We start from the raw sequence: 72,089 nt of genomic DNA on the forward strand, positions 1-72,089 counted from the left end.
CACATGGGGACAAAGATCGTACTTTTTGGAGAAATGTCCTCTGGTCTGATGAAACAAAAATAGAACTGTTTGGCCATAATAACCATCGTTATGTTTGGAGGAAAAAGGGGGATGCTTGCAAGCCGAACACCATCCCAACCGTGAAGCATAGGGGTGGCAGCATCATGTTGTGGGTGTGCTTGCTGCAGGAGGGACTGGTGCACTTCACAAAATAGATGGCATCATGAGGTAGGAAAATTATGTGGATATATTCAAGGAACATCTCAAGACATCAGTCAGGAAGTTAAAGCTTGGTCGCAAATGGGTCTTCCAAGTGGACAATGACCCCAAGCATACTTCCAAAGTTGTGGAAAAATGGCTTAAGGACAACAAAGTCAAGGTATTGGAGTGGCCATCACAAAGCCCTGACCTCAATCACATAGAAAATTTGTGAGCAGAACTAAAAAAGCATGTGCGAGCAAGGAGGCCTACAAACCTGACCCAGTTACACCAGCTCTGTCAGGAGGAATGGGCCAAAATTCACCCAACTTATTGTAGCAGCTTGTGGAAGGCTACTCGAAACGTTTGACCCAAGTTAAACAATTTAAAGGCAATACTACCAAATACTAATTGAGTGTATGTAAATTTCCGACCCACTGGGGATGTGATGAAAGAAATCAAATCTGAAATAAATCATTCTCTCCACTATGATTCTGACATTTCACATACTGAAAATTAAGTGGTGATCCTAACTGACCTAAGACAGGGAATTTTTACTATGATTAAATGTCAGGAATTGTGAAAAACTGAGTTTAAATGTATTTGGCCAAGGTGTATGTAAACTTTCGACTTCAACTGTATTTTAGAGAATGTCATTATTTGGCTTAGTTTCACGACAGAAATCCAGCATGTACGGGGTCAATGTTTGTAGTAGGAGGGCGACTCCTCGTGATTTGACTTGCAAGAAATATTATACAGCATCGCCTTCTGTAAACCCCTAACAGTGCACTTATATAGCCAACTAAAAAGAGAGCATCTTTGGTGCTATAAATAATTAGTTGTGCTAGTATCTTATACAATATAAAACCAGTGGTGGAAAAAGTAGCCAACCGTCATACTTGAGTAAAAGTAAAGACGCCTTAATAGAGAATGGCTCAAGTTAGTCACCCAGTAAAATTCTACTTGAGAAAGTCAAAGTATTTGGTTTAAAATATACTTAACTATCAAAAGTAAAAATCATTTCAAATTCCTTATATTAAGCAATCCAGATGGCACCATTGTGTTTTTTTTAATTTACAGAAAGCCAGGGGCACACTCCAACACTGACATCATTTACAAACAAAGCATGTCGTTTTAGTCTGAGTCCCCCAGATCAGAGGCAGTAGGGATGACCAGGGAGGTTTGGATGATAAGTGTGTGAATTTAACTATTTTCTTGTCCTGCTAAGCATTCAAAATGTAATGAGTACCTTTGGGTGTCAAGGAAAATGTATGGAGTAAAAAGTACAATATTTTCTTAAGGAATGTAGTTTAGTAAAAGTAGTCAAAAATATAAATAGTAAAATACAGATACCCAAAAAATAAAACTTTAGTACTTTACAGCACTGTATAAAACAAATGTAATCTTGAAGACAATCATCTAATATTTAATTGAAATCAAACAAAAACAAATTGGTTTTGAAGGAAGGATTTTTATTAATGGTTAAAAAACAAACAGTTCCATGAAGAAAATGGTAGTGAAGCGATAGATGGTATGATGACACGTTTGTATGGGAAATAGTTCAAAGAATACATTGCTGCGAGTTTAAAACAATTGACCACAAAAAAAATAAAAAAAATTGCACAACAAATTGCAAAGTAAAAGTGAGTTACAGTCATAATGAAAAGAGACAGACATACAAGCTCAAAGCCTTAGTTTCATGCCATGCAGTCCTTCAGGTTCAGGGAACAGGCTAATGTTCTCAGCTTACATCATGTAATATAGCAGGTTCATAACAGCCTTGTCCTAGAGCAGTTATTACAGCCTTGCCAACTCCTTTGGTCATTCTCAAGACTGCACAAACTGATCTGGGACAAGGCTAGATTTTTTATAGTGGTCTAAACCAAGCTTCACAGACAAGTGAAATTAATGAATGACATTATCCGGTATTTATACCTATCTGCTTGCCAACCATTTTAAAAGACAAGGTGTAAGATCGCTAGTCTGGTCCCAGATCTGTTTGTGTTGTCTTGCCAATTCCTATCGTCACAGTTTGGCATGGCAGCACAAACAGATCTGGGACCAGGCTGTAAGATCTCACCAATTACATTGATCACTGTACTATATCTCCATAGGGTGTTGAGTGCAACTTGAAAGCGAGATGTTTCTTGAGACAGTCTTTTCATTTCAGAGGGGTTTCACAGGATAGTCCATTGAGGTGTGGTCACTGATTATGCATGCAGCGTTAAAATAGTGAGATGTGCCTTAAAAGCAACGGTATTCCTACATTCCATATACCCACTATTAGCCTGAATCCAGATGGAATGGTTTCGTTTCACCCTCTGTTTGGATCCAGGCAAGCCTACGTTTTTCTCTAAAAGCAAATGGTAAAACAGTGAGTTCCAGGCAGTGCTATATTGTAATTGAGGTGTTTCAGTTCACAGGGCTCTCACAGCAAGTGAAAATGACTCAATTTATTTTGTTGTTAAGAATAACAAAAGACTATAGCTATATCATTAACCATACAAAATCTGTATTCTCTTGTAACTGTAGCCATATTTTGTCCTCTTATGTTCCATTTGTCTTTCCTGTGATTGGTGACATTAGGTTAGGAAGGAGGGGAGAGCTAAAGCAAGCCAAGGATACAGGATTATATAACAAAACCTTCTGCCCTAGTCTCTACACATTCCTGCCACATGACCATACAGCCTGTGTAGACCGATGCAATACCAGCAGTCTCACCAGGTACCACCAACACTGGTTGATAGAGGTGGTGACTGATATTCTCAACATGATTTGAGTTCTTACGGGACGCAGGGCACACGTACATGATGAGTCACACAATTAATCTGTATAAATGGTAGTGTTTTACCTTGGCCATCGGGCCCTTTTATATACACCCACCAGTTATACTGCAGAGAGGAAAACACGCTCTTGTACCCAATGCTGTTTGAGTGAACAGATTTAACGCTAATATTAGACATCAGAAATTAGCACCGTGCAGTTGGTAGTTTTTAAATCTTGAATCAGTTTTCACCAGTTTAATTAAGTGATAGTTCAAGCGTTTATTTGCTTTTCCTTGTTTCGTTTTTTTAAAAGACACTGATACAATCCCAATACATTCTAGTGGTTAAATCAGGTTTTAGTAAAACATTTTTTCTTTAAACAAATAAAAAAGGGAAAAAAAAAATCTACTGCTCACTTAAAGTAGCAAGCCTAAATAGACAAGCGTAAGAAGCCACACAGCTGCACTGAACCAGACCGATTGCACACAGTCATTCACCACAGAGCGACCGTTTTTAAAACTTCATAAGCGATTGACCCTTTTTTTTTTTTATATATATATAAAATTGGCACACACTAGGAGGTGAACACAGAGTTATAAAGCCAGACAAATAATACTAAGCATGTAGGGTCAAAGGTTGTGGCTCGCTCAAGGGGAATCGAAGGGTTACAAAGCGTAAGAGGGGAGGTCTGGTCTAGGGTTCCTTTGATTTTCCTTCCTTTTCTTCAGTCTTCTTCTTGTTTTTCTTGAGGAAGGAAGGAGTGCGGAACTTCTTCTTCTTCTTGGAAGGCGATTTGCCGGGGGATTCGTCGCCGTCCTGTTCGCAGTCTTGGTCGCCGGCAGCATCAGCAGGCTCCTCTCCCACGGCGGTGGGCTGTTCGGTGGCAGCGGGAGTGGCAGGATCTTCGGCAGGGAGGGCGGGGACTGGGGCGTCAGAGGGTTCATCGTCTGGGGTCAGGTCAGGGAGGGTCTGTCTCAGTGTAGCCTGATCACTCTCATCCTTATAGGTGTGCTCCAGCTGAGAATCTGTGAGGAAGGGGAGGAAATGGTTCATCTGTGAGGAAGGGGAGGAAATGGTTCATCCGCAGGGCCTGCAAAGCAGCTGCAATGCAGACAAAAAACTAACTTTTCAAAGCCAATAAGAGATTTAGCTATTAACATATCACTTTACTCTCACTTGGGAGGAGTGATATCTCCAATTTCCTTCTGCAATCATTTAGTCTTTGTTCCATAGTCCAACTTGTGGAGGAGACATAACTAAAGGCCTGTATCACTATATCATCCATGAAAACTGACAGGCTACAGTACTTCTGCAGATCAGAATCTTTAGGCACCAATCAAACAGCATGCTCCTCAGCCGAGGCATGCCTATATATAGTACAACACTAGCCATCTCCACCGACTAGCTTTACATTGACGACTCAGACAAGTACAACACTAGATCATTCCACAAAGCCAAGCCCAACAATGATTTAATGCAAAAAAAATATATTTAAAAAAAATCTGTCCTTTCCAGCAACTATTGTGGACATGTATCCTGGCTGGCACAGTACAGCTTGGCTCAGTAGTGTGAAAAGGGTCCAGTAAGACCATATTCATGTGCTCCAAGTATTTGAATCATTGATTTATTCAGATACACATGTATATTCAGTGCAGAGGGATCTTGTCGTGTTGACTAGCGTGCTCCTCGCTAATATCCATCGGTACAGTGCATCAACTTCATGCTGCTGTAGAACCATTGTACAGCGTCAGCAGTTGGTCTCCCTTTCTGACCGTGCACACAACAAACCAGACAATGTGCTCCATTTCCAACTTGTATTACTTGCAAATATTGATGTCAACTTTAGACTAATTATCCACAGAAGTGTTGAAGCTCCTCAAAATGTAATCAAAGACAAAGCATAACACAGAGCACTGAGAAAAACAGCTGTTTATCACCTCACCGCTAAGCCAACAGCAAGCTTCACACTTAGCAAAGCGACAAAAGCATTTATTCTACTACAGCCAAATACATGAACGTTGTATACCTGAGATTGGGCTCATCTGGAAAAGAAATATAACATTCAATAAATAAAAAAACTAAAAAAAACTACATACATTACCCATTTCATGTGAATCGTAATGCAGGAACTTAGGGATTTAATATAGATTTATTATAAGATGTTTGCATGTAATACTCAAAAGGTTAAAGTTCAATAGGTCAACTCCGGGAAGGAATAGAAACCTAAAACGAGATGTGTTGCTGGGTCTCTCTCAGATCTCTCCACTGTCACGGACCATAAACTGTATGCGAATAAGGCCATAGAGGATGGGTGTCCAACATTTCTGAGTGGTGTTCAGTTCAGACAGGAGAGAAACCTATCCATCCTATGAGTCACCATATGAATCATAACTATGTGACAAATCAATGATCTCTACGTATGGTTTGGGGATTTTGTACTATGAAGACAAGCCTGAGAACAGAGGCCGCCATTTTGTCTTTTGTACATCAATCTCATAATTTGTGAAATCTTTTAGGACAGGGAGGACCTCTGAATTGGCACCTGGCAACAAAAGGAAATACAAATGAAAGAACAGGAAGTCAAGGACCATAGTGAGGAAGAATAGATACTCAACCCTAGTGGATGGGTTTGGGCCACGGAGAAGGAGAACGAGAGAGGAGGAAGAGTCGGAAAAGTGAAGCCATGCAAGGAACAGAGGGGTTAATGGTTTGATCACAAGCCATGAGGGTGGAGGTGGCTGGAACAGTACGTACTTACTATGGCAACAGGTACTCTTTAGCATTCCCATCTCCTGATAGTAACGCAGCCACAAAAAAGAAGAAGAAGCACAGGTAGAAACACACGTCTATAGATGCAGGTCAATCACAGCCACCACAGTGTTAAAATTATAACATCAAAATGAAAATAGGAGAAACAGGAGAAATTAAATTTAAAAAAAGAATGGCGACAAGCCATTCTTAGGACTCCAAAAGATGGAGAATGGAGAAGTGAACAGGGATCGGAACTAACGGAAAACATGTTACAGTCTTATAAGACCATCTTTGATTAGATTACACCAGTAAATGGCCTAGTAAAGAGAACACAGTTCGTCATGGTTTATACTGGGAGAGCACAGCCTGACTTGTGAATGTCAGGTGATAACTATGTCCCTCACAGGGCGCCATAGATCTTGATCCATTCAATCTTGTATAAGCCATGGCAAGTGTCTGAGAAAGACTGTTCTTTATGATTTTAGAACCAGTAGTCTCATTATGTTAGACATTCTCCTGCCATATGGTTTTAGAACCAGTAGTCTCACTATATTAGACATTCTCCTGCCATATGGTTTTAGAACCAGTAGTCTCACTATATTAGACATTCTCCTGCCATATGGTTTTAGAACCAGTAGTCTCACTATATTAGACATTCTCCTGCCATATGGTTTTAGAACCAGTAGTCTCATTATGTTAGACATTCTCCTGCCATATGGTTTTAGAACCAGTAGTCTCACTATATTAGACATTCTCCTGCCATATGGTTTTAGAACCAGTATGTCACTATATTGGACATTCTCTTCCCGTCGTTAAAAGGTGTAATCCAACCGTAATAAAGACCAAGAGGGATAAATATAATAAATAAAAAATGTTAACTTATCATAATCCACTTCAATCTTAATCTCACGTAAGAAAGAAAAATCACCCAGCTGTCTAAAAGTTACAGCTCTTTGGCATAGTACCCATTTGTAGAAATCTACTGATCTTGAGGAATCATAATCTAAGAGGATATTCCTCGGAATGAAAATGTCCTCCATTTGAATTCCACTGAACATTACCTGCTCTTACAGTTGGTTTGTTTCATAATCCAATTCACCCCTATCGACCTCGATTAGCCTCAAACCTCTTGGCCTGTTATTACACATTAAACATCGCATTCAACAGCACCTACAGTTACAATGTTAAAGACATCAAAGGGAAACATAGAAAGGAAGCCCAGTCCCAGCATTTCTTGTTGTTGACCCTTGACCCTGAATGTTGTCACTCAATAGTCGCCCAGATGAAGCCATGCTGAAATGTTGTGTTGCTTGTTGCCGGGCAGACTAGAACAACTAACCTTCCTCTGCTTTGACAGGGGTGCTGGGTGGTGTGCGGGTCGGACTTTGACCCTTTGCCTCTTCCTCGGGCTCTGGTAACGCATCTGAGGAGTCTGGGGGAGGAAATTAAATCAAACCTTATTTAAAGTCCATTTCACAAATGAAATAGTTTGTCAACAGGTCAGATTAGAGCAATGAAATCATTGATTTTTCAAGATAGCCAATTACTGATTTCATTTAAAAAAAACACATCACCCTTAAACCACCACATAGAGTAAATTAAAATAGCACAGTCAGAAAACAGCAGAGGAAAACACAGGTATTGATTATTATTAGAGGATAGACAGTCACACACTGAGGAAGTAACAAAGCTCCCAGTGGCAACAAGACCCATGTAAGTCCACCTTCACTCCAGAGAAGGAACTGCTTCCATTGGAGACACCAGATGATTAGTAGTAAACATTTACAAACCAACCCCAAAAGGACAACAGGTCCGTGTTAAGAGGAGGAGGAGGATGATGATGAAGGAAGAGTCTCTTTCCCAGGAGTGATTGATGAGAGGGGTCATTCATGTTCATTTGGGAAGGCTTCCTTGGAGAACCACAATCAGCATTAGGATTCCATTGGTTAAACAGAGATCAGTCAAATCAGATGGTAGGGGAGGGATGCAAAATTCTGGAAACTTACCCCAAAATTCCCAGGTTTTCCAGAAATGTCATCCTGGTTGAATGATTCCCAGTTGGAGGATTCCCTCCCCGCTGATTCCCTTTTGATTACGGGAATACTCCAACTGGTGGGATTTCTGGAAAACCTGGACCTTTTGCAACCTGAACCAGGAGGAAGGTGCATAGTCAGAAGACAGACGGGTGTTGAGGAATTGGGGATTGGGGGCCTAGTAGTGGGCAGGACCGGAGCAGGATTAACCCCAGAGAGAGAGAAGGGACAGGGACTCCAGTCAAAGGTCAGAGTGCAGGACGGAGAGCAGGAGGGCAGGCCAGAGTCAGTCTGCAGTCAGTCAGTACCTGGAACCTCAGTGAGGGCAGGCAGCTCTGTGTTGGTGGTGCTGAGAGCCTTCAGCACGGCACAGTGAAACTCCTTGTGAGGAGACTCTGAGGGGGACTCTTCCCCGTAGCCCCCAGTCCCCGACCCCGTGGACGTCCCTGGGCTCCCCTGACTGCCCCCCGACCCAGTCAGAATGTCTCGGCTGGGGAGAGAGGAGGAGGGAGAGGCAGCCTTGGAGGAGGCTGTGGGGGTAGGCTCAGAGACCCCAGGGATAACCAGTCCAACTCCAGCTCCCTGCTCTGGGATACAGAGGGGCTTTGGCGGCAGTGGGGGCTTCTGTGTTGAGGTAGAGGGGGACAGGCCCTGTCCAGGCCCAGCTGAAGAGAGCTGGAAGGACTCTTCACCCTGTACTGGATGAATGATGCAACAGTTTCTCTCCATGTTGCTCTGCTTGGTGACGGGTCGTGGGCTCTGGGAGCTTTGTGGAGAACTACCTCAGACCCCACCGATTTATTGTGATTCTGTATCTTTGCTGTTTTGTCTTGCTACTGCTACTACTACTGCAAATTAATGGAGAAAATAGGGTATAAAATGGTGAAAACACTGCTGTTGGTTATTTTTCTGTCTAGGTCAAATGTGCCTTAAGAGCAGAACGGTGGCAGGTCTTACCATCGGGTCCTTTCTGTTTGAGTTCCACCTCTTTGCGGTAATCCTCCAGCTCCTGGTCATACTGTTTATTGAAGGGGTTAGGGCCTTTCTTGTTGATGATGACACGTGGCTGGTACTCCTTCTCTATGATGGCCTTAGACGCTGTCACTAGCTCCCCCTAGTGGTACAGACAGGGAGGGACACAAGACAAATTCTTGCTAAAAACAGGCCTGTTGTGCGTCACAAAATAAAATCTTGTCACAATTTCAAATCGATGCTAACACTGACATTTTCTAAATAAGTTGATACTAGTATGGAGCATTTCAAAGCAGTTTGAGTCTGGACAATAGGGTCTATTCATGAAATCACACAGAGTAGCATCAGAGAGGTGAGAGGTCATGTGAGAGGTCATGGATGGTCAGGAAGTACCTTTCTAAAAGACTTAGCAGGGCTATTGGTCTCTGACAGGTCGAGGTCGGCAATAGTGTCCGTACAGTCAGACAGAGGGGCGTCCTGCAATAGTAAACTGAGTGAGGGGGGCATAACCCAGCCCAAGCACACACACACACACACACACACATACGTTCATAGTGCTCACACACAGTCAAAATGCACACACACACACACACACGTTCATAGTACTCACACACAGTCAAAACGCACACTCACACATTAAATGGTGTGTACACACACACACACACACACACGTCCGTACACCAGGGTTTCCGTTAGCCGGTAATTGCTGGCATTTGGCAAAAATAAATATAAAATAAAGCCAATAAATACAATTGTTGCCGGCCAAATTGACCGGGAGAAAAACAACGGTAGGCAGACTATCAGCGCGTCACCCACCACTTTACAATGTGAGCTGAAGGCAGTATATATTTTTAAAGCATACTTAAATTGTTTGAAACCTGAATATTTTACTTCATATTATGAGGCATTGTTTGAAAATCCGACCAGAGTCGATTCTGTTAAAGACTTCATAGGCGGCGTGTGAGTTCCATTTCTACTGATCTGGGTGCTAGTTATGATTTTCATATTCGCATTTTCGTGGAACAGTTTAATTTCAATGTTTTGAAAAATGATTTACCCTTTATTTAACTAGGCAAGTCCGTTAAGAACAAATTCTTATTTATAATGATGGCCTACTGGGGGACAGTGGGTTAACTGCCTTGTTCAGGGGCAGAACGACAGATTTTTACCTCGTCAACTCAGGGATTCGAACCAGCAACCTTTCGGTAACTGGCCCAACGCTCTAACCACCAGGCTACCTGCCACCCCATAATAACGTTCTCATTTCTCAAAATCACTGTTGCGTGGTTAATCATAGAAATCTGAATTAAAATATAAAAATAACTATTAAACTAATGCGAGAGCATCAGCTGATACACCGTGATCATTGGCCTCTGCCATATGGACACACTGATACACCGTGGCCTCTGCCATATGGACACACTGATACACCGTGGCCTCTGCCATATGGACACACTGATACACCGTGGCCTCTGCCATATGGACACACTGATACACCGTGGCCTCTGCCATATGGACACACTGATACACCGTGGCCTCTGCCATATGGACACACTGATACACCGTGGCCTCTGCCATATGGACACACTGATACACCGTGGCCTCTGCCATATGGACACACTGATACACCGTGGCCTCTGCCATATGGACACACTGATACACCGTGGCCTCTGCCATATGGACACACTGATACACCGTGATCACTGGCAGCCTAAATGAGAGCATGGAACTCAGATGGCCAATACAGCCGTTGACCTTGATCAACCAAGTAAAAATACATAAAGCCGACAAATAAAAACATAAATAAATAATGACAAGTCTGGTTCTTTCAAATCCAAGACATCTCTCTCTACTCAGCCTGTCTGCCTCCCTTTCTATCCGTCTTGACTTGCGCTACAGCTAGTGAAGTGCAACATTGTATCTAGTCAATCAACTGGATCAGTCCTGAAGCTGTCTCTACTATTCTATTCCAGGCCCTCAGAGTTTCCCACTCCAGTGAGCTCAGGACAGAAAGCTGTTTTTATGCAAGGGAAAGGTATTTTCTAACATTTCCACTGGATATATGAATGGCAAAAAATAAATAATAAATGTTTTACTTACTGTGTGAGGTGAAGAAAAAATGACTGAGAAGCTCAGCTTATTAGTGGTGGATGTGATGACTGAGAATACGAAATCCAACATCCCCAACTGGGCACATTCCTACAATTGCGCCAGCATGCCAGGTAGGCTACTTATGTGTGCTCAGGCATTAAGTAGACAGAAAAACCAGACACATGCTCATTACTCACATGGAGCACTCCAAACAAAACAAAAAAACACGTAAATTATGGTTATGAAATAAACCAAGTTTCAACTGAGAATGAGAAATGACTGTAGGCCTAATTAGTAATACATACATTTCTGTTAATGCATTGTAACAAAATGACAGGGATTAACGGTTCATTTACTGCTGGCTACATATGTAATGGCGATTTGATCAAAATAAACAAACATTCAAAGGGCAAACAATTTACATGAAACAATAAATGCGCAAGAATTGGCATTAGACAGCCGAGTGGATTCATTCTAGAGATAGTCGCACCTATAGGCTATCTTCGCCTCACACCACTCCTCCTCTTGTCTCAACATTTTAAATGATACTCCAGACACATTGTCTTCACATATTTTAGATGTTATTCCACGGACAGCTGCAACTCAATAATCAGCTAGGACTTTGGTCACAGGGTTAGGGTTAGGGGTCACACGCGCTGCCTATGAAAGACTTCCTCTTATGACATTCCTCTCCTGTTCTATTGGTTTTCATATGAACTTTCTTTCGTTGTCCAGAAGCCAAAAGGCACCATCCTAGTCATATTATCAACCCATGCTAGTCATATTAGCAACCCATGCTAGTCATATTAGCAACCCATGCTAGTCATATTAGCAACCCATGCTAGTCATATTAGCAACCCATGCTAGTCATATTAGCAACCCATCCTAGTCATATTAGCAACCCATCCTAGTCATATTAGCAACCCATCCTAGTCATATTAGCAACCCATCCTAGTCATATTAGCAACCCATCCTAGTCATATTAGCAACCCATCCTAGTCATATTAGCAACCCATCCTAGTCATATTAGCAACCCATCCTAGTCATATTAGCAACCCATGCTAGTCATATTAGCAACCCATGCTAGTCATATTAGCAACCCATGCTAGTCATATTAGCAACCCATGCTAGTCATATTAGCAACCCATCCTAGTCATATTAGCAACCCATCCTAGTCATATTAGCAACCCATCCTAGTCATATTAGCAACCCATCCTAGTCATATTAGCAACCCATCCTAGTCATATTAGCAACCCATCCTAGTCATATTAGCAACCCATCCTAGTCATATTAGCAACCCATCCTAGTCATATTAGCAACCCATCCTAGTCATATTAGCAACCCATCCTAGTCATATTAGCAACCCATCCTAGTCATATTAGCAACCCATCCTAGTCATATTAGCAACCCATCCTAGTCATATTAGCAACCCATCCTAGTCATATTAGCAACCCATCCTAGTCATATTAGCAACCCATGCTAGTCATATTAGCAACCCATCCTAGTCATATTAGCAACCCATCCTAGTCATATTAGCAACCCATCCTAGTCATATTAGCAACCCATCCTAGTCATATTAGCAACCCATCCTAGTCATATTAGCAACCCATCCTAGTCATATTAGCAACCCATCCTAGTCATATTAGCAACCCATCCTAGTCATATTAGCAACCCATCCTAGTCATATTAGCAACCCATCCTAGTCATATTAGCAACCCATCCTAGTCATATTAGCAACCCATCCTAGTCATATTAGCAACCCATGCTAGTCATATTAGCAACCCATGCTAGTCATATTAGCAACCCATCCTAGTCATATTAGCAACCCATCCTAGTCATATTAGCAACCCATCCTAGTCATATTAGCAACCCATCCTAGTCATATTAGCAACCCATCCTAGTCATATTAGCAACCCATCCTAGTCATATTAGCAACCCATCCTAGTCATATTAGCAACCCATCCTAGTCATATTAGCAACCCATCCTAGTCATATTAGCAACCCATGCTAGTCATATTAGCAACCCATCCTAGTCATATTAGCAACCCATCCTAGTCATATTAGCAACCCATCCTAGTCATATTAGCAACCCATCCTAGTCATATTAGCAACCCATCCTAGTCATATTAGCAACCCATCCTAGTCATATTAGCAACCCATCCTAGTCATATTAGCAACCCATCCTAGTCATATTAGCAACCCATCCTAGTCATATTAGCAACCCATCCTAGTCATATTAGCAACCCATCCTAGTCATATTAGCAACCCATCCTAGTCATATTAGCAACCCATCCTAGTCATATTAGCAACCCATCCTAGTCATATTAGCAACCCATGCTAGTCATATTAGCAACCCATCCTAGTCATATTAGCAACCCATCCTAGTCATATTAGCAACCCATCCTAGTCATATTAGCAACCCATCCTAGTCATATTAGCAACCCATCCTAGTCATATTAGCAACCCATCCTAGTCATATTAGCAACCCATGCTAGTTGTTGTATCTTTAGATTCACCCTCTTTCTACATTTCTATCATCTCTGTCATATACCGCGCATATCAAGTGCGCTGTTTAGAATGGGGTTTTGCCTCAATTTGCATGTTGGTAAATGTTTGAAAATTTTGGTTTTATTGGCTGCTTCATTACAGGAGTTGCATGTTTTGTTAAGATGAATTACCATAATCTGAATGTGATTTCTGTCATTCTGAGCATCGTGGGTGGAAGCCCTAACAGGTTACACACCCAATGCGTGGGTCTGGTGAATTTCTTTACATTCAAATTTTCTCGGTCACGTTGTCCAGCGCCACATTTTCCTAACAGAAACCCTGCCGTGCACACACACAAGTCCATACAGTACACACACAAGTCCATACAGTACACACACACACAAGTCCATACAGTACACACACACACAAGTCCATACAGTACACACACACACAAGTCCATACAGTACACACACACACAAGTCCATACAGTACACACACACACAAGTCCATACACTACACACACACACAAGTCCATACACTACACACACACACAAGTCCATACAGTACACACACACACACGCCCATACAGTACACACACACACGCCCATACAGTACACACACACACGCCCATACAGTACACACACACACGCCCATACAGTACACACACACACGCCCATACAGTACACACACACACGCCCATACAGTACACACACACACGCCCATACAGTACACACACACAAGTCCATACAGTACACACACACAAGTCCATACAGTACACACACGTCCATACAATACACACACACACGCCCATACAGTACACACACACACGCCCATACAGTACACACACACACGCCCATACAGTACACACACACACGCCCATACAGTACACACACACACGCCCATACAGTACACACACACACGCCCATACAGTACACACACACACGCCCATACAGTACACACACACACGCCCATACAGTACACACACACACGCCCATACAGTACACACACACAAGTCCATACAGTACACACACGTCCATACAGTACACACACGTCCATACAGTACACACACGTCCATACAGTACACACACGTCCATACAGTACACACACGTCCATACAGTACACACACGTCCATACAGTACACACACACAAGTCCATACAGTACACACACACAAGTCCATACAGTACACACACACAAGTCCATACAGTACACACACACAAGTCCATACAGTACACACACACAAGTCCATACAGTACACACACGTCCATACAGTACACACACGTCCATACAGTACACACACGTCCATACAGTACACACACGTCCATACAGTACACACACACACGTCCATACAGTACACACACATGCAGAGTTTGTTTCAGTGAGGAAAATGGGGCAGTCAAGCATGATAATGATAAGAAATATGCCAGGCCCATGCATTGCAAGACCACACTTCACATTGAAGTGTGTAAATGTACTGAAAACACAAACCGAGTGCATAAGACATATTTAAATCGTAACTCTCAAATTACACTACAAACAGTTACAGCTAAACAGTGAAGAAACAGTTCAGAGCCAACCAGCAGTTATTTTTCAATTCAGGTAACAATAAAAGGTCCTAAGGTTAGAACAACACTCCAACAATGGCCTCAGCGATCTCCTCAAAAACAAATTCTCTCAGAGAGAAATAAACGTGTAAGTTAACACAATTTGACTAACAGCAAATGAGTGGGATCCAACCAAGGTCAGATAATGGACAGGACCTCAGAGGGTAAACCAACAACATGCAAACTCAACTCTGAAGTCATGAAAGCAATCTGACAGACCTGAAGGCTAACAGCATGTTGGGGTTAGCCAGCAGAAAAAGGTGGCAAACCCAAATCAACCAAAGGGGATGAACACAACCCGGCCTGTGATGCAGCATGAGGTTTACCTCTGACCGCCATGTTACTTACCTGCCACACTGAACTTCTCTGTGGTCAAAGAATAAGGTAAGTTAAGTTCACTTATATATCAGCGGGGGGAGTGTCAGGTCAGACTTGGGTTCAAATACTATTTGAAATCATTCAAATACTTGTAGCATTTGCTTTAGACTGCTTAGAGGGCAGGGTTTGCAGTTTTGGAACTATTGTATTTGTTACATTGCACCAGGCAAGCTCAATCCAGCCCAGTTTCAGAATTTTAAACGATTTCATATAGTATTTGAATGCAGGTCTGACTCAGGGTAAGCAGCACACATATTGCCATTTTGCAGGGGTTGCCTGGCTGTGGGGCGGGGCATAGTGCAGGAAGGGTGGGGCGCAGGAGGGACTCACCTGGACAAAGGAGCGATCCACCATGCTTCCAGCACACAGCACCTGGGACTCTGGCCCTGCCGTCGTGATGTCCTTCAGGTTCTGCTCTCTGATCTAGAGGACGGTGGTAGTCGACAGAAGGAGAGGGGTTGGATACAAAGCCACGGTCAAGACCGAAAAACATCTTGATTCTCTACCCTTCTCCCAAAGTGTGCACTTGTACATGACCTCATGGATTTTTCAATGGTGGAATCTCCCTTTCTCGCTATCCTTACACAAATCAAATGCTTCTAAATCCATAATGGGGAGTGTGCAAGAGAAATACACACTTCGGGAGTAGGGCCGATGGTCGAGCCCAAAGCCATGTTGAAATGACAGCCTGTATCAACATCAAAGCCATGTTGAAATGACAGCCTGTATCAACATCAAAGCCGTGTTGAAATGACAGCCTGTATCAACATCAAAGCCGTGTTGAAATGACAGCCTACCGAAGCCTGTATCGACATCATACCTTGTTCCTCATCTCCAGCACCTCCTTGGGGTTTGTGTTGAGCGGGACAAACTGATTGGCCACTGCAGCCTGTCGCATTCCTTCCTCATTTGTCCACTGTAATCACCATAGCAACAATTAAAATAAACAAAATGATGCAGCCAAAATAACAAAACAAAAAAAAACTGGAACAAAATCTAGAAATATACAGACTATGCAGGCTTTAAAGAACTATAATAATAGATCATGCTTTTCAAACAGAAATAATGGAGGAGAAGGTACAAATGATTCTGTGAAGGACTTGTAAATATATTACACCTGGAAGCAGTGAACCAATGATGATGCACCTTTTGTCAAGATGGCTCGCTGTTACACAGTTCTAGTCAGTGCTTTTCAGTATCAAGTTACTCTATCCCATTACCTAAAGCCCCAGCATCTGACCCTTTCTTATTGACTTGATGGAAATGAGTAGGCCCTCCTACATTACTTGAAGACGCACCATCATCATCATCATCATCATCATTGATACTCTTGCGGTTAGATTTCAATAACAGATACAAATGACAACAAAAAAAACACAAAAGAGCAACTGAAGGCATCACAAGATGACGAGAGACCGTGGAAGAGGGAGGGGTGACGACGTGGAGGGGTGAGGCAGGGGGTGAGGATGTGGAGGGGTAAGGACGTGGAGGGGTGAGGCAGGGGGTGAGGACGTGGAGGGGTGAGGCAGGGGGTGAGGACGTAGAGGGGTGAGGACATGATGGTGCTGGCTTACAGTACAGTAGAAGCTATGTGGACCAGCGAGACAGTGGCAGTGGGGTGAGGCGTGAGCATCACCAAGTCATTTCCCAGGCTAACATCACGTACAGTAATAGTAACAGGACAACAGGGATAAAGAGAGAAACACAACGACAGACGAGACACTCGTCGACCACTGACTGACAAAAACTAAATTGGAGAAAAATCCAACTTACCCCCCCCCCCCCAAGAATTGCACTTTATACAAGTTAAAATGTCTTTAGTTTACATTTAGTTATAAAGGGATGCCCTGGCTTCTATGGTATTTTGATCTACTACTGACATGTTTTATATGACAGAAGTAGAAAACGAAGAAGAAATACTCTGGAGCTGTCATTTTTGGAAGGAAATGAACAGGACTGTTTCTGGGGTTCTTGACAGAGGTGTTTAAACCTGAACATAGGCAATGCTCAGCCCGAGACAGAAAAATAAAATAGGAGACATTTTTTCTCAGACACAGATATGATTGAATGAGCAGCAAGTAAATCTAACTTAAGCCTCCATGCACATCAGTGCACTTTCAGAAAAGTAAGTTACTCTGTATTTAGCCTTGGAGTAGCATGAGCTATGGGTACTTTTCTGCTGAGGAAATGTTTCAGCTGAGCTGTTAAAGCAGTTAGGTGCAAAATCAAAAAACTAGATGAGGTAGAGGCAAAGGGTACCTGCATGGTTTGTAGCTAGGATAGGAACATGGGATGGACATGTAAACATGATATACTCACTGAATATGTACTGAGTCTCACAACAACACTTTCTCCTACTTTCCCAGAGGAGATAATCGTTTCAAAAGTTAGACCGGTCAAATTTCCTTTTCTTTTTCCCCCCACTATAAAAATCCTCTCATGCATAGGAACACTTAAGGAGAGTTTGAGTATTTTTTTTTACCGAAATGAAACTTGGAAAGAGGGGAACTAAAATGGCATGTTATATCATTAGGGACATTTGGGGGAATGGTTGAGGATTGGGGAATAGAGGGGGAGGAGTCATAAAAAAGCAAGCTATGACTCGTGAGATTCCGATTCCATACCGAAAGCAGAGTGGTCTTGAGCACTATACGCCCTGTCTTTCGCTTTAACTGTAAAAGCTCCAGATGTGATTAGCTGTCTGGCTGATTAGGTCACTTCCTGGGTGCAAACATCAAACAATGCTAAAAAAAAAATTATATATATATATTTTTTTTTAAAGAGGCATGCTAGCTTTAAAGTGCATCTAAAAACAGGGATACTGTCTATAACTTCAGTGTATGATTCTGTTAGATTAGCTAGTATATATTGTCATACCCTCATATCATTAACTGTGGTAAAAGATGTTGTGCAACACATCTGAACATTGAACAGTGTGAGGTTTGCTTTAGTAAATGCATCCACCATTATGCTTCAGTGTCACACTGAAATAACGTCCCTGAGTGCACAGTTAGAAAAGCTACAGACGTACAACACCAGACAGAACGAAACGAACTCCAAAGCAGCAGAAGTGGTTGGTTAGCAACATCAGAGCCACGCCCACATCACTCTTCCTCCCAGCAAGCACCCATAATGCATCTGGCTACTCATGCAACACAGCATGCGCTGGACAGCTGGGCTGGCACCCTAAAGCTCTAGGGAACAGAGGATGAAAAGAGAGGAGGAGTGGGACTAACAGAGGAGCGAGAGAGAGAGCGTGAGGGAGGGACCAACTGCTTAAGAGAGAGGTTAGTAGGGAAAACAACTTTAGACAGAGTGGGGATTAGGAACAAAGAAGTTAATATTCAAAGGAATGGAAACGGAGAATTGAGAAAATGTATAAATCTGTCTTAAGCAGTGTTGTCTTTTGGACTGGCTAGAGAGAGAGAGAGAGAGAGAGAGAGAAGGGTTTAAACAGACTAGATAGAGTATTAAGACAAACACTGGAGCCATCTGGAGAAGTAGATATATCACAGGTTCTAACTACATCCCAGGATCCATTCCCCCCTAACCTTAGAGTGCCAACCCGCTGCCCGTTCATCAAATAGCTGAACTGTACGTCTAACTATGAACAATAAGGTAGGCACAGACCAAGCAGTTGGTAATACAGCTTGGCACGCAGACACCGGACGAGAGAGACTGCAGCAAGGGTTTGACGTGATCGTGTGTAATGTTCGTCCACACCTTAGTCTTCGACTTGGGACTGCCGCTGTCGGGCCCTTCCTCGTAGGCCTCTTCCGGCCGGCCCGAGTTGAGCCAGCCGGTCTTGTCGCGCTGCTGCCTCTGAAAGCTGAGTTTGAGAGGGGAGCGAGCGCCTGAGTCACTATCCTCGGCATAGGAGTAGCCCGTGGCTGAGGGAGCGATCTCTACGTCACTGCTGAACTTTTTAGCTTTGTCTCTCAGGGCAGGGCACCTGTAGGGATAGCCCGTCCTGTAGCCCTAGAGAGACGAAACCGGGCTCAGTTAGATGGTGTCGTGGTAAGGCAGTGAGAATAATGCAGTGAGAATAATGCATATCAAACCCTGTGGTTAATAATCTACAGTATCAGTCATTTAATCTTACATGAATATCTTCAAACTAATATGAAAAAATATATTTTTCCAGAATTGCATGGAAAGTTAACCCTAATTGTACAGTAGAACATGAAATTATATATTTCACACCATTTTTTGTGTGTAGTTTATCATTCTGTGATTGTATGTGTTCACTGTCATGCAATGTTTTTCTAATAAACTTGAATAGGGCAGTTCCTTCCTACCAGGTTATCCAGCATCCTCATGTAAGCCTCAAACTCCTGCTCCCCCACCAGCCACTTGGGGTGTGTGGAACCCTCGACATGCTCAGAGCACCGTGGCCGAGCCTTGTACTTAGCAGGGTCCAGCATCACCAGGTTATCAGGCCCTCCAGCACTGGCTAGGGTGCGCACCTGGAAACGCACACATACACATCAGTCACACACAAAGTCATTCAGTCACAGACACGGTCATGTCACATGCAGAAGAAAGTATTCTGTTGGGTATGAATTGCTCTGCATCACACTTGGCAAATGCTCAGAGAGCTAGCATTGTGCCTGAGTAACAATGTAATCCCCTCTTTATAATAATACAACGTATCATTTATTGAAGGCTGGGAGCAGCGGCAGAGCAGGGACAGAGCTGCCCTGGAGCAGATTCTCACAGATATCCATGTTGGAGCTGAAAACAGTGTCCTACCTGGATCTCACATGCAGTGACCAGGTTGTGGATATAGTAGAAGGCTTCCTCCACAGTCTCCCCAACAGACACCAGACCATGGTTTCTCAGGATCAGGACCTGGTGGACAAACACAGGTGCTCAGTATACCTACACTCACTTGTAGCTTGTCCCAATTCACTCCCTTCCCCCTCGGCATTAAACCTGAGAGGTTGCAGATCTATAAGACAATTACACTGCTTATACCGATCCATACATTTTAGATCTGTAAACACTATACCAGGACTCTTCAACCTTGTTCCTGGAGAGCTACCTTCGTGTAGGTTTTCACTCCAATCTTAATCTAGCAGAGGGTAGCTCTCCAGGAACAGTGTTGGAGAGCCCTGCACTAGCGTGTTAGGGCCAAGGGGAAGGATTTGAGTGTAACACTCTCTCTCACTAGCGGGTTAGGGCCAAGGGGAAGGACTAGAGTGTGACACTCTCTCTCTCACAAGAGGGTTAGGGCCAAGGGGTCGGACTAGAGTGTGACACTCTCTCTCTCTCACAAGAGGGTTAGGGCCAAGGGGAAGGACTAGTGTGAGACACTCTCTCTCACTAGCGGGTTAGGGCCAAGGGGAAGGACTAGAGTGTGACACTCTCTCCCTCACAAGAGGGTTAGGGCCAAGGGGAAGGACTAGTGTGAGACACTCTCTCTCACTAGCGGGTTAGGGCCAAGGGGAAGGAGTAGAGTGTGACACTCTCTCTCTCACAAGAGGGTTAGGGCCAAGGGGAAGGACTAGAGTGTGACACTCTCTCCCTCACAAGAGGGCTAGGGCCAAGGGGAAGGACTAGAGTGTGACACTCTCTCCCTCACAAGAGGGTTAGGGCCAAGGGGAAGGACTAGAGTATGACACTCTCTCCCTCCGATACCTTGCTGGTTGGGCCCAGGTTTTTCTGTATGAGGACTTTCTCCTCCTCGTCTATGAGGATGCCGTGGTAGTCATGGTAGGCCACCTCCCCCAGGGTCAGGGCCTCTGGAGAGATGGGCAGCAGGCCACACTTCATGGCCGACACCTGAAACACAGAAAGAGTGCAGTTCTTTACCACGACAGATCGGGTAGTTGACAAATGTTACTCATTTTTCCTGCCAAATTCATGGGTCTCTCTACCAGGCAGCTGTGGGAAGAGACTAGTGACACTTATATTTCAAGACCCAAGTTTTACCGAAACTCATATCATTAAGAAGAACATGACAATGTGATCAGTATATACCCTTCTCACACTACTGAGCCAAACCGATGTACTGAGCTGCTCTGGTTGTGTTTCCACTACTGTTGCTAGAATCGCTGGAAACTTACTGCAGCTCCAGCCGGTGTGTGGACGTGTACGATGCACTTGATGTCTGGCCGGGCTGCGTAGATGGCTGAATGGAGAGTGAAGCCAGCCTGGTTGACCCCCAGGTTGGTGCTCCCTCGGTCCACTATCTCCCCTTGTATATTAATCTTCACCTAGGATGGGACACAGAGTTAAACCGATCGGACACATTACAATGTAGCTCAATGGGATGGGACCAGACAGGCAACCGTGAGTCCATGCCTTACGAAAGCCCACAGTGATGCTATAAGTGAAATGATCAAAAAGTGAACAATTATTATAAAACAGGGTGTTTGGTTCCTCGATGCTGATTGGTTGATACAGTATGTGGGATTTGAGGGACAACAACTCCCACAAAATACCACAACCTGTTAATGTGATAATTCCACTGTCCCGCAGCCAAGGCAGGAAATTAATACACTTAATCTCACTCGGCGTCTATACATTACTTTTCCATGCTACTATTATTTTTGCAACAGTATAAACCTGCCCGTCTGCCACTACGACCTGTGCAACAATGTATCATTTAACAAATAAGATCACTCCAGTGTCAGTAGACTAGCTAGCCCAAGAATGAACGTGAAACTAGCTAGCTCGGACTCTCCAACCTATGTAGGCCTATTGGATATTTATTAAAATCATTATTTATTGAAGTTCATGTCTTTTTCATCATTGAATCTCTGCTAGCTAGTTACAAGACAATTATTTGTTTAGCATAGCAACGTGGAATGAATAGAATGAATAACTGGGTCAAAACATGAGAAAAAATACTAAACAACCAACTCGCTTGGGTAGCAACTTCAGAATGCAAAAATAAATGTACTCATTAATATTTGTATATGTACTCATTAATATTTGTATATGTACTCATCATTAATATTTGTATAAATATTTAGTCAACTGTTTTAGAAAATCAATAATGCCATCGAACACAGGGAGTTTTGTGTGACAACTCCCTCAAAGGGCTGTATCCCTTGGCTTCACCTCAGGCCTCAGAACAGCCCATGTCAGGAGTTGTCACACGCAAATTCTCAGGTTCAGGCATTATTGCTTAAATAAACAAATCTAAAAAATAACATATACCGTGGATAGGACCAGACAAGCAGCAGAAAGTCAATGCCTTGTGACTTATCTTACGATGCTAGCCTGAGTCCCAGATCGGTTTGTGCCGTCTTGCCAAATTTACAGTAGAAATTGGCAAGACAACACGAACTCAGCGTCAGTGCCTGTCAGGGAAATTAACAGTCTAAACAGATGATACAGGCAGAGGGCGAAGAGTTGACGGCAGCTTCAGCCTTGAAGGACCAGTGACTCAGCATGTACAGTGCCTTCAGGAAGTAATTTTACATTTAACATTTACATTTAAGTCATTTAGCAGACACTCTTATCCAGAGCGACTTACAAGTACATACATTCATACTTTTTTTTTTTTTTTTTTGTACTGGCCCCCCGTGGGAATCGAACCCACAACCCTGGCGTTGCAAGCGCCATGCTCTACCAACTGAGCCACACGAGGCCCACGAAGTAATCGTATCCCTTGACTAAATCCACATTTTGTTGTGTTACAGCTTGAATTCAAAAATGTTCTCTCACCCAATACCCCAAAAAGACAAAGTGCAAACATGTTTTTAGAAATGTTTGCAAATTTATTGAAAATGAAATACAGAAATATCACATTTGCATAAGTATTCACACCACTGAGTCAATACTTTGCAGAAGCACCTTTGGCAGTGATTACAGCTGCGAGGCTTTCTCGGTAAGTCTAAGAGATGTGCACACCTGGATTGTACAATATTTGCACATTGTTCTTAAATTCTTAAAGCTCTGTCAAGTTAGTTGTGGATCATTGCTAGGCAGCCATTTTCAAATTTTGCCATAGATTTTCTCCCAGTGTCTGTTGGAAAACAGACGGAACCAGGTTTTCCTCTAGGATTTTGCCTGTGCTTAGCTTTATTCCGTTTATTTTTATGCTCCCTAGTGTTTGCCGATGACAAGTATACCCATAACATAATGCAGCCACCACCATACTTAAAATGATCAACGTTTATGAAGAGAATCATTTTATTCTGTACAGGCTTCCTTCTTTTCACTCTGTCATTTAGGTTAGTACTGTAAAGTACATGTTGCGTTAATATGTTTGTTTAGTATAGTTAAAGTTTTGGTCCCATGTTTCATGAGCTGAAATAAAATACCCCAGAAATGTTCCATATGCACAAAAAGCTTATTTCTCTAACATTTTTTGGCACACACTTGTTTATATTCCTGTTAGTGCACATTTCTCCTTTGCCAAGATTATCCAGCCACCTGACAGGTGTGGCATATCAAGAAGCTGATTAAACAGCATGGTCATTACACAGGTGCACCTTGTGCTGGGGACATCAAAAGGCCACTAAAATGTGCAGTTTTGTCACAGAACACAAAAATGCTGGCATTTTAACAATTGATTTGCAGGTAAAATTACATGTAGGACAATCTCTGTGTTTGGATGATGGAGGCTGAATGACAATCACTTATTTAATCACTACTTGAAACGCATTCAGCATAACATAAAATTAACATATTCTATTAGTTCACAGCGTTGTCACACATTATGCAGGCAGCTGTTAAGAGTGAGACACTGGGGGAGAATCTTACCAGACTGGAGGCGGAGACTTCACTGTACAGAAGCCCAAAAGGGACAATCAGGAACCTCTCCTGATCTGAATTCACCCGTACCTGGAAGACATGAGTGCAGATGGTGGTCTTAACAAGCAGTAACAAACAAACAAAAACCTGGGGAATTACACCAAATGGCTCACATACACTAGAATGCAGTTAATATTTTTCACGTTTCATCAACAATATAATGCTTAATCAACTAATTTTACCAACCTAGACAACTCTACATTATCCTGCTGAGCTTTCTGAAAAGATATTCTGCAGGTTAAATGTGCAAAGGCACTACAATATACTGCAGTAAAATAAAAAAAGATCCTGTCCTACATATTTCTTCTGGTGTTTCATAACATAGCAGTGGATAAAGACACTAAAGAAGTACATTAGAAGGCTGTCTTACGGTTAAGTGGTTGTAGATGAGCTGGGACCAGCCGAAGAGGTCTGTTAGGCGGTAGAAGGCGGCTAGTTTACAGCGGAGCAGCTTCTCTCCCTTCTCATAGGAGATCGAGTCAGATCCACGCAGGTCATTCACTGGGGTTACCATGCCCAGACCTGTAAAAGGGGGAGAGAGAGCGAGAAACAGAGATAAATATTTGCACGTCATTATAAAACACTATTTAGACAATGTGAAGTTTAAAACGTCTCTATTCCTTTTGAACTTTTGTAAATTAAATATTTACTGTTCCATTTTTCACTTTTTTGTTTATTATCAATTTAACTTGCTTTGACAATGTAAACATATAAAGCCCTTTGAATTTCATTCACTCACCTCAGTCAAGAAATAATAATATGTCAATTTATTAAACAGAGTCTATCCGTCTATAATTACGAAGTGTCTATGGTTAAGAAGCCTGTAGTTACATTCTACAACACTACCACCGACCTCTGAACTCAGAGGAGACCATCTTGGCCTGAGGGGACCTAAGTGCTTGACGTATACTGTACGTAAACACACAAAGCAGCATGAATGTGTACTAGCTAGGTACACTAGGGGCCGGAGTACTGTGTACTAGCTAGGTACACTAGGTGCCGGAGTACTGTGTACTAGCTAGGTACACTAGGTGCCGGAGTACTGTGTACTAGCTAGGTACAGGAGTACTGTGTACTAGCTAGGTACACTAGGTGATGGGGTACTGTGTACTAGCTAGGTACACTAGGTGCTGGAGTACTGTGCACTAGCTAGGTACACTAGGTGCTGGAGTACTGTGCACTAGCTAGGTACACTAGGTGCTGGAGTACTGTGTAACTAGCTAGGTACACTAGGTGCTGGAGTACTGTGTACTAGTTAGGTACACTAGGTTCCGGAGTACTGTGTACTAGCTAGGTACACTAGGTTCACTAGGTTCCGGAGTACTGTGTACTAGCTAGGTACACTAGGTGCTGGAGTACTGTGCACTAGCTAGGTACACTAGGTGCTGGAGTACTGTGCACTAGCTAGGTACACTAGGTGCTGGAGTACTGTGCACTAGCTAGGTACACTAGGTGCTGGAGTACTGTGCACTAGCTAGGTACACTAGGTGCTGGAGTACTGTGTACTAGCTAGGTACACTAGGTGCTGGAGTACTGTGCACTAGCTAGGTACACTAGGTGCTGGAGTACTGTGTACTAGCTAGGTACACTAGGTGCTGGAGTACTGTGTACTAGCTAGGTACACTAGGTGCTGGAGTACTGGCTAGTACTGTGTACTAGCCAGGTACACTAGGTGCTGGGGTACTGTGTACTAGCTAGGTAAACTAGGTGCTGGGGTACTGTGTACTAGCCAGGTAAACTAGGTGATGGGGTACTGTGTACTAGCTAGGTACACTAGGTGCTGGGGTACTGTGTACTAGCCAGGTACACTAGGTGCTGGGGTACTGTGTACTAGCCAGGTACACTAGGTGCTGGGGTACTGTGTACTAGGTGGAATTTACTAGGTGGAATTTACTCTTGGTAGATGAATTCACATCACAGTAGCCAAATGCCTCATACCTCCATAACGTATGCATTAAAATGCATTATTGTCAGGGAATTAAGACACTGGAGGGTCATATTTACACTACATGACCAAAAGTATGTGGACACCTGCACGTCGAACATATCATTCCAAAATCATGGGCATAAATATGGAGTTGGTCCCCCCTTTTTGCAGCTATAACAGCCTCCCTCCACTCTTCTGGGAAGGCTTTCCACTATATTATTATTTTACCTTTATTTAACTAGGCAAGTCAGTTAAGAAGAAATTCTTATTTTCAAAGATGGCCTAGGAACAGTGGGTTAACTGCCTGTTCAGGGGCAGAACGACAGATTTGTACCTTGTCAGCTCGGGGATTTGAACTTGCAACCTTTCGGTTACTAATCCAACGCTCTAACCACTAGGCTACCTGCCACCCCGGCAGATGTTGGAACGTTGCTGCAGAGACTAGCTTCCATTCAGCCACAAGAGCATTAGTGAGGTCGGGCACTGATGTTGGGTCGATTAGGCCTGGCGTTCCAAATCATCCCAAAGGTGTTCGATGGGGTTGAGGTCAGGGCTCAGCACCAGACCATTATTCCTCCTCCACCAAACTGTACAGTTGCCACTATGCATTGGGGCAGGTAGTGTCCACCAAACCCAGATTCGTCCATTGGACTGACAGATGGTGAAGCACGATTCATCACTCCAGAGAACGCTTTTCCAATGGCGGCGAGCTTTACATCACTGCAGCCAACGCTTGGCATTGCACATGGTGATCTTAGACTTGTGTGCGGCTACTCGGCCATGGAAACCCATTTTATGAAGCTCCTGACAAACAGTTATTGTGCTGACGCTGCTTCCAGAGGCAGTTTGGAACTCGGTAGTGAGTGTTGAAACTGAGGACAGACAATTTTTACACGCTTCAGCACTCTGCGTTCCCGTTCTGTGAGCTTGTGTGGCCTACCACTTCGTGGCTGAACTGTTGTTGCTCCTAGACGTTTCCAATTCACAATAACAGCACTTCCAGGTGACCAGGGCAGTTCTAGCAGGGCAGAAATTTGTCGAACTGACTTATTGGAAAGGTGGCATCCTATGACGGCGTCACGCTGAAAGTCACGGAGCTCTTTAGTAAAGCCATTCTACTGCCAATGTTTGTCTAGGGAGATTGCATGGCTGTGTGCTCGATTTTATACACCCATCAGCAAAGGGTGTGACCGAAATAGCCAAACCTACTTATTTGAATGGGGTGTCCACATACTTTTGTTCAGTGTATATGTAACAAACTAGTGCTCCGCTAACTAGCTAGTGATTCTACATTATCTACATTTAATACTCACTCATGTTGAAGGCAGTCATGCCTCCTTGTGGTGCTGCAGGGTACATGCATCACATATAGCTCATACGGTGTATTTATCTCTATATACATTACATTAGATCCATGTTTCCCAAACCTCTCCTCCAGTAGCCCCAGGCAGTCTACTTACTTGGTGTTGTTCCAGAAAGAACACAGCTGATTCAAAATGGTCACCTAATCATCTATCGCCTCATTAGTTAAATCAGCTGTGATACTTACGGAATACATTAAATACATGGACTGGCTGCGGGTAACTGGAGGACCGGTTTGGACTGGCTGCGGGTAACTGGAGGACCGGTTTGGACTGGCTGCGGGTAACTGGAGGACCGGTTTGGACTGGCTGCGGGTAACTGGAGGACCGGTTTGGACTGGCTGCGGGTAACTGGAGGACCGGTTTGGACTGGCTGCGGGTAACTGGAGGACCGGTTTGGACTGGCTGCGGGTAACTGGAGGACCGGTTTGGACTGGCTGCGGGTAACTGGAGGACCGGTTTGGACTGGCTGCGGGTAACTGGAGGACCGGTTTGGACTGGCTGCGGGTAACTGGAGGACCGGTTTGGACTGGCTGCGGGTAACTGGAGGACCGGTTTGGACTGGCTGCGGGTAACTGGAGGACCGGTTTGGACTGGCTGCGGGTAACTGGAGGACCGGTTTGGACTGGCTGCGGGTAACTGGAGGACCGGTTTGGACTGGCTGCGGGTAACTGGAGGACCGGTTTGGACTGGCTGCGGGTAACTGGAGGACCGGTTTGGACTGGCTGCGGGTAACTGGAGGACCGGTTTGGACTGGCTGCGGGTAACTGGAGGACCGGTTTGGACTGGCTGCGGGTAACTGGAGGACCGGTTTGGACTGGCTGCGGGTAACTGGAGGACCGGTTTGGACTGGCTGCGGGTAACTGGAGGACCGGTTTGGACTGGCTGCGGGTAACTGGAGGACCGGTTTGGACTGGCTGCGGGTAACTGGAGGACCGGTTTGGACTGGCTGCGGGTAACTGGAGGACCGGTTTGGACTGGCTGCGGGTAACTGGAGGACCGGTTTGGACTGGCTGCGGGTAACTGGAGGACCGGTTTGGACTGGCTGCGGGTAACTGGAGGACCGGTTTGGACTGGCTGCGGGTAACTGGAGGACCGGTTTGGACTGGCTGCGGGTAACTGGAGGACCGGTTTGGACTGGCTGCGGGTAACTGGAGGACCGGTTTGGACTGGCTGCGGGTAACTGGAGGACCGGTTTGGACTGGCTGCGGGTAACTGGAGGACCGGTTTGGACTGGCTGCGGGTAACTGGAGGACCGGTTTGGACTGGCTGCGGGTAACTGGAGGACCGGTTTGGACTGGCTGCGGGTAACTGGAGGACCGGTTTGGACTGGCTGGGGGTACTGAGGACCGGTTTGGACTGGCTGGGGTACTGAGGACCGGTTTGGACTGGCTGGGGGTACTGAGGACCGGTTTGGACTGGCTGGGGGTACTGAGGACCGGTTTGGACTGGCTGGGGGTACTGAGGACAGGTTTGGACTGGCTGGGGGTACTGAGGACAGGTTTAGGAAACACAATTAGATTACAGTCTGATTTAAGGACTGTAAAGGTTTCAACTGAATTCTACTCACTCATGCTGAGTGCAGCCATGCCTCCCTGGGGTGCTGCAGGGTACATGGTGGGGATACTGGTGGTCATGAAGTCAGCTATCTGCTGCAGAGCCAACAGGCTGGTGGGGGTCTTTCCCCTCTTCAGCTGGTCCTGAATCATCGTATCCAGCTCATCACAGAACGCCTGGGGAGTAGACGGCGACACAGTCAGACAGCGAAGGCTCAGGACAGGTCAATAAACCGTTGTTGTCGCTGATGCATTGTAACACCGTCACTAGATGGCTATTATTAGTTCTACTACAGAATCCATGGTTACTGTTAAATCAACACAGGAGTGATTTGAAGTAAAAGAGCCTGTATGGTCTGTTGGGCAGTCTGCCGGGCGGTCTGTCGGTGTTCTCTTGCTATCGCTTCTTGACTATGTCACAAGTGTCTGTTGAATGCCGCATTGCTGAGAGGAAACTAGAATAGACTCAACCTGATAAACATTGTTAGCGGGAACAGGCAAAGAAAAATCAGTCACATATTACATAATCACTGCCAAGAAGAACTAAGGAGTTACATACTTCCTTTGTTGGCAACTGTTTCCCCATGTTGTGTGTCAAACCTAGCTACATGTCCTGCTGGTAATAACTCCTCTGCAGGGTGAAACAGATCTCTCAACAGCATGCTCCTTACACACAGTCCCTTTTCTTACCTCCTGCTGCACTGTCTCTCTCTGTGTGTGTGTGTGTGTGTGTGTGTGTGTGTGTGTGTGTGTGTGTGTGTGTGTGTGTGTGTGTGTGTGTGTGTCACAGCATCACAAAGAATGTCTTTCTTCCATCAGTAAAAGGCTGGGTTGTAAACACTGAGATTTATACACTGAGCTTAAACTGAGTGTTGCTGAGAGAACAGTACTGTGGTTGAGAGACAGTGTTAAGTGGCCGTACCGTGATACAGGCCTATGTAGAGGATATTCAGAATTGGAAGTCAATAAAACAGGAAGAATTTTGGGACAAAATGTGTTCTTATAGTAATATGTTGGTGACATGACATTAGGACATTTTTTATTTAACTAGGCAAGTCAGTTAAGAACAAATTCATATTTACAATGACGGCCTACCGGGGAACAGTGGGTTAACTGCCTTTTTCAGGGGCAGAACGACAGATGTTTACCTTGTCAGCTCGGGGATTCGTTTTTGCTACCTTCCAGTTACTAGTCCAACGCTCTAACCACCTGCCTTACATTGCACTCCACGAGGAGCCTGCGTGGCAGACTGACTACCTGGTACGCGAGGGCAGCAAGAAGCCAAGGTAAGTTGCTAGCTAGCATTAAACTTATCTTATAAAAAAAACACTCAATCTTAACATAATCACTAGTTAACTACACATGGTTGATGCTATTACTAGTTTATCTAGCGTGACCTGCGTTGCATATAATCAATGCGGTGCATGTTAATATCTCATCGAATCACTGCCCACTTCGCCAAACGGGTGAGGATTTAACAAGCGCATTCGCGGAAAAGGCACTCTCGTTGCACCAATGTACCTAACCATAAACATCAATGCCTTTCTTAAAATCAATACACAAGTATATATTTTTTAAACCTGCATATTTAGTTAATATTGCCTGCTAACATGAATTTCTTATAACTACGGAAATTGTGTCACTTCTCTTGCGTTCCGTGAAAGCAGTTAGGGTATATGCAGCAGTTTGGGGCCGCCTGGCTCGTTGCAAACTGTGTGAAGTCCATTTCTTCCTAACAAAGACCGTACTTCATTTGCCAGAATTGTACATAATTATGACATAACATTGAAGGTTGTACAATGTAACAGCAATATTTAGACTTATGGATGCCACCCGTTAGATAAAATACGGAACGGTTCCGTATTTCACTGAAAGAATAAACATGTTGTTTTTGAAATGATCGTTTTCGGGTTCGACCATATTAATGACCAAAGGCTCGTATTTCTGTGTGTTATTATGTTATAAGTCTATGATTTGATAGAGCAGTCTGACTGAGCGGTGGTAGGCAGCAGCAGCTCGTAAGCATTCATTCAAACAGCACATTCCTGCGTTTGCCAGCAGCTCTTCGCTGTACTTCAAGCATTGAGCTGTTTATGAGCCTATCAACTCCCGAGATTAGGCTGGTGTAACCGATGTGAAATGGCTAGCTAGTTAGCGGGGTGCGCGCTAACAGCGTTTCAAACGTCGCTCGCTCTGAGACTTGGAGTAGTTGTTCCCCTTGCTCTGCAAGGGCCGCGGCTTTTGTGGAGCGATGGGTAACGATGCTTCGAGGGTGGCTGTTGTCGATGTGTTCCTGGTTCGAGGCCAGGTAGGGGCGAGGAGAGGAACGGAAGCTATACTGTTACACTGGCAATACTAAAGTGCCTATAAGAACATCCAATAGTCAAAGGTTAATAAAATACAAATGTTATAGAGAGAAATAGTCCTATAATAACTACAACCTAAAACTTCTTACCTGGGAATATTGAAGACTCATGTTAAAAGGAACCACAAGCTTTCATATGTTCTCATGTTCTGAGCAAGGAACTTAAACGTTAGCTTTCTTACATGGCACATATTGCACTTTTACTTTCTTCTCCAACACTTTGTTTTTGCATTATTTAAACCACATTGAACATGTTTCATTATTTATTTTAGGCTAAATTGATTTTATTGATGTATTATATTAAGTTAAAATAAGTGTTGATTCAGTATTGTTGTAATTATCATTATTACAAATAAATAAATCGGTATCGGCTTTTTTTGGGTCCTCCAATAATCGGCATCGGCGTTGAAAAACCATAATCGGTCGACCTCTAATTAGGATATAGGTTGGAAGTGGAGTAGCACTGCATACCATGTGTACACATGCATGTGTGTGTGTGTTCTGTGTTTGCGCATTAATGTGTGGGTGTGTGTCCTACCGGGCTCTGCAGGATCATGGAGACCCTCTTCCTCTGCTCCATCATGTTGAAGTCCTGTCTGAGATCCGGGGCCATGTTCCTCTCCCTCTGGTACTCCGGGCTGCTCTCGTCCACTCGGTCAAAGTAGCGCTCCTTGTGGGGGGCGGTGGTGGGAGGGGGCGCAGTCACCACCCCGGAACCTGAGTCACCGTTCATCACCGGGTCCTGTTGGCTCCTGGAGATCAAAGGTCAGAAGTGAAAACATGGTTTGTGTTCATTAGGGTAGGTGTTACCAAACTTTTGGGGATAGGGACCCCTTTTGTGATAGGAAATGTATAAACATTTTTATTTATTTTTTAATTCAGGGACCCAATCAAAAATAGCATACAAGGAGTTTTACTATGACTGCTGCAGTGCATGGTCGGACCAACCAAGTCTCAGGCCCTGGGAAACAACATTTTAAAGGCCCCCCCTTCTTCACATCGGAAAGAGCATTTAGCAGTTTTAAAGCTAATTGGGACAGAGAGACAAGTTTGCTGTTTTAAAGCTTAAATGACAGCGCACTTCTGTTCAAAACAACTTTAGGGAATTCAAGAAGTGTTTAATTGAAAACTGGACCATCGATGGAGTACTGTGGATCCCTGTGAGCATCCCAGGCCCTGTTGTGCATCTAAAGGTACATTGTAGATATGACATTGTATTGCACTAGGATTGGGTGATGTAGATGGTAGAAACAACGAAGAGTACCAAAGCGGCGCAAAATGTGAGATGGGGGGGGGGGGGGGGGGGGGGGCTATGTCAGATGGGGACTGCTATCTCCTGTACAATGTCAGGTGGGGGGGGGGGGGCTATCTCTTGTACAATGTCAGATGGGGGGGGCCCTATCTCCTGTACAATGTCAGATGGGGGGGCCCTATCTCCTGTACAATGTCAGATGGGGGGGCCCTATCTCCTGTACAATGTCAGATGATCATGGGCCATTTACAGCAGACACTTCATTTTCCTCCCTAATCCAATTTGAATGGGGATTAGGGAGTACCTCCGCGGACCCCCAGTTTGGGAAACACATCGTACCAAAATGTTTTAAAACAGAAAACGAAAATTTGCATGTATTATTAGATAATCCCAGGTAGTATCTCCAATGTTTCAGTCTCATAATTTGTTGCCTAATGAACACAAAACATGTTTTAATCAAGATTACATTTAATATCCAAGGCAGACAGCCAGATGGAAAAATGTCACGTCACGCTTGGTGTGCTAAACATTCAGTCACATTACTTGGCTTCATGCCATCACCTCTGCTGCTTCCTGTTTTGATAGTGTGACCACACCCCCCAGGGCTTATTGATTTCCTGTCCATTTCCTCTGGCTCAGTCAGTCTAGATACAAAACAGACACTCAACCGTCATCATTACAAGGGATAAAATGAAAATGTGGCGTGGCGAGCAGAGGTCTAAGGCACTACTTCGCAGTGCTTGAGGCGCCACTACAGACACCCTGGTTCGAATCCAGGCTGTATCACAACCGGCCGTGATTGGGAGTCCCATAGGGCGGGCCACAATTGGCCCAGCGTCGTCCGGGTTTTAGCTGGTGTAGGCCATCATTGTAAATAAGAATTTGTTCTTAACTGACTTGCCTTAAATAAAGGTTAAATAACAAATAAACCAGCAAGCCAACCAAACATTGACTAGCACAGTGAGTAAGGGAGAGCAGGAGTTACTGAGTTACTGTGAAATGCCATTATCAGTCCAGAGAATGGAGGGCAGGGATTCTGTTGCATATCAGAGCTATGAGTGCTTGTTGCTGCGCACCATGAACAAGTTGCACCACTATCTCCCATAGAACAGCATTGATGTCTGGGAGAAATGGAGGAGACAGAGGACAGTAGTCTCACACTGCCAGACATCACACTGACATGTTCATATGAGAATCAACGTAGAGCGGCTGGAGTCGGGCTAGAGGTAAATAAGCGATTTCCAATTGATCCAGGATCATTTTTGTCAAGGCTGTCTGATGGGATAATGTGCCCTCAGACAGAGGACATTACCAGCCTGGGAGTTGACCTCCCCCCAGAGGAAAAAGACAGCCAGCATAGAGCCTTAGAGCTAGGCGGGGCCCTGCTCTAATACTCAAAAAACACATCCTTCCTTCCATGAAGCAATCAATCCCTGATCTGACATGATTGCTGAAATCAATGCAGTGGATTCCTCTTTAAATCTAACCTATCCAATCATGTTACCACAGTGACGACCTCAAGAAAGGCATGAGGATCAGGATGCATTTTGACAGTATTTGAAAAAGGCCCAAGTAGGCCTCTCCCGTCTCTGGGCCGCCTGGCAGACACCCCCCCCCCGTCTCTGGGCCGCCTGGCAGACACCCCCCCCCGTCTCTGGGCCGCCTGGCAGACACCCCCCCCCCGTCTCTGGGCCGCCTGGCAGACACCCCCCCCGTCTCTGGGCCGCCTGGCAGACACACCCCCCCCCCCCCCCCCCCCCCCGTCTCTGGGCCGCCTGGCAGACCCCCCCCCCCCGTCTCTGGGCCGCCTGGCAGACACCCCCCCCCCGTCTCTGGGCCGCCTGGCAGACACCACCCCCCCCCCCCCCCCCGTCTCTGGGCTGCCTGGCAGACAACACCGTACACCATTAGTCCTTCTCAGTCCTCAGCAATTAGACACATCTCAGCCAAAACAGGACACAGGGCTGCTATGATAACCACTAGCCAGGACCAAACCATCCAGGCCTCACAGCAGAGAGATGTGCCCAGTCCATTTAGTGCCAGAGACTAACTGACAATAGTTTGGGTGAAACTAAAACACCTGGAGAAACGTTTATTTTTATTTTTTAAATGATACATACTTCAGCCATACAAATGGTGTGTGTGTGTGTGTGTGTGTGTATATTTATATATAATTTCTACACTGTTTTAGTGTCAGTATTCAAGCTCTGGTTCTCTTTTCTGATCTGAGCGATTCTTGAGATTGGACTAATTTACATTCACGAAATACAGAGGAACTAGTCTGGAATCCCAACTCACATACTCTGTTTCACACTTTGTATTTCAGGCTGCCAAATACCAACATGAAAAAGTTGAAAAATAGCAATTAGGGATAGGTCTTCCTGTGCCAATCTCATTAGGGCCCAAAAATACCCAGAACCTCTGGTCTGTTACTAATCCGACTGTATCACGAATTGCCTATTTATTGTCCAACAGAACAGAGGACAATGCTGCACTGGCTGGAAGAGAATAGGTTCTTTCCAGAGACCCAAATGGGATGCTATTCCCTATATAGTGCACTACTTTTAACTGGGGCTTATCATGGCCTGTTCAAAAGTAGTGCACTCTAGGGAATAGGGTGCCATGTGGGATGTAACCATGGGGTTCTGTGTCCAGGAATAGAACGGTCTCTTAATGGTACCGGTCTCTTAGCTCCGCTCGGAGTCTTCCGTTCTATGACTGACTCGGCACTCTTGACTGTTGAGGATCTGCTGTGATTGTTGTGGTGCCATTACTGTGGAAAGGGAACGTCGCAGACGAAATCTGACTCCTCATACAAGAGAAAACGACCCAGAACAAGAAGGCTCTAAAAGCAACTGTGGTTGAGAAAAGTGTCTGTTTATATGCACAGCTTCAACAAACTAAGGGTCAAAAACAGACAACATGGGGGTAAACTAGCTTTAAAAAAACACAGCTGAAACATGAACTAAGTGCTTTCAGTGCTAACAGAGTGACCACCATCACTATCCTTATTCCTGCTGCAGCAGCCAAGCTCAGGAAATAACTAAGGCTTTGTGTAATAGGATCTCCCACCGCCTCCAGGCAGTAACAGATACACTGCTGCTGATCCCAGTCCTCTAGACTTTGACATCCATGGGAACACAGAGAGCAAAATGGCTTCATCAACTGTTATTCATTTTGTCCAAATCTTACTGTATAATAAAATCTGAATACAATAGCTATATCACTTCTTAAAAACATAAAAAATGTCAACCACTTCCTAATTTTATGGAGTTTCTTTTTTCAATTCCACAGTTAAGACTAGCTTTGGATAAATCTCAGGTATACAGCCTTGACCTCACTTACAGAACACAAGGAAGCCCGCCCATAGAATAGTAATTATATTTCTATAAAATTTATTCTATTAAGTCATTCTATTAAGTCAAGAGCCTCTGTCTCCATGACCTGTACATCTAAGGTAAACACCATACTTCCAATAAAGTCACTAGGACTCGATTCAAAAGTAGTGCACTATATAGGGAAAATGGTGCCATTTTGGACGAAAACAGAGACCAAACCTTCCATGGGTTCATTGAGGTCAGAGTTCTGTGTGAACAGCCATCCAGTCAGGTCAAAGGTCAATACATAGACCACAGAACGGGGTTGCCTTGAGGATAGTGAAACTGGAAACTAGAACGTGAGAGAATAGAGCTCAACCAGCTTGCAGTCCTAAAAACAGGGAATTAGTTCAAATTTTTTCTACCTCTGGATCGTTGGCCATTCCTATGGGGGAAATTAATAGGGAAAGAATGTTTTTGGGGATAAACTGTGAAATTAAGGTTGATTGTAAACATAGGCTTTTTCACAAAAACTTACGTTCCTGGATTAAGACTATTTTATAGAACAAAACATAGAAGAGCTCCTAAGCCTGTGTTTCCAAGAGACGTAATTTTCTGCACTTATCCAAAAACCGCCCAAAAAACAACATTCATTTTCCCATTGTCTTTGGCCAATGAGCCATGGTGGAGTACGCCTCAGTTAATGCCTACAAAAAGACGCCATTACTATTGCCCTCTATAAAATGACAGTTTCTTACACACAATGTTACACACGATGTTACACTAGGAAAGAGAACAGGAGATGTAATACACTTCCTGCTTGTAAATTCCTTCTGAGGTCAACTTGAAACAGCCCAGATGTCCAGTACAAACAGTATTCCCAGATAACACTTCCGCTGAGTGTCTGAACTGGGGAAGTCAAAAGCCAGGCATAATGCTGTGAAAATATTCAGAGTCCTACCAGGATTATCAATCTAGAAAACTCAGTTGTTTACTTCTGGAGAGAAGAGATAGTCGTGACCAGACTAGCAAGCAGCGAACATCAATTCAATTCCCTCCAGATCTCAGCTTCTTGAGAACATTTGGTGCCATTTTTCATGTGTTGGTCTACATTTTCTGATCATGGTTATAAGAGGAAAACTAGGGATGTGACTAGAATTACATGTGAATTCACAATGCAGCTGCACTGCTGCCAGCAGCGGTGTGTCTCACGGTGCGTCTCTTTCAGAAGGTTAAGCATTGCACCTGTACTACCATTACTGTACCTTAAACTTCTCCTGGCAGAGTTGGCATTTTCTCCTCATTTAACATCTCAAAAGAAACTTAGTTGCTGTTGCTTGCCTTTCTGCCTTTTCCCACATGTTTACAACGATGACGTAGTGGTATGGAGTTGACTCCAAAATAACTGATTCATAGACTCCTTTATTATTATTTTTTTTACTTCACCTTTATTTAACCAGGTAGACCAGTTGAGAACAAGTTCTCATTTACAACTGTGACCTGGCCAAGATAAAGCAAAGCAGTGCGACAAAACAGAGTTACACATGGGATAAACAAACGTACTGTCAATAACACAATAGAAAAATCTGTACACAGTGTGCGCAAATGAAGTAAGGAGGTAAGGCAATAAATAGGCCAATAGTGGCAAAGTAATTACAATTTAGCAATTCACACTGGAGTGACATACAGTTGAAGTCGGAAGTTTACATACACTTAGGTTGGAGTCATTAAAACTCGTTTTTCAACCACTCCACAAATGTCTTGTTAACAAACATAGTTTTGGCAAGTCATTTAGGACATCTACTTTGTGCATGACACAAGTCATTTTTCCAACAATTGTTTACAGACAGATTGTTTCACTTAATCACAATTCCAGTGGGTCAGAAGTTAACATGCACTAAATTGACTGTGCCTTTAAACAACCTGGAGAATTACAGAAAATGATGTCATGGCTTTAGAAGCTTCTGATAGGCTAATTGACATCATTTGAGTCAATTGGAGGTGTACCTGTGGATGTATTTCAAGGCCTACCTTCAAACTCAGTGCCTCTTTGCTTGACATCATGGGAAAATCAAAAGAAATCAGGCAAGATTTTAGGAAAAGTTTGGTTCATCCTTGGGAGCAATTTCCAAACACCTGAAGGTACCGCATTCATCTGTACAAACAATAGTACGCAAGTATAAACACCATGGGACCACGCAGCCGTCATACCGCTCAGGAAGGGGGCGCGTTCTGTCTCCTAGAGATGAACGTACTTTGGTATGAAAAGTGCAAATCAATCCCAGAACAACAGCAAAGGTCCTTGTGAAGATGCTGGAGGAAACAGGTACAAAAGTAACGATATCCACAATAAAACGAGTCCTATATCGACAAAACCTGAAAGGCTGCTCAGCAAGGATGAAGCCACTGCTGCAAACCGCCATAAAAAAAGCCAGACTACAGTTTGCAACTGCACATGGGGACATTTTGGAGAAATGTCCTCTGGTCTGATGAAACAAAAATAGAACTGTTTGGCCATCATTATGTTTGGAGGAAAATGGGAGAGGCTTGCAAGCCAAAGAACACCATCCCAACCGTGAAGCACAGGGGTGGCAGCATCATGTTGTCTGGGTGCTTTGCTGCAGGAGGGACTGGTGCACTTCACAAAATAGATGGCTTCATGAGGGAGGAAAATTACATGGATATATTGAAGCAACATCTCAAGACATCAGTCAGGAAAGCTTGGTCACAAATCTTACAAATGGACAATGACCCCAAACACATACTTCCAAAGTTGTGGCAAAATGGCTTAAGGACAACAAAGTCAAGGTATTGGAGTGGCTATCACAAAGCCCTGACCTCAATCACATAGAAAATTTGTGGGCAGAACTGAAAAAGCTTGTGCGAGCAAGGAGGCCTACAAACCTGACTCATTTACACCAGCTCTGTCAGGAGGAATGGGCCAAAATTCATCCAACTTATTGTGGGAAGCTTGTGGAAGGCTACTCGAAACATTTGACCCAAGTTAAACAATTTAATGGCAATGCTACCAAATACTAATTGAGTGTATGTAAATTTCTGACCCACTGGGAATGTGATGAAAAATAAAAGCTGAAATAAATCATTATCTCTACTATTATTCTGACATTTCACATTCCTAAAATAAAGTGGTGAACCTAACTGACCTAAAACAGGGAATTTGTTACTAGGATTAAATGTCAGGAATTGTGAAAAACTGAGTTCAAATGTATTTGACTAAGGTGCAAACTTACGACCTCAACTGTAGGTATTTATAGTTGTCCACATATTCTAAGTCAGAACAGTCCAGAGTGGTGATGCTAGTCGGGCGGGCTGGTGCGAGCAGCAATCGGTTGAAGAGCATGCATTTCATTTTACTAGCATTTAAGAGCAGTTGGAGTCCACGAAAGGAGTGTTGGATCAAAGAATCACCCGCAGCATCATTGATATATACAGAGAAAAGAGTCGGCCCAAGAATTGAATCCTGTCGCACCCACAGACACTACCAGGGGTCCGGACAACAGGCCCTCCGATTTGACACACTGAACTCTATCTGAGAAGTAGTTAGTGAACCAGGCGAGGCAGTCATTTTTGAAACCAAGGCTGTTGAGTCTGCCGATAAGAATACGGTGATTGACAGAGTCGAAAGCCTTGGCCAGGTCGATGAAGACGGCTGCACAGTATTGTCTTTTATCGATGGCGGTTATGATATCGTTTAGGACCTTGACCAGCTCGGAAACCAGATTGCATAGTGAAGAAGGTACGGTGGGATTCGAAATGGTCGGTGATTGGTTTGTTCACTTGGCTTTCGAAGACTTCAGAAAGGCAGGGCAGGATGGATATAAGTCTAACAGTTTGGGTCAAGAGTGTCTCCCCCTTTGAAGAGAAAATGACCACGGCCGCTTTCTAATCTTTAGTAATCTCAAACGATACAAAAGTGAGGTTGAACAGACTAGTAATAGGGGTTGCAACAATGGCAGCGGATAATTTTAGAAAGAGAGGGACGAGATTGTCTAGCCCAGCTGATATGTAGGGATCCAGATTTTGCAGCTCTTTCAGAACCTCAGCTGTCTAGATTTGGTTGAAGGAGAAGAGGGGTGGGGGGGGGGGGGGGCAGTTGCTGCAGGGGGTGCAGAGCTGTTGGCTGGGTTAGCAGGCTATCTCTATCGTAGATTGCAATTCCGCCCCCTTTAGCAGTTCTGTCGTGACGGAAAATGTTGTAATTGGGGATGGAATTTTCAGAATATTTGGTGGCCTTCCTAAGCCAGGATTCTGACACGGCTAGGACATCAGGGTTGGCGGAGTGTGCTAAAGCAGTGAATAAAAGTAAACTTAGGGAGGAGGCTTCTGATGTTAACATGCACACCGACTCCCATTTGTGAGTGTCAACATTCGATTCCAAAAGGAATCGACTCTTAACATTCAGTATTTCTGGAATGGAGGAGACTAACAAGTTGCTGAAATTCCAAGAACACAAACATCTTTCATAGTGAGCTAGCGAGGGACGGGGAGAGAGAGGGGCACAGTATAGGCAGGTCAGCCACCAGGCAGACAGTCAGAACCGTGCACTAGGCCTATCTAATCGGCAATCTAAAAGTGTGTCTGGCAAATGGAATGCCGTATCTCACAATTTCTTGGCTTGCAAAGTCTCGCAACCTCAGTAAACCAGGGCCTGTCATCAATGACTAGGATAATAAGATGCATCACTTAGCTCTCACAGTATATGCACATGTGCACGGGTTCGCTTCACGCTGTTCAGTGTGGTAGCCAGGGCACCAAGACAGCGGAGAAGTTGAGCCTCACACGTCAACACTCTTAGTTGTTGAGGAATTGATCCACCATTCTGTTCACTTGCTACTTTTTTTTTTTTTATCTACAAAAAAGTTGATTTTCAGTAAGGGATTTCTCTTAATGTTAAGGAGCCCAATTTGGTTAAAACGTCCACACCCAGTTACTGATATCAGCTTACTGTTCTGAATGGTTCACTACTAGGCCTACTCATATTACGGTCAGTCACCCGAGCAGACATGGCTGACATTCATAACATTCACTGAATCATTTACTCACACACACCCCAACTTCTGACAGCAAGTGAAGTCAGCAACTTGCTGCACATACTTCACTTAACTCGCTGAGTCGTCTGACTAAAAAGACTGAAGCTGCGTAGCAAGAAGCACAAAACCTCTCCCCATTTAAACCCATACTGACACACACAGTAGGTGTCCTCCATCCACCGGTTACCAATGTAACCGGTGGATGTTTTGAAGAAAAAAAATCACTATCAACATTTACGGGATCTAGCACTGTGCAGCTACTGATAACATCTGATGCTGATACAATGACAGCATCAGGCCCAGTGCTTTACATTTCACCACTGGCTGGTTCATCTGCATACAGTACTAACCCCAGCCATCACACAGCTCCCCACTATTACATACAGTACTAACCCCAGCCATCACACAGCTCCCCACTATTACATACAGTACTAACCCCAGCCATCACACAGCTCCCCACTATTACATACAGTACTAACCCCAGCCATCACACAGCTCCCCTCCCCACTATTACATACAGTACTAACCCCAGCCATCACACAGCTCCCCTCCCCACTATTACATACAGTACTAACCCCAGCCATCACACAGCTCTCCTCCCCACTATTACATACAGTACTAACCCCAGCCATCACACAGCTCCCCACTATTACATACAGTACTAACCCCAGCCATCACACAGCTCCCCTCCCCCACTATTACTCAACAACTGGTGCACATCTGAAGTGTGCAGGGGTGTAGCGTTGACTGTGGTCACTATGGAAACAGCCCACATTACCATGGAAACTGGGATAGCCTTTTACACCATTATGTAATAGTAGAGCAGCCCATCACAATACACCAGGTCTACTTCATATGTTATTAACACCTTCCACACTTGTGAACTGGGAGTTGAAATCTATTTCATCATTGGGACTAGTAGTAGTAGTAGTAGTAGGAGGGAAACACAGGTTAACATATCAACATTTAAGTTCAAATACGCCATATGTTCTACTTCTAACTAATCAATTTGTTACAATTGCACTCTCATGGATGTAACAGCCCCATTTGTAACCGGAGAACCTTCTGATGGAATCAAAGGAATGATTCAATCTGGGCCACATTCCAACATGGAATCCCTGGGGAAAACTAGCCAAAAGTCACTAGTATTGATTACAGTAAGACAGTTCTGGAGATATTCTGCAACAGTCCAGATGCGGTCTTATTCCATTCTCCAAGGCTCAGGCCTGCATCCTGCCATGTGGCAGTGATTAGAGCATAGAACGAGAGACAGAGAAAAGGGGAGATAGAGAGAAGGGGAAAGAGAGAACATCAGGAGAGATCGATGGTAGTTTTCAACTCTCCATCTCTACAGAAGGGCTTGATACCAGAGAGGGTTGTTTTCAGCTCTACAGGTGGGCTTGGTAACAGGGAGGGTCGTTTCCAGCTCTACAGATGGGCTTGGTAACAGGGAGGGTTTTTTTCAGCTCTACAGATGGGCTTGGTACCAGGGAGGGTTGTTTTCAGCTCTATAGATGGGCTTGGTACCAGGGAGGGTTGTTTTCAGCTCTACAGATGGGCTTGGTACCAGGGAGGGTTGTTTTCAGCTCTACAGATGGGCTTGGTAACAGGGAGGGTTGTTTTCAGCTCTACAGATGGGCTTGGTAACAGGGAGGGTTGTTTTCAGCTCTACAGATGGGCTTGGTAACAGGGAGGGTTGTTTTCAGCTCTACAAATGGGCTTGGTAACAGGGAGGGTCGTTTTCAGCTCTACAAATGGGCTTGGTAACAGGGAGGGTCGTTTTCAGCTCTACAGATGGGCTTGGTAACGGGGAGGGTCGTTTTCAGCTCTACAGATGGGCTTGGTAACGGGGAGGGTCGTTTTCAGCTCTACAGATGGGCTTGGTAACAGGGAGGGTCGTTTCCAGCTCTACAGATGGGCTTGGTAACAGGGAGGGTCGTTTTCAGCTCTACAGATGGGTTTGGTACCAGGGAGGGTCGTTTCCAGCTCTACAGATGGGTTTGGTACCAGGGAGGGTCGTTTCCAGCTCTACAGATGGGCTTGGTAACAGGGAGGGTTGTTTTCAGCTCTACAGATGCGCTTGGTAACAGGGAGGGTTGTTTTCAGCTCTACAGATGCGCTTGGTAACAGGGAGGGTTGTTTTCAGCTCTACAGATGGGCTTGGTAACGGGGAGGGTTGTTTTCAGCTCTACAGATGGGCTTGGTAACAGGGAGGGTTGTTTTCAGCTCTACAGATGGGCTTGGTAACAAGGAGGGTTGTTTTCAGCTCTACAGATGGGCTTGGTAACAGGGAGGGTTGTTTTCAGCTCTACAGATGGGCTTGGTAACAGGGAGGGTTGTTTTCAGCTCTACAGATGGGCTTGGTAACAGGGAGGGTCGTTTTCAGCTCTACAGATGGGCTTGGTAACAGGGAGGGTTGTTTTCAGCTCTACAGATGGGCTTGGTAACGGGGAGGGTTGTTTTCAGCTCTACAGATGGGCTTGGTAACGGGGAGGGTCGTTTTCAGCTCTACAGATGGGCTTGGTAACAGGGAGGGTTGTTTTCAGCTCTACAGATGGGCTTGGTAACAGGGAGGGTTGTTTTCAGCTCTACAGATGGGCTTGGTAACAGGGAGGGTTGTTTTCAGCTCTACAGATGGGCTTGGTAACAGGGAGGGTTGTTTTCAGCTCTACAGATGGGCTTGGTAACGGGGAGGGTTGTTTCCAGCTTTAGGATTGGCTTGCTAACAGGGAGGGTTGTTTCCAGCTTTAGGATTGGCTTGCTAACAGGGAGGGCTTGATTACAATGAGATGAACGTATGTGTTGTTGAATTTAGATCTCCAATAATAATAATAATAATAATAATAGAGAACTTAACGAAATAGCAAAGTATTTCAGTTAACTTTTCAGCTCATTTCAGCTAACTCATTCATGTTATGTACACCCACTGTGCACCTCATTAGTCATATTTGAGGGGACATAGTTGGCATGGCCGACTACGCATATATTTAATATGGCTACGCTGCGTTCGATCAGAGCAGGAAGTTCTGTTGAAAAGGCCTTTTCATCAATTCTAGTTCATATCCTAGGTCAGAAAAAGAGACAAAACAAGGATAAAGACTACTTGAGTTAGCTCCAAAAATATGCCAGTCAAGTCATATTTAGTGAATGGATTTTGCCATGAGAAGAAACAGATACTTGGTTTCAACCCCCCCCCCTCTTGAGTGTGTCACCCTCTCACATCATGGGAAGTGCACTTAGGCATTCAGCCTAAGTCAGTCTGATTTTAACTCTGCAGCATATGCCTGTCACAGCTGGAATCCATAATACTCCTACCAATGGGATGTAGGAAACCACTGCTGCCTGAGCCTCAAGACAACTAACTACTACTAATGTTTCTGGACTGCGGACAGAAGAATGCATTAGAGATACTCTTGTTGCTCATTTAAATGTAATGTTATGGGCAGTATTCCTGAGTTTGATTCTGTGTGTATATGGCAAAACCTAGTAAGCTGAAATAACGCACAAAATCAAACTGCACATTACCGCAAACATCTTGCTTGTTTTTTGACTTCTTAGAAACTTCGTAACAAGTTTTGATTGAATACAACCCCAAGTGACGTTATGTAACCAGAATTCATGAAAAAAATACAGAAATATTTATAATCCACTGTGCCCTGATAATACAACTCTGATATAAAACGCCATTTCTCCGGGGCTTGAAATCAACTCTTAGGACTAGAGTTAGACGCCATTTCATGTTATTGGAGTTAGAAGTCCACATATCAACATTGGTTTGTTTTGGACAGATGATAATGCTTAGATGAACCCCCATCAGTGCCATAAAGCGTCACCAGTCTGGTCTTAACCAATATGTTCAACAGGTGGATTGTCCTTGACCTGGGTCTTGGGGATCACATGACTGTTAGCTGGAAGAGGACGAGCAGCATTTCTTCTAATTCATTACCTTGCATTTCCACTGGAAAAGTCTGTCATTTTTAAATGGAAAGAGGCGAGGTGAGGAGTCTATGATCGTTTTAGCGACGTGATTTGTTAGTACAAAGTAGTATCTCGTGAAAACATACTGTTTGAGTGCTTCACTATAGAAGGAGAAAGGAAGGCACTTAAAAATCTTGTCCATTTCAACTATGCTTGATTCAGATTGGCCCAGTAGTGTGAAAAGGGTACTAGCGTCTTCAAACAGGACTTGCTGCTGGCTGCTACAGCACATGAGAGTAGTGCCTGGGTTACACAGATGGCAGTGTTATCATTATGCAAGACTGCGACGCATCCCAAATGGCACCCTATTCACAATGTACTAGTGCACTACTTTGGAACAGGGACAATAGGTGCACTGATTATGTAAGGAATGGGTTGCCATTTGGGACACAGCCTCAGCAGGAGATGACTGTGTTTAGCGGCTGTGAATATGGCCCCAAATCATCATCATAATAATATATTCCTGAAATGTAATCCATAGAGGTCCTTTGAGGGACAGAAGGATATTTTACATTTGTACACAAAAGGATTATTGAGAAATAATGACCTAAAGTCACACTGGATAAGAGTGTTTTCGAAATGACAAAATGTAAACGCAGGCTAAATGTGACTCCTGGGCCTTACCAAGGCCTCCTCATAACTACGGTCGTAGTAACGTCTAAAGCTGACACTGTTGGCATGGAAATGTTGTTTTCTGAGTGTTGTGTTGAGGGGACAGGGGTTGGGGAGGGAGGGTCCTCAAGGCTTTATCTGGGTGTGGGAGATCACTGTCTAACAACAGTACTGAGAAGAAACCCTGCTTAGGGAGTTTGAGGAGATTAGTTTGAGCAAGGTGAGGCACCGAACTTCTCATTTTGACCACATTATTGATGCAAGCTGATTTGTAGATCAGCGATTCTGTGCAGCCTGAATGCAATGTAGACCCACGCACACCGTCTTACATAGCTCTAGTATCATCTGCGATGCACATACGTAGACTCAGGGTCAGTGAAAACTATAGAAGAAACTAGGCAAAGCAGTGGACTAGTGACAAAGCTCCAGGACATTAGTGCCACTGGGCTGGTTCGTGACTTTTTCCTGGTAACACTGTCAATATTAACCTAGGTAGTCAAATCAATTTTTAGAACTTCCTCAGAAAACATTGTTTATTATGTCTAACACAATATACACGCTATGCAGTACACTGACAAATCTGTTTACACACCCGAAACAGTGCCAAATATTTACACTCTGAGAAAGGAAGGAAAGAGAGTGAGAAAAAAAAAATGAAATGAGGAACACATTTTCATCATCTGCACTGGGGTCAAGGGTGTGGGTGGGTCTAGTAGGCCTAAAACCAACACAGACTTCAAAAACGTGTTAGTGTGTGTGTGTTTGGTACTGCTAGCGTCACTCCAATGGGTGTTCCTCTCATTCCACCAGAATAACGAAATCCAGGGAGTTACCCCTCCACAGTTATCTCTACAGGGCTTCTAGCCTAGTCCTTCTCTACTAATCCTCACAGAGGGAAAGAGAGAGGGGAGGGGGAGGGGAATTAGGCTACAGCCCACTGACTGACTGGAAAATGTACAGTATCTACAGCTAGTAGACTAGAGAAGCAACATCTTAATGGAATCTGCTCTGCTCTCCGATGTTGTCCGAAAAATCAACATATATATGACAGCCAGAGATTATTACACACTGTAGCAAAACGCTTTCCAACAGACCATGAAAACAAGTGTTTCTTCCACAGCCATCAATGTTCATCCTCTGAACGACCCTCTGCTCTTATCAAGGCTTTCACAGCGTGGACATGGGATGATACAGACAATGTACAGAGAAAGACTAGGAATTCATCAAGGTATTTTTCACAGAGTTTCCTTATCCTTTGGCTTGTTGAAGATGTGTTCTGGATTGGCATCATTAGGAAAGAGTTTTCCAACGGTCTCTTGGGAGATTGCTCAAATAGACAATGAAATGGTGGGATGTTTAAATGAAATACTTAATTATTATTACTACAGCACACAGGGAAAACTACATGCATGAAGTTATACATGGTTGAGTAAGGCCTACAATAGCAACACACACTAGCATTGCTCAGTGGCTGGCTATTATCAGAGACTATTTCTTCATTTCCTGTCCCATTCAGGCCTACAGTACGCAAAGTAAGCTACCAGTCACTAGAGGGACAAACACATTTCCTAATAACATTGCATAATAGATAATACTGCACCGTATATTGTTATGATAGATACATAACAGTAAACATGCACTAATTCAACCTAAACTCAGCTTCCTATCCTGCAGGCTGTGCAAAAAACACAAAATCAACAGCCTACTAAAATGTGGCCTTGGAGCCTCACTCCTGCGATTGAAGGAGACGGGTGTGTGGGGGGGGGACCAAGTAATACATGCTGTTCTTGTTGTTTTTACATACCTTCGAAGGCCAACAAAACGATGTACTGTTTGATACTAGTGCTACAGTTGAATAAAACATGAAATCATATGTCGCACACGCTCCTCTGCAGAGTCCACTGGCGACGCGCAGTCAATAATGGAAACATTATAGATTTCTACATATTGTACAAAGAGAAACGACATTAACGTATGGATAATTACATGGTCTCGCGCTAGCCGGAGCTTACTACTACGAAACAACATTATCCCTTTTAACTTACCCTCGTTTAGCTGAAATATGATTGAAAAGACAGCACCTTCTAGTAGAAAGCGAGCGTACTATTTTCAGTATTTTTATCCGCTACCCTGCAGCTTTGAAAGAGGTCTGCTTCTGCTTGTAGGTCCTGCGATGCTCCGCCCACCAACGCCCTCTCACTTGGGTGCGGCAAAGCGGTGAATGCTGGTGCGCACCATTGGTTGTGCTCAAAATCCATTGCGGCACATGAAAGCAACGACGAACCTGGTTGGAGGTTGTACTGAGAGAGTACGATTAGACTAAAACGGGATAAACCGGGCTATGGCCCGTCACATCACCGGGCAAAAGTGGTGAGGGAGGAGCGCCGTCTCAAATCGAGCATCACCGGGCCATAATGTCAACAAAATAGTATGATGAATCGTTTAGAAACATAAACTATTAATGTTTAAATAGCCTAGGGCCTAAGCCTATGTTACAATTTTCAAAGTCGTTTTCCTTAGGATGATTCTGATTCTGAAGGCAGGTAAAGTGATACATGCATTTTGAGCAAACATTTTTGCAAGTGAAAACACTGAATCCTTACTAATAATTCAACGTGCTTGACATATGTCACTCGTTTTCAGCCGACTTCAACGTCTGCTTTGATGGGGGCACCCGGGAGGCAGCCCGATTTCAAAACGCTAATCCGGTTAAACCGTGGCATGCCCGTATTAATCGAATTCCGTCACTTATAAGAATGTATGGAGCCCATGATGAAACCAAACAATTAATTTTTTAGTGTCATCCCCAGTGGTGGAAAAATAACCCAATTGTCATATCTGAGTAAAAGTAAAGATACCTTAATAGAAAATTACTCAAGTAAAAGTGAAAGTCACCCAGTAAAATACTACTTGAGTAAAAGTCTAAAAGTATTTGGTTTTAAATATACCTAAGTATCAAAATTAAATTAAATTGCAAAAATATTTATTTATTTTATTTATTTTTATTCATTTAATCTTTATTTAACTAGGCAAGTCAGTTAAGAACAAATTCTTATTTTCAATGACGGCCTAGGAACAGTGGGTTAACTGCCTTGTTCAGGGGCAGAACGACAGAAAGGCAAAAGGCCTCCTCCGGGGACGGGGCCTGGGATTTTTTTTTAAATGGGAAAAAACAATATAAATATAGGACAAGAGAGACAACACAACACTACATAAAGAGACAACTAAGACAACAACATAGCAATGCAGCAACACATGACAACATAGCATGGTAGCAACACAACATAACAACAACATGGTAGCAACACAAAACATGGTGCAAACATTATTGGGCACAGACAACATCACAAAGGGCAAGAAGGTAGAGACAACATTACATCACACAAAGCAGCCACAACTGTCAGTAAGAGTGTCCATGATTGAGTCTTTGAATGAAGAGATTGAGATAAAACTGTCCAGTTTGAGCGTTTGTTGTAGCTCGTTCCAGTCGCTAGCTGCAGCGAACTGAAAAGAGGAGCGATCCAGGGGTGTGTGTGCTTTGGGTACCTTTAACAGAATGTGACTGGCAGAACGGGTGTCGTATGTGGAGGATGAGGGCTGCAGTAGATATCTCAGATAGGGGGGAGTGGCCTAAGAGGGTTTTATAAATAAGCATCAACCAGTGGGTCTTGCGACAGGTATACAGAGATGACCCGTTTACAGAGGAGTATAGAGTGCAGTGATGTGTCCTATAAGGAGCATTGATAGCAAATTGGATGGCCGAATGGTAAAGCTGAGTATAAGACTGTATCATCTGCATATAAATGGATGAGAGAGCTCCCTACTGTCTGAGCTATGTTGTTGATTCAAATTGAAAAGAGCGTGGGGCCTAGGATCGAGCCTTGTGATACTCCCTTGGTAACAGGCAGTGGCTGAGACAGCAGATTTTCTGACTTTATACACTGCACTCTTTGAGAGAGGTAGTTAGCAAACCAGCACAAAGACCCCTCAGAGACACCAATACTCCTTAGCCGGCCCACAAGAATGGAATGTTCTACCGTATCAAAAGCTTTGGCCAAGTCAATAAAAATAACAACACAATATTGCTTAGAATCAAGGGCAATGGTGACATCATTCAGGACCTTTGAGGTTGCAGTGACACATCCATAACCCGGGAGGAAACCAGATTGCATATCCGAGAGAATACTATAGACATCAAGAAAGCCAGCCAGTTGATTATTGACAAGTTTTTCCAACACTTTTGATAAACAGGGCAAATTAGAAATAGGCCTGTAACAGTTAGGATCAGCTTGATCTCCTCCAATAAAAAAAGGTTGAACCGTGGCTGCCTTCCAATGGGAACCTCCCCAGAAAGGAGAGACAGGTTAAAAAGGTTGGAGACAGGCTTGGTGATGATAGGGGCAGCAACCTTAAAGAATAAAGGGTCTAAACCATCTGACCCAGATGGTTTTTGGGGTCAAGTTTAAGGAGCTCCTTTAGCAACTCGGACTCAGTGACTGCCTGCAGGGAGAAACTTTGTAGCGGCGCAGGGGAAAAAGTGGGAGAAGCATCGAGGATAGTCGCATTAGAAGGGGTGGGAGATGAGGAAATGTTGGAAAGGGCAAGAAGGCATGGTTGAGTCAAATAGGAATCCTGACTTAATTAAGTGGTGATTAAAGAGCTCAGCCAACATTCTTCTTGTCAGTAACAACCACATCCTCAACATTAAGGGACATGGGCAGCTGTGAGGAGGAGGGTTTATTCTCCAGTTCTTCAACTGTTTTCCAGAACTTCTTGGGGTTAGACCCACAGGGAGAGACTACTGCTCCTTAAGGGAACTACCTTTGGCCTTCCGGATAGCCTGAGTGCATTTATTTCTCATTTGTCTGAACGAGAGCCAGTCAGCCTGAGTATGTGTGTGCTGAGCCTTCGCCAAATGCAATTCTTGAGGTGGAGTAACTCTGCAAGATCACAGTCGAACCAGGGGTTGAACCTGTTTTTCATTCTCATTTTCTTTATGGGAGAGTGTTTGTTAACAATATCACTGAAAATATTTTTTAAAAGGTCCAAGTGTCTTTGACAGAGGGATCAAGCTGATTCTATACCATTTTACAGAGGCCAGTTCATAAAGGAAGGCTTTCTCATTAAAGTTTTTTAGCAAGCGTCTATGACAAATCAAGACAGGTCGTTTCACTGAGCAGCCATTATGAACACAGGCTGTAAAACAGTGATCACTAAGTTCATTGCAGAAAACACCAGACTGATACCTATCAGGATTATTTGTGAGGATAACATCGAGGAGAGTAGCCTTTTCTGGGTGTTTGGAGTCATACCTTGTGGGATTGGTAATAATCTGAGAAAGATTTAGGGAGTCCCATTGCTTTAGGACTTGGTCAGATGGTTTAAGCATGTCCCAGTTTAGGTCACCTAGCAGGACAAATTCAGACTTAGTGTAAGGGGCCAGGAGAGAGCTTAGGGCAGGTAGGGTACAGGCCGGTGCTGATGGAGGACGATAGCACCCAGCAACAGTCAACAAAGAGCTATTTGAAAGTGTAATACTTAAAACCAGCAAATCAAATTGTTTGGGGACAGACTTGTTGGAGACAACCGAGCACTGAAGGTGATCCTAGGTAAAGATTGGTCCTAGGTAAAGGTTATAACCAGAAAGGTTAACATCAGTATTCAAAACACTCTTCCTTAACCACGTCTCAGCAATGACCAACACATCTGGATTGGAGCTGTGAACCCACACATTCAATTGATCCATTTTAGGTAATAAACTTCTAGTGTTAACGTGTAGAAAACCCAGGCTTTTACGAGAGCAGAAATCAGTGAAGCAGATATCAGAGCACAAGTCAGAATTGGGTCTAGCAACAGCAGATGGGCAAATGTACATGCACATTTCCAGATATCATCAACAGTAATACAGTCAAGGCACGGCAGAGGACAGGGAGAGCTCTACAGTGCTGATTTATGACATCTGACTGTGCATCAGATGGCAACAAGATCATATTGTACAGCAATTTCATCAGGTAACATGAATACAAAGCCGGCGAGACGTGGTTAGAATAGGATGGGAGGCCAAAAGTCTGTGTAACCAATATAGAGTCAGAGTCCCGAGAGTGGGAATGAACATAGTCTGTCCCACAGTTGGGTAAAGGACGTTTGTAGTCAACAAAGTAAGCAGGAGTCATGAGGCAAATAGGAAAATAGCAAAATGCACAAGGGAAAAAAATATATATAATTACTTGGGGCTAGCCATTGTAAGTTCAGAGTCACTCGTCCCAACAGTGCCTGTGTTTTGGAGGCGAGCGAAAGCTCGGGAGAGAGGGGTGAGTTTGGTGGGGGTACCTGTACCAGACAGGGGGAGACAGGCCAGGGCAGATGGTGAACAGATCACCAGGTGGAATCCAAGCAGCAGTGCAGCAGGCAACGGGAGTAGGTGTCACACCCACTTGGGAGAAGATTTTATTTCTGGAGGCAGATTTCTTGCAGAGAATGCCAGTGAATGGTCTCTGAACAGCAGGATGGGGCTTCAGAGGACTGAATGGTCTCTGAACAGCAGGAGGGGGCTTCAGAGGACTGAATGGTCTCTGAACAGCAGGAGGGGGCTTCAGAGGACTGAATGGTCTCTGAACAGCAGGAGGGGGCTTCAGAGGATGCTTCAAAGACTCCTGACACTTGCTGGACCCAAAGACATCGACACATTTTACTTCACACCTTAATGCTAATTGCATTTGTATCTGGTCTGTTCTTGCAAGCCTGGGAGCCTTAACTCAGCATTCAGTCCCAATAAAATATATCATTGTAATGTACTTTATTTAAAAAATATATATATATTCTTGTCTTTCAAAACAGCATCAGACCAAACACAACTCACTCAGTTCCAGGTTGGATGGTGTCCTCGGGTCTCTGCTGTTTGTTTGCCCAGAGCACTCTCCGTATAGCTTGGAAAAAGAAAACCTTGAAAGCAGGAATCTCTCTGGTTGATGTTGGTCAAAATGAGGTTGTAGGTTTGGAGTTTTGATCTGGAGCGAAGGCCATGCTGTGGACCTGCCGGAAAATCCAAGTTTATCTAACTCCAAATCTATCCTTTTGTAAAAAACATGTTGAAACATGTGAGAGCACACATGCAGCTGTGTCTCTCTCTGTATGATCAGGACTATACTTAAGTATAAAAAGTTAAAGTAAAGGTATAAATAATTAAGCAAACCAGGCTGCACCATTTCTTGTTTTTTAAATTTACTGATAGCCAGCGGCACACTTCAACACATTTCTTTAATTATGTATTATTCTTATCTCTTACTTTTTGGGGGGTATTTTCTTAAAACTGCATTGCTGGTTAAGGGCTCGTAAGTAAGCATTTCACCGTAAGGTCTACCTACACCTGTTGTATTCGGCGCATGTGACAAATACAATTTGATTTTTTATTTGAAACATCATTTACAAATGAAGTATTTGTGTTTAGTGAGTCTGCCAGATCAGAGGATAGATGTTGTGGTGGCAGCAGAAGTACACCCAAGAAGTACTTGGGTGTACATGATTTTACTGCAGAAGAGTTACAGGATGTTTTGTACCATAGTGTTCCGTCCTCCCAAGCTGTTGGCCTGATGCATGATCAGATGGGGCCAATGTATTGAAATTGTTTTTCATTACTTTTTGAACCTTTATTTAACTAGGCAAGTCAGTTAAGAACAAATTCTTATTTACAGTGATGGCCTACAGTGGGTTAACTGCCTTGTCCAGGGGCAAAATTACAGATTTTTACCTTGTCAGCTCAGGGATTCGATCCAGCAACCTTTCGGTTACTGGCCTACCGCCCCAATAGTGATGAGGTTTTTTAATGGGTGTAGGGTTAGTTGGTAGGGTCATATTTTCTTCACAGTGTTATGAATTCAAACTACAGAGTAGTAGGCTGATACACAGCCAATACAGTAGGAGGCAGCATGCACCTATGCCATTTGTTTGCACACTGACATAATACCAAAGAAGAAGTAGGGACGTCCAAAGGATCCCTGATAGCATGAACAATTCGGAAATGTCGTCATTTCAGTAGGCGTCTGCGCACAATATCGAAACACTTCCACCGTGGAACGTCCATTCGCTTTTATCCAGTAGGAAAAATCATCATATTTTCAGATTTAGGTAAGCACCAAAAGCTCTTTGAATAGCTATTTACAAAGTTTCTAGATATATCAAACGTATGGCATTATTGTAGGCTAACATTACTCTTAAAGTTGAGGAATGTACGTAGCTAGCTTAGTGGCTAGCGTTAGCACGATGAACATGTTTATTGCCGATTTCTTGATCATATTAGGAGGATGACGAATGTTTTAATTTATAGGACTTACAAAAATATAGCAGCCCTGTGCATCTAAGCAGTCTTCCGTGTAGTAGGTTAAGGGGACAAAATGAAACTTTGGTTTTGGTGTTAGGCAGGACAAACATAAGTACAAATAAGTACAAATATTCATAAGTACAAATATTTTACTGTCAGCTGTTTGAAGCTGGTGTACCGAAAGTAAGCAACGCAAAAACGAAACTTGAGAACGGGAAGCATAGAAATAGCGCACATAGAACAGATCTACAGCTTCATAGACTTACTTTCAATGAGAAAGAAATGTCTTATAGATCTGTCAAAGTGAATTTGGTCGGGTCGCCCAAAAAGTTACCTTTGCCAATTGTGTGCAACTGCAGCCCACCTGAGCATCCCCTACGTTCCTTCATGAACACCCCCATCACTTTTGGGTGATGTGGGTCAAAAGGGAAATAAAAGTATTATCTGTTTTTTTTTGCCCCCTCCCTCCTTGCTAGCACATGTATTGGGTATTCTCCCTTGCATATTTTCTTAAGTTAGATGGGGAGGGGCGGTGAACAGCAATCTTCAAGTTTTTCCACAGATTTGGGCATTGGCTGACTTCCACATTCTTGTTCTTAAGCCATTCCAAATAAAACATGTATTTGTCACATTCTTTGTAAACAACAGTGAAATGCTTTGTCATTATGGGGTATTGTGTGTAGATTGAGGATTTTTAGTTATTTAATACATTTTAGAATAAGGCTGAAATGTAACAAAATGTGTAAAAGTCAAGGGGTCTGAATACTTTCCGAATACACTGTGGAAGAGAGCTTTCGACACATCCACTCCCTTTTGACACGCCCACTCTTTTTGACACGCCCAATCCTTTCCTTTCGACACGCCCACTCACGCATACTCCAGTCGCCATACTGGGATGCAGCTACTCCCTTATCATTCGGAAAAGTGAAAACATACCTGTGAGAGGGGTCGCCCTGGTACCAAGTAATTGTAGGTTTTTGTATCCAATACCAATCTGTGAGTTAATTTGACCATGGGGAAAAAGAGCTACTGGGTAAATACTGCAATGCAGGTTGGATTGAATTGAGCCCATAATCTTCATTCTCAAGGTGATGATTGCACTTTTCTCCCCAACACAATAAATGTGAGTCCACATTTCAAAGGTTTGACCTTCCACCGCAAGTGCCAATAGATGTCAGGAACTTGGCGGCTTACCACTGTGAGCTAACTGTCTAGAGCTGTATTTGCGTGCGGTGCACTTTAAAAAATGTTTTATCGTAGCATGCCAGTGGACTTCTGGTAAAGAAAAGCTTTAGTGAGGAAAGTGATGGGATCAGGTACAACTATGTTTAGCCTCCCTCAAAATGAATATTTATGAGCAATTCCTCCCACCCACAACTTCTCCCCTGAATGTCTATTTTATTTTAACAAACCCTACTTCTTCAGAGTATCTTAAATAACTTGGAATAACTTTAGACATGGTTGGTTAGATTAACTTGTAAAATGCTATCTAATCATTTGGCTATGTAAAAATGTATTTGAATGTGAATTTCACAGTCTGAAATAATGGTTGCCTACCATTTTGGCTTTATATTGGAGATCTGTCTCCTTTCACGTAAAAGGGTGTGTTCTGATGTAATTTATATAACATGCTACTGTACAGACACTGCATTCAAATGTTTTATTTATGTAACCTTTATTTAACTAGGCACGTCAGTTAAGAACAAATTCTTATTTACAATGATGGCCAAACCCGGACGACGCTGGGCCAATTGTGCCCCGCCCTATGGGACTCTCAATCACGGCCGGTTGTATACAGCCTGTTTTCGAACCAGGGCGTCTGTAGTGACGCCTCAAACACTGAGATGCAGTGCCTTAGACCGCTGCGCCACTCTGGAGCCGAGCTGAATTTAGGTGCTTATCATTGTCCAAATCTGCCATTTTCAAACCGGGGTATAAGTGTAAAGGGTTAAGAAACGTTTTACGCCCCTGGGTGTGTAAAGCTCTCCAGCTTGTAGTTCTAAAAAAAGGAAATTAGTTAGCATTTTCTACCTCTGGAACATTGGCCATTTATATGGGTGAAATTAACTGGGTTTTGGGATATACGCTGAAAAGGGGTCTGAGGTTAAAGGCGTCTGCATACAGGTTCGGTTTGCTCCAAGCAGAACTCAGCTAGGCAACGCCAATGTCTGTGCTCACATAATCCATAAAGACCTTCGCTTGAAAAACTAGAGAAGTGGCAATATTACTGTTTTGTCCTTCTTGAGCCACCGTAGTAACAGCATAGCCAGTGACACTTCCTTAAAATAGTTAAAATTAATCTAAGATAAAAATCTGTAATTTTTTCGTTTTTGCTCAGGAGGTCTTAGTCGCACAATTTCCCATCTAGCTAAGATGTTTGGTGCAGTACTTCAAGTGAAAACATGTGCATAATCTACTAATGCACTGCAGACAGTAGGACCCAGCTGCACTGCAGACAGTAGGACCCAGCTGCACTGCGGACAGTAGGACCTAGCTGCACTGCAGACAGTAGGACCTAGCTGCACTGCAGACAGTAGGACCTAGCTGCACTGCAGACAGTAGGACCTAGCTGCACTGCAGACAGTAGGACCTAGCTGCACTGCAGACAGTAGGACCTAGCTGCACTGCAGACAGTAGGACCTAGCTGCACTGCAGACAGTAGGACCTAGCTGCACTGCAGACAGTAGGACCTAGCTGCACTGCAGACAGTAGGACCAAGCTGCACTGCAGACAGTAGGACCTAGCTGCACTGCAGACAGTAGGACCCAGCTGCACTGCAGACAGTAGGACCCAGCTGCACTGCAGACAGTAGGACCCAGCTGCACTGCAGACAGTAGGACCCAGCTGCACTGCAGACAGTAGGACCCAGCTGCACTGCAGACAGTAGGACCCAGCTGCACTGCAGACAGTAGGACCCAGCTGCACTGCAGACAGTAGGACCCAGCTGCACTGCAGACAGTAGGACCCAGCTGCACTGCAGACAGTAGGACCCAGCTGCACTGCAGACAGTAGGACCCAGCTGCACTGCAGACAGTAGGACCCAGCTGCACTGCAGACAGTAGGACCCAGCTGCACTGCAGACAGTAGGACCCAGCTGCACTGCAGACAGTAGGACCCAGCTGCACTGCAGACAGTAGGACCCAGCTGCACTGCAGACAGTAGGACCCAGCTGCACTGCAGACAGTAGGACCCAGCTGCACTGCAGACAGTAGGACCCAGCTGCACTGCAGACAGTAGGACCCAGCTGCACTGCAGACAGTAGGACCCAGCTGCACTGCAGACAGTAGGACCCAGCTGCACTGCAGACAGTAGGACCCAGCTGCACTGCAGACAGTAGGACCCAGCTGCACTGCAGACAGTAGGACCCAGCTGCACTGCAGACAGTAGGACCCAGCTGCACTGCAGACAGTAGGACCCAGCTGCACTGCAGACAGTAGGACCCAGCTGCACTGCAGACAGTAGGACCCAGCTGCACTGCAGACAGTAGGACCCAGCTGCACTGCAGACAGTAGGACCCAGCTGCACTGCAGACAGTAGGACCCAGCTGCACTGCAGACAGTAGGACCCAGCTGCACTGCAGACAGTAGGACCCAGCTGCACTGCAGACAGTAGGACCCAGCTGCACTGCAGACAGTAGGACCCAGCTGCACTGCAGACAGTAGGACCCAGCTGCACTGCAGACAGTAGGACCCAGCTGCACTGCAGACAGTAGGACCCAGCTGCACTGCAGACAGTAGGACCCAGCTGCACTGCAGACAGTAGGACCCAGCTGCACTGCAGACAGTAGGACCCAGCTGCACTGCAGACAGTAGGACCCAGCTGCACTGCAGACAGTAGGACCCAGCTGCACTGCAGACAGTAGGACCCAGCTGCACTGCAGACAGTAGGACCCAGCTGCACTGCAGACAGTAGGACCCAGCTGCACTGCAGACAGTAGGACCCAGCTGCACTGCAGACAGTAGGACCCAGCTGCACTGCAGACAGTAGGACCCAGCTGCACTGCAGACAGTAGGACCCAGCTGCACTGCAGACAGTAGGACCCAGCTGCACTGCAGACAGTAGGACCCAGCTGCACTGCAGACAGTAGGACCCAGCTGCACTGCAGACAGTAGGACCCAGCTGCACTGCAGACAGTAGGACATAGCTGCACTGCAGACAGTAGGACCCAGCTGCACTGCAGACAGTAGGACCCAGCTGCACTGCAGACAGTAGGACCCAGCTGCACTGCAGACAGTAGGACCCAGCTGCACTGCAGACAGTAGGACCCAGCTGCACTGCAGACAGTAGGACCCAGCTGCACTGCAGACAGTAGGACCCAGCTGCACTGCAGACAGTAGGACCCAGCTGCACTGCAGACAGTAGGACCCAGCTGCACTGCAGACAGTAGGACCCAGCTGCACTGCAGACAGTAGGACCCAGCTGCACTGCAGACAGTAGGACCCAGCTGCACTGCAGACAGTAGGACCCAGCTGCACTGCAGACAGTAGGACATAGCTGCACTGCAGACAGTAGGACATAGCTGCACTGCAGACAGTAGGACATAGCTGCACTGCAGACAGTAGGACATAGCTGCACTGCAGACAGTAGGACCCAGCTGCACTGCAGACAGTAGGACCCAGCTGCACTGCAGACAGTAGGACCCAGCTGCACTGCAGACAGTAGGACCCAGCTGCACTGCAGACAGTAGGACCCAGCTGCACTGCAGACAGTAGGACCCAGCTGCACTGCAGACAGTAGGACCCAGCTGCACTGCAGACAGTAGGACCCAGCTGCACTGCAGACAGTAGGACCCAGCTGCACTGCAGACAGTAGGACCCAGCTGCACTGCAGACAGTAGGACCCAGCTGCACTGCAGACAGTAGGACCCAGCTGCACTGCAGACAGTAGGACCCAGCTGCACTGCAGACAGTAGGACCCAGCTGCACTGCAGACAGTAGGACCCAGCTGCACTGCAGACAGTAGGACCCAGCTGCACTGCAGACAGTAGGACATAGCTGCACTGCAGACAGTAGGACCCAGCTGCACTGCAGACAGTAGGACCCAGCTGCACTGCAGACAGTAGGACCCAGCTGCACTGCAGACAGTAGGACCCAGCTGCACTGCAGACAGTAGGACCCAGCTGCACTGCAGACAGTAGGACCCAGCTGCACTGCAGACAGTAGGACCCAGCTGCACTGCAGACAGTAGGACCCAGCTGCACTGCAGACAGTAGGACCCAGCTGCACTGCAGACAGTAGGACATAGCTGCACTGCAGACAGTAGGACATAGCTGCACTGCAGACAGTAGGACATAGCTGCACTGCAGACAGTAGGACATAGCTGCACTGCAGACAGTAGGACATAGCTGCACTGCAGACAGTAGGACCCAGCTGCACTGCAGACAGTAGGACCCAGCTGCACTGCAGACAGTAGGACCCAGCTGCACTGCAGACAGTAGGACCCAGCTGCACTGCAGACAGTAGGACCCAGCTGCACTGCAGACAGTAGGACCCAGCTGCACTGCAGACAGTAGGACCCAGCTGCACTGCAGACAGTAGGACCCAGCTGCACTGCAGACAGTAGGACCCAGCTGCACTGCAGACAGTAGGACCCAGCTGCACTGCAGACAGTAGGACCCAGCTGCACTGCAGACAGTAGGACCCAGCTGCACTGCAGACAGTAGGACCCAGCTGCGCTCTCTCTTCTCTTTTGTTGAATGACACAACTTAATTGAAGAATCTCATCTGTAGTTCCCTCCCTTAATGTTGACCAATCACAGAAGAAACAGCGTATACTTCGGCTACCAATCTTAAAGTTGCCTTTTTGTCCGAACAGCTGGAAAAAAACCTGTGGAACATCAGAACAAACAAAAACATCACAAAATGTCATCATAATACATGATGAAAATAATACATAATACATGATGAAAATAATACATAATACATGATGAAAATAATACATAATACATGATAATACAAACTTTCGACTGGGACGCGTGCAACCGGCTTAAAGGCTTAGGATGACATCTTATATGTTTTGTTCTATGATATATCAGTCAGGTAACATGACCTTTTTAATGAATTATGAAAGTTTTGATTACAAAAATGCTTAAAAATGCACAAAAAGTTTTTGTTGGCTGATGATTATCTCACAGAACGAAACGTATAAGGTCTCCTAGGCCTGTGTTTACTACATACCTTATTTTTGATGTTTATCCAAAAACTCAACAAAACCCCTATTAATTTCTCCATAGGCTTTGGCCAACGAGCCAGGGCAGAGTTCGCTTCCGTTAGTGCCAGGGAATGCCATTACTGTTTCTCTATATTCACTAGGAAGCAAAGAGAACGAAACAGGGAGGGACATACTTAAATTTGTCCAATAGAAACTCTTGTTTTTGTTGCAAAACACAACTGTTTAAGATACTATTTTGCTCACGTGCTCAAAACCATGTAAACACCTTCAAGACTTTAGTTAGTATGAATGTATTTCAGTCTTGTGCACGTGATAGCCACACACAGACATTTGCGTGTGGAAGTCTGTTTAATAATACTTTCCTGTGAATATTTTTATAATTCAGCACTATATAAGAACCACCCACTGACAATTGCAGAGTAAGTTAAAATATACACTGAACAAAAATATAAATGCAAAATGTTAAGTGTTTATCCTAGCAATTTTCCTACACACAAAACGCATATTTCTCTCAATTTTTGTGCACAAATTTGTTTATATCCCTGTTAGTGAGCATTTCTCCTTTGCCAAGATAATCCATCCACCTGACAGGTGTGGCATATCAAGAAGCTGATTAAACAGCATGATCATTACATAGGTGCACCTTTAAAAGTTTTACAACACAAATGCCATAGATGTCAATATTTTTGATGGAGCGTGCAATTGCTGACTGCATGAATGTCCATCAGAGCAGTTGACTGAGAATTGAATGTAATTTTATCTACCATAAGCCGCCTCCAACGTCGTTTAGAGAATTTGGCAGTACGTCCAACCGGCCTCCCAACCGCAGAACACGTGTAACCACGTCAGCCCAGGACTTCAGGAAAATCATTTAAATTCTTCCATGTTGCGTTTTATATGTTTGTTCAGGATAATTCTGTTCAACGTTTGTGACAGAAGGGACGTAAAAAATAAATAAAATGTATGCAAAAATTAGTTGTGTTGCTGCTCAGGCAAGCGATAGCATCTGGGACTGTGTCATACTGTCTGTGCATGATGTGATCTTTACTTTTCAAGTCTTGTTTACTTGCCCCATATCACATGTTCTCATTTCCTCTCACCAGAGATAAGCCAATAATATTATTTGTCTAAAAAAAAAAGTCCACTATTGCTTCCTGTGCAATTCAACAGGGACAACCTTTAGGCACTATGTGGATAAGAGCGGCCATTTAGCATACTAACAACGGTTGTTTCATTTAGTATGCTAAATGGCCGCTCTTATCCACATACTAAATGAAACAACCGTTGTTTAAAGTTTGCCCTTGTTTTCTCTGTCCCCTCTGTTGCAGGTTGTCCTTTGACCTGTCCCGTGTAGCTACAGTGATGGTCTGCATTCCCTGCATCGTCATTCCAGTCCTCTTGTGGGTGTACAAGAGGTTCCTTGAACCAATCATCTACCCCTTCATTGGTCCAATTATAAGCCGATTCTGGCCAACAAGGAGAGCTGTCCAGCAGAGTGGCGTAGGAACTGGTGACGTGAAAGCCAGTGAAAAGAGCAATGGATGTCCAGTGATGAGCAATGGAGCGGGCAAGGTAATACACCTGTTATTGGATTGTGGACTGGGAGAGCGTGCCATCACTTGTAGCAATCTCCGGGGGCCAAGCCCCAGACCGGCTACACATGCTGAGGAAGTCATGACACACATTGTAATATGCATGACACCAATACATATACATGCATAGTGTCCATAGGCAGATGGGTTGCATCCCACAACGTTAACAGTGTTCTAGAATACAATACATTCTGAAAGTATTTAGACCCCTTGAATGATGTTACATTACAGCCTGATTCTAAAATGGATTCAATTGTGGTTTTTTTTCTCCCCCTCATCAATCTTCACACTGCCCCATAATGACAAAGCAAATTACATTTATTCCAAATTGATAAACAATACCTTTATAGTACTCTTTGTTTTTTACTATTTTCGAAATTGTAGAATAATAGTGAACATATCAAATCTATGGAATCATTTAGTAACCCCCAAAAAGTGTTAAACAAATCAAAATATATTTCATATTTGAGATTCTTCAAAGTAGCCATCCTTTGCCTTGATGACAGCTTTGCACACTGATATCACATTACATAAGTATTCAGACCATTTACTCAGTACTTTGTTGAAGCACCTTTGGCAGCGATTACAGCCTTGAGTCTTCTTGGGTATGACGCTACAAGCTTGGCACACCTGCATTTGGGGAGTTTCTCCCATTCTTCTCTGCAGATCCTCTCAAGCTCTGTCAGGTTGGATGGGGAGCGTCTCTGCACAGCAATTTTGTTGTCTCTCCAGAGATGTTCGATTGGGTTCAAGTCCGGGCTCTGGCTGGGCCGCTCAAGGACATTCAAAGTCTTGTCTCGGAGCCACCCTTGCGTTGTCTTGGCTTTGTGCTTAGGGTTGTTGTCCTTTTGGAAGGTGAACCTTCGCCCCAGTCTGAGGTTCTCCCCCGATTGGTCAGTTTGGCTGGGAGGCCAGCTCTAGGGAGAGTTGGTGGTTCCAAACTTCTTCCATTTAAGAATGATGGAGGCCACTGTGTTCTTGTGGAGCTTCAATGCTGCAGACATTTTTTGGTACCCTTCCCCAGATCTGTACCTCGAAACAATCCTGTCTCGTAGCTTTACGGACAATTCCTTCAACCTCATTGCTTGATTTTTGCTCTGTCAACTGTGGGACCTTTTATAGACAGGTATGTTCCTTTCCAAGTCATGTCCAATCAATTGAATTTACCACAGGTGGACTCCAATCACGTTGTAGAAACATCTTAAGGATGATCAATGGAAACAGGATGCACCTGAGCTCAATTTCGAGTCTTATAGCAAAGGGTCTGAATTCTTATGTAAATAAGGTATTTCTGTTTAAAATGTTTAATACATTTGCAAATTGTTCTTAAAATCTGTTTTCGCTTTGTCATTGTGGGGTATTGTGTGTGCAGATTAATGAGGGGTAAAAATGACTTATTCCATTTTTAGAATAAGGCTGTAACGTACCAAAATGTTAAGTCAAGGTATCTGAATACTTTCTGAAAGCACTGTTTGTCTGGAATTTCCAAGACTAATGCATGCATGTCGCAGACCGTACATCTTTACTTTGTTCCTTTAGATCATGTTGGCTGATTTGTTGGATTCAACAGCATCCCACTTACTTTAGAGCAGGGGTATTCAATCGGGGGTCCGCAGAGGTACTGCAGGTGGTCTGCAAAAAAATTATATATAAAAAAAATATATATATATTTCAATGTTTTTTGAATATGGCAAAATAAAATAATTTTGAATTACATACCTACAGTAGAAAATAGGAGAATATTCTATTTCTGATGTCAACTATATTTCTCAACTCCTAATGTTGAGCCAATTACACTCACTGGAGTATCTGACACAGGCTTTGAAAAATCACCCACAAATAGGCTACCAGTCAGTGGGCTACCAGTCAGTGGGCTACCAGTCAGTGGGCTACCAGTCAGTGGGCTACCAGTCAGTGGGCTACCAGTCAGTGGGCTACCAGTCAGTGGGCGGCAAGTGGCGCTGGCTGCTGGAAAGCTTTTTTGACATGGACCTTTATTTAACCAGCTGAACAGCTGCTCTTAATGAAAATGTGTTTGGAGTTACCTTTCAATCTTATAGGCCATGTTAGTTTACACTTCCAATTATAATATGTTGATTACTTCTCCTTGCCATTCAGCTGATGGTAGACAATAAAAATAAACCTTTTTTTTGCTAACATATGATGGGACCTGTAGGTGTCCATGGGCAAGAAAAGGTTGAATACCCCTGCTTCAGAGTGAACATGTTGTTTACAAGGCTTCTAGACTGTTGCTACTTCTGTTGTCAATTGTTAACTATTGAAGCCATCTCTCTTTTCAGACTGAAGTCAATGGTGCTGCTGCAAATGGGCCGGCTGCAGATGGGCCGGCTGCAAATGGGCCGGCTTCTACAGTATCTGACAAGAAGACTGACTAACATTTCACCAGTTTTTCAACTGTGAAAATATTTGAATACAATATGGAGATCTTAACTTTATTGTTGTTATTTTCTGAAATTGACTAATGTGGGATCTTTTAATGCTGGTCTGAATTTAACATAGCAACACATATTGTACATTTTCCGTAATGCTCATTTCAGTTGTGTTGAGGAATAGAATATATGTAGAAAATATTTCTGCCTCTGTTTTATCATGCTTGATTCCCTGATGTATTTATTATAACAGATACAATACCTACTTATTTATAATATTAAGTACATATTTTATTTTCTAATTCCGAAATTAATTATTAGCAATGATTAAAAAGGACATTTAAACACATTCCGACCTTGTGATTTTTAAGCATTCCCTTTTTCCCCCTTTTATGTGCAATGTATAAATAAACCTATGGATTACTATCATTGTTTTTGCTCTAGTGGATCTCATTTAGCCTGGTCTCAACGGTTTATACTCTTAACCTTTATTTCACCAGGCTGGTCAATAAAGAACAAATTCTTATTTACAATGAAGGTCTGGCAAGAGGCAAAAGCCCTCCTGTGGGGACCCGGTCTGAAAAAACTATGTAAGACAAAATGGACAACAGACAGAAGACACTGGCAACGGCACAAATACAACAGCAAACAGTGTGTGAAGTAAAACAACATTCTTCCTTAAATAAGAACGCAAAGTAGTGACATCGGGTGACAAATAGAAACAACTACATCTCAACAACCTGTTCATCTATTTGTCCTTTGGGGACACCAGGTCCTGGAGTTTTAGGTTGGCTTGGAGGGAATTCCAAGACCAGGGATCTGAGTAATGAAAATACCTTTATCCGTGCTCGCTTCTAATATTCGGGACTGTTGGCATAAAACAAGTTTTGAGATTTTAGATATGAGCTTGTATGTGTGTTTATTTTGAGCTGGAATTATATATAAAATGGCAGATTTATTAAGATGGCCTATATATATACATACAGTTGAATGTGTATATATATATATATACATACATAAATACAGTTGAATGTATGTTGAATCTCCCAGATATGTGTCTTGCTCTATAGAATGTCCTTCCAAGCTTGTAATTACAAAATACCATGCATTTTGTGAATGAGTGCTTGGGAGTGTTAACTAATTTCACAGGAGGCTCGTTTATCTTTTATTTATTTATATTTTTTACCTTTATTTAACTAGGCAAGTCAGTTAAGAACAAATTCTTATTTTCTATGACGGCCTAGGAACCCCTGCCTTGTTCAGGGGCAGAACGACAGATTTGTACTTTGTCAGCTCTGGGATTTGAACTAGTAACCAACGCACCAACCACTAGGCTACCCCTATCAAATTATCCACCTATCAAGACAATGTTGATTAAAGGAGTTTCTCTACCACACCTGTGAATCAACCAGAAGCTGTTTAGGGAGCTGTTCATCTTTTTTTCCCACTCTAAAACGTTCACTACTTGACAACATTTTTAAGGATTATTCAGATGATCAACTGTAGATTTGAAGTAGCGGTCTGCTTTCAGCTTTCCGGTCATAGCTACACCCTGATTCTGAAGGTGTTTAAAAGCCATCCAATCATCAGCTCAATCAGACCTTACTTTAGCGCACAAAGCATTCTGTTTCTTTATGAGTTCAGTAAGTTCATCTGAGAACCAGGGGTTGTCTCTGCCCTTCTGTCTTGGTTGAAAGGGCCATGCTTGTTCCACACATCATGAAATGCATTATGTAAGTAAGAAAAGGCGAATTCAACTGTATTCCAGGCAATAATCCCTCCAAATAACCTGAGTATCAAACTGCTTCCAGTTTCTTTTCATGATGATATGTGGAGGTAGTTTAGGTATTTTACCATCCCTCACACAGGCAGCAGCACAGTGGTGACTTATACTGTTTTATTAGCAAAAAAACACCAGAAGAATTAAAACAATGTGGATGGAGTAAACAATTTTAGAGGACACTGCATTGAACTGTGTTACATTGTTAACTCTAACCAGCTCCATTGCTGTCATTATCAAGCCAAACATGTCACACGAGTTGCCAAGAGAGCAGAAACAGACCGGCACCCAGGCTAGATCACATTGCAGCATAGAATAATTTGCTCATCTGTTATTTCTCATATATGATGATGGGGATAAAGTAAGCCCATCAGACAACACTATCATAATAACCATAATAGGATAAAATATCAAGTCCTTCACAGACACACTAGGCTTGGAGTAAAAAGCACGTTCAGTGAAGAATCCCCATTTAAATCGTTTTTTAGTCCAGCAATTATTCTGTGTACGGAAACTGTCCCACAGAGTTTTTGCTGCATCAATTGAGTCGCTTGACCTCTAGCTACTAGGGCCAGCGAGTGAGAAATATCTGTGACCGCTACGCTAGTTACAGTAACTAAGGTTATATTCCTTAGCCACTGCAATTTGAAAATGTAAAAAAAAAAAAATGGTTTGAAGAAGATTCATGCCTTGCTAAGAAACTTCCCTCATCAGAGTTTAGGGCGGAACATTCCAGAGTGAACGTTTCAGATAGAAAAATTATGTCTAGAATCGTCTCGGCTTTGACAGTTTACAGTGTTGGGTCCGTTCTACGCATTTCTATCTTCAACGTACGGACGTTCTTCTTCCGTTCAATTGTCAGAGTGACGTTCACGGCAAGTCTGTGGCGACGTGGAAATATGGTGGAAGAGGACTAGAGTAAAATCGGAGCTTTCTCAAATTCTTTATTTAGTAAACGTGTGTTTATCATTGACCTTTACAGCTATAGCAACTGTTCAACCTAAGCAGAAGACTGTCAAGAACCTGGGAGAAGAACGCGTGATAGGTGCCACGAGAGCTGTGAATTTGACAGATGAGCTGTCAGCTGATGCTATGTGGCTAGATAGCTAGCATAACTTAGTTGTTAGCTCACTACTCAGACATAGCTAACTAGTTAATCTATGAATTAGCTAGCTAGCTAGCGTGTTATTGTTATATCATGTCAGTTACACATCCAGTTTCACCACCTTGAAGGAAGCGTGTCTCTAACCGCTGCATTTAGAGCGTTTGATGAGCTAACGTTAGCTAGCTGCAGCTAGGGGGTGTGTAACGTTACAAACGTACAGTAACTAACAGTAGCGTTAGTTAGCTAGCAAGCAAGTCTATTAACACCTTTCTGTATTAACCAATGACGTTACTTGTCTGGTCAATATTTATTTTTTACTGAAAATGTATCACTACTGTAACTGTCAGACACCGATGTGCAAGGAGAGTGAAACGCAGTTTTGCGGCTGCTGCTTGTAGTTAGCTAGCTAGCTGGCTAGTTAGTTAAATTGCTATAGACTAGCTATCAAGTCCATGGGCACCTTTCTGTATTAACTAGCTAATACTTTAATGCCTGGTCGATATTTATGGTAATTGTTTTTACTGAAAATGTATAGATAACTCAGTCACAGATGTGGCACTATAGCTCAAGGCCATGACATGGGAGTGATCAAATGAATGTGTGTACTAAAGGTGTGTAAGCAAACCATAAGTCGATGGGGCAAACTCATCCTGTATTGCACCAGGTATGTTGAACAATGAACATGCCACGTAATGCATCACTATGCACCAGGCAGTCAATGTTTGTTACCTTTACATGCATTGTGTGACAAAGTCAGCGCTTACACTTAAATTAATTCAGCCTGTCACGTTTGGAAGGAAGCCTGATGTCATGACACCTTGCTCACAGTGGTTCAGTCTAAACAGATCCCTAACAGCGAACCTGTTTGGGACAAGAGCGTATTCATCAACAGCAGGTGACAGCCGAGTCAGAATGTTCACATTCTGCCAAATGGGTCATATTTCCAAAAATCAAGACAAGTTCACATAAAGCTTCCAAACAGGGCCGAAATCCTCAAGGCATATTATGTGAAGAATATAAGGATGCAACCAGACAGATAGATGTGCGTCATGAGCCAGATTTGGGCCCGAATGTAATTAGGTCATTAGTCAGTTAAATAAGAAAAAATAAAATTTCTCAGATGCCATGCATGTTGCTGACTACTGGTGGTGTGAGTAGAGTTGGCTAAGCTTCATAGCTTTGCAATACATCAGTTAATGCAGCAAGGGGATCATTGCTGACTCCACAGCCAATGTCAAATGTAAACAGCTCTCACCAGGGAACAGAGAGATTCTTCTAGATCAGAACTAGGCCTAAGTCTCAGGTAGAGGAGAGGATTGCTAAATGTCATTCATTTAGAATTAGAAGTCAGGATTTTGTCATATTTCCTGTTTCATGAACCAAACCTATTTTATTCTATCAGATTCAGATAAGTAGACCTAACGTGAGTAGCGGATGAGCGAGTAGCCTAATCTCTTCTTGGTTCTGTTCCCCAGTACAGTGCCCAGTGTGGTAGTGGGAGATGAGGCAGTGAGAAAGAGAGCCTCTCCTCAGACCCCGTGTACTCAGGAGATGGGAGCCAACACCAGCCAGGTCAGTGACCTGTGTGAGAACCAGAGCCTCAGGACCCTGATCGGAACAGAGTCCATCTCAGAGAATGATCCCTTCTGGAACCAGCTCATCTCTTTCACCTTCATCAGTCCCACTAGCAGGTAATAACATGATCATCTGAATGATTAAAGTAGCAGTACTAAACTCAGCCCAAAAATATACGTCCTCGCATTGTCAACTGTGTTTATTTTCAGCAAACTTAACATGTGTAAATATATGTATGAACATAAGATTCAACAACTGAGACATAAACTGAACAAGTTCCACAGACATGTGACTAACAGAAATGGAATAATGTGTCCCTGAACAAAGGTGGGGTCAAAATCAAAGTAACAGTCAGTATCTGGTGTGGTCACCAGCTTCATTAAGTACTGCAGTGCATGTCCTCCTCATGGACTGCACCAGATTTGCCAGTTCTTGCTGTGAGATGTTACCCCACTCTTCCACCAAGGCACCTGCAAGTTCCTGGACATTTCTGGGGGGAATGGCCCTAGCCCTCACCCTCCGATCCAACAGGTCCCAGATGTGCTCAATGGGATTGAGATGCGGGCTCTTCGCTGGCCATGGCAGAACACTGACATTCCTGTCTTGCAGGAAATCAAGCACAGAACGAGTAGTATGGCTGGTGGCATTGTCATGCTGGAGGGTCATGTCAGGATGAGCCTGCAGGAAGGTTACCACATGAGGGAGGAGGATGTCTTCCCTGTAACGTACATCGTTGAGATTGTCTGCAATGACAACAAGCTCAGTCCGATGATGCTGTGACACACCGTCCCAGACCATGATGGACCCTCCACCTCCAAATCGATCCCACGCCAGAGTACAGGCCTCGGTGTAACGCTCATTCCTTCTACGATAAACGCAAATCCGACCATCACCGCTGGTGAGACAAAACCGCTACTCGTCAGTGAAGAGTACTTTTTTCCAGTCCTGTCTGGTCCAGCGGGTTTGTGCCCATAGGCGACATTGTTGCTGGTGATGTCTGGTGAGGACCTGCCTTACAACAGGCCTAAAAGCCCACAGTCCAGCCTCTGTCAGCCTATTGCGTACAGTCTGAGCACTGATCGAGGGATTGTTGTTGGGCAGTTGTTGCCATCCTGTACCTGTCCCGCTGGTGTGACGTTCGGATGTACTGATCCTGTGCAGGTGTTGTTACACGTGGTCTGCCACTGCGAGAACGATCAGCTGTCCGTCCTGTCTCCCAGTAGCTCTGTCTTAGGCGTCTCACAGTACGGACATTGAAATTTATTGACCTGACCACATCTGCAGTCCTCATGCCTCCTTGCAGCGTGCCTAAGGCACGTTCACGCAGATGAGCAGGGACCCTGGGAATCTTTCTTTTGGTGTTTTTCAGAGTCAGTAGAAAGGCCTCTTTAGTGTCCTAAGTTTTCATAACTGTGACGTTAATTGCCTACCGTCTGTAAGCTGTTAGTGTCTTAATGACCTTTCCACAGTTGCATGTTCATTAATTGTTTATGGTTCATTGAACAAACATGGGAAACGGTGTTTAAACCCTTTACAATGAAGATCTATGAAGTTATTTGGATTTTTACAAATTATCTTTGAAAGACAGAGTTCTGAAAATGAATATGTTTATTTTGGTCCCAGATTAGTTTGTGTTGTACAACCAACTCCTATGGTCATTGATATGCCATCGACTGCCCTGTTCATCCCCGCTATCAGGGAAGAACATGTTAAAGTAGCAGATAACTAGTTGGTTGTGCTCAGGGGTGAAAGTAGATTTGATTTAGTACCAGTACACGACACCCAAGGACGCGCATTTTTTTTCTTCATAGCCTAGATATAATCATATTATTCCATATAGAGCTCCTAATAATTTCATATGACCATATGGTCTAGTAAAGATTTGTCATATCACTTTCAATATGTACACTGAACCAAAAATTTGAGTGGGACCACCACTAAGTGTTGGTCCCATGTTTCATGAGCTGAAATAAAAGATCCCAGAAATGTTCCGTATGCTCAATAAGCTTATTTCTCTCAAATTTTGTGAACAAATGTTGTTTACATCCCTGTTAGTGAACGTTTCTCCTTTGCGAAATATCATCTATCCACCTAACAGGTGTGGCATATAAGCAGCATGGTCATTACACAGGTGTACCTTGTGCTGGGGACAATGCAATTGGCATGCTGACTGTAGGAATGTCCACCAGAGCTGTTGCCAGAGAATTTAATATTAATTTCTCTACCATAAGCCACCTCCAACGTTGTTTTAGAGAATTTAGCAGTACGTCCAACCGGCCTCACAACCGCAGACCACGTGTATGGCATCGTGTGGGCGAGCAATTTGCTGATGGCAACGTTTGTGAACAGAGTGCCCCATGGTGTGGTTATGGTATGACCATTCATCCGCCACCATCACCTCATGTTTCAGCATGATAAAGCACGTCCCCATGTTGCAAGGATCTGGACACAATTCCTGAAAGCTGAAAATATCCCTGTTCTTCCATGGCCTGCATACTCACCAGACATGTCACCTTTTTGATCACGTTTGGGATGCTCTGGATTGACGAGTACGACAGTGTGTTCCAGTTTCCGCCAATATCCAGCAACTTCGCACAGCCATTGAAGAGGAGTGGGACAACATTCCACAGGCCACAAACAACAGCCTGATCAACTCTATGGGAAGGAGATGTATTGTGCAGTATGAGGCAAATGGTGGTCACACCAGATACTCACTGGTTTTCTGATACATTTTCAGAGTATTCAGACCTCTTCACTTTTTCCACATTTTGTTAGGTTACAGCCTTATTCTAAAATTGATTACATTTAAAATGTTTCCTCATCGATCTCCACACAATACCCCATAATGACAAAGCTAAAACAGAAATACCTTATAAGTATTCACACACTTTGCTATGAGACTTGAAATTGAGCTCAGGTGTATCCTGTTTCCATTTATTATCCTTGATGTTTCTGCAACTTGATTGGAATCCACCTGTGGTAAATTCAATTGATTGTATATGATTTGGAAAGGCACTCAACCTGTTTATATAAGGACTTGTCCGTAGAGCTCCGAGACAGGATTGTGTCAAGGCACACATTTCTGCAGCATTGAAGGTCCCCAAAACACAGTGGCCTCCATCATTCTTAAATGGAACAAGTTTAGAACTACCAAGATTCTTCCTATAGCTGGCCGCCCGGCCAAACTGAGCAATCGTAGGAGAAGAGCCTTGGTCTGGGAGGTAAGCAAGAACCCAATCGTCACTCTGACAGAGCTCCAGAGTTCCTCTGTGGAGACGGGAGAACCTTCCAGAAGGACAACCATCTCTGGAGCACTCCACCAATCAGGTAGAGTTTTATGGTAGAGTGGCTAGACGGAAGCCACTCGGAAACCACACCAGATTCTCTGGTCTGATGAAACCAAGATTGAACTCTTTGGCCTGAATGCAAAGAGTCACGTCTGGAGGAAACCAGGCACCGCTCATCACCTGGCCAATACCATCCATACGGTGAAGCATGGTGGTGGCAGCATCATGCTGTGGGGATGTTTTTCAACGGCAGGGACTGGGAGACTAGTCAGGGTCGAAGGAAAGATGGAACGGCGCAAAGTACAGAGTGATCCTTGATGAAAACCTGCTCAGGACCTCAGACTGGGGTGAAGGTTCACCTTCCAACAGAACAACGACCCTAAGCACACAGCCAAGACAACGCAGGA

The 72,089-nt window shown here is 44.0% G+C and overlaps 2 protein-coding genes across 25 annotated transcripts in view; one reads left to right on the top strand and one right to left on the bottom strand.

Annotated features, from left to right (window-relative positions):
• Positions 1-1,653: 1,653 nt before the first annotated feature.
• LOC129811977 (alpha-adducin-like) lies at positions 1,654-47,666 on the bottom strand. Of its 22 annotated transcripts, XM_055863884.1 has the most exons (20): positions 47,511-47,666; positions 31,794-32,007; positions 28,905-29,067; positions 24,417-24,568; positions 23,996-24,076; positions 21,346-21,495; positions 20,918-21,061; positions 20,030-20,128; positions 19,576-19,743; positions 18,908-19,255; positions 16,098-16,193; positions 15,608-15,700; positions 15,248-15,265; positions 9,113-9,196; positions 8,705-8,861; positions 8,056-8,445; positions 7,054-7,146; positions 5,722-5,755; positions 4,990-5,005; positions 3,948-3,988 (listed from the first exon to the last, which is right to left on the bottom strand). In XM_055863884.1, coding segments are annotated over exons 2-19 (2,466 nt in total). In that variant the 5' UTR covers positions 31,989-32,007; positions 47,511-47,666; the 3' UTR covers positions 3,948-3,988; positions 4,990-5,004. The 22 variants fall into 22 exon arrangements, with proteins under 22 accessions (XP_055719778.1, XP_055719797.1, XP_055719786.1 ...); XM_055863859.1 differs by lacking the exon at positions 5,722-5,755 and having other exon boundaries at positions 3,877-3,988; XM_055863908.1 differs by lacking the exon at positions 4,990-5,005 and having other exon boundaries at positions 3,898-3,988; positions 5,722-5,752.
• Positions 47,667-66,568: 18,902 nt separating this feature from the next.
• dym (dymeclin) overlaps positions 66,569-72,089 on the top strand; it is a 172,617-nt gene continuing 167,096 nt past the window's right edge. Inside the window, exons 1-2 of one of the 3 annotated variants that reach the window (XM_055864010.1) lie at positions 66,569-66,760; positions 68,296-68,511. In XM_055864010.1, the coding sequence (XP_055719985.1) occupies positions 68,372-68,511 (140 nt within the window). In that variant the 5' untranslated portion in view covers positions 66,569-66,760; positions 68,296-68,371. The other 2 variants (XM_055864019.1, XM_055864001.1) reach the window with 2 other exon arrangements.

The sequence above is a fragment of the Salvelinus fontinalis genome, chromosome 2 (assembly GCF_029448725.1).
Source record: "Salvelinus fontinalis isolate EN_2023a chromosome 2, ASM2944872v1, whole genome shotgun sequence".
Lineage (NCBI taxonomy): Eukaryota > Metazoa > Chordata > Actinopteri > Salmoniformes > Salmonidae > Salvelinus > Salvelinus fontinalis.

Coding starts and splice junctions, on each gene's coding strand:
- LOC129811977 (XM_055863803.1), bottom strand. CDS start 31,988: ATGAACGGTGACTCAGGTTCCGGGGTGGTGACTGCGCCCCCTCCCACC. Junction 29,068..31,793: donor CCATGATCCTGCAGAGCCCG/GTAGGACACACA, acceptor TCTACTCCCCAG/GCGTTCTGTGATGAGCTGGA. Junction 8,862..9,112: donor CTGCTAAGTCTTTTAGAAAG/GTACTTCCTGAC, acceptor CTGTACCACTAG/GGGGAGCTAGTGACAGCGTC.